This window comes from Dysidea avara, chromosome 8, assembly GCF_963678975.1.
Source record: "Dysidea avara chromosome 8, odDysAvar1.4, whole genome shotgun sequence".
NCBI classification, from domain to species: domain Eukaryota; kingdom Metazoa; phylum Porifera; class Demospongiae; order Dictyoceratida; family Dysideidae; genus Dysidea; species Dysidea avara.
The window spans coordinates 2,881,289-2,953,377 of NC_089279.1; the positions used below are offsets into that span (position 1 = coordinate 2,881,289).

Genomic DNA, 72,089 nt, shown 5'->3' on the forward strand with positions numbered 1-72,089 from the left:
ATTTTTCAATTGAAATGTATTGGACATGTCTGTTCCAGCTGGCATTTTTGCCATGAACAAAAGTATAGCAAATGTCCGCAAACTTCTTGATATGCCTGTCTATTCAGGTCTCTTAAACAAATAAAATCCCCAAATGTTTATTTTGTGTAAGAAGTGACAAATTTAAGTGTATTGCATCTATCTGTTTTTACAGGTAATCTAGTCATAGTGATTCACCCACCAACAGTGGTTGTGGTTGTGATACTTAACTCTGGACCAGGTAGGACCCTTATCAGTATTGTGAATTTTGGATCAGTTTACATACAGAACTCGAGGAATTATATTGTGTTTTCTTTTTGTAGTGCTCAATATTGTGACGTCAAAAGGTGTCATGAATTTCTACATAATTAGTTGATATTGTACTATCTCATATGATGGTAACAAACTAATACCCAGGTCAGTTTACGTGTTGTGCGTATAGTATTAATGTTTTCCTAGTACCCAGATTTTTTGGTATATTGTACGTATTAATGACACCGTCGGTTTTGCAGGCGCCATCTGGTCATAGCAGTTCACGTACTAGCAGTCGGATGTAGTCATGGTAAGTCACGTTTGATCATGACCAGGCAAAAATGCTTGCTTGTTGTTTTACAGGACTGGTCTCTTGTGTTGTCAGAATACCAAGCAAGTTGTGTTTCGTGGTGACCACAAGCCCAGCCCTAGTGATAATTGGCCAGTTGTCTGATTAGCAGCTTTGACTTAAGGTATGTGCACAAGCTCATAGCAATTGCTTTGTAAGTTGTACTTTTATGCACAAGTGTAACTTAAGATCAGGTATTGGTTGTGAAGTGGGTTAAACAATATATCAGGTGGGAATTGGTATCAAGTAGCTTAAAAGTGGGAATTGCAACAATTGCAATCCTGAATTTCCTGTTGTATAGCTAAGAAATATATTTAACATGTTGTACATTCTGTTTGGTGGCCACTTGTTGTTTGACAGGTCTCCTCGTGTTCATGTTTACATACTTAGGCACCAAAACACATTTACGTTACCTCTGGTACACCAGATTCACTTATAGCCTTGAATATAATTTTGTAATGTTTAATTCAGTGCCTGCTTGTTCTTTTACAGGGCTCACTTATTTTTGTGTCATCATGAAGACATCTAAGAAACAATCACTTGGTGTTAAACTGATGTTTATTAAATTTTTGTTATGTGTTGTAATAGCACTGTTACATGTTTACTCTACTGCAAGAAATTTTCATGAATTCTGCAGCCATCTTATCCACAATTATAATTGCCTTATTAGTAGCTGTCACGGTAGTTCATTCTTCCACGGCAGTTTCACACTTCCACAAAGCACCATCAGTGTAAGGTGGAGCTTATGTTGTGGCTTTCATTATGTACGTAATGTACGTAGGGCAACAAAGTTTTGTCTGGAATGTGGTTTGTGGTTTGTGACTGTGTACATGAGTTTTGGTCATTCCACACAACTTGCAAAATACCGTATAACGGGAATGATTCACAGAAGAAAACATTCACGAATTTCGCGGTTTTAGGTGCATTCGTGAATGTTTTCTTGCTAAATTTTTCCTACAATTAAAAAAAATTTTTCATGGATCAGTTGATGTAGCATTCATGTAACGAGTGTATAAGCGTATAGCTACTCGCCTTGCTACTCGCTAAACTGATATATATGCGTGACGGTCAGTATAGCCAGCCTGGCAGTGAGGTGCAGGACCATGGCGTGTGATTCGAACAGGGATGCAAACTTCAGTGATAGTGGAAAAAATCAGTGCTACTAAATGGGGCAAATATAACTGCAGCCCAGCGATTCACTGTGCCAGAATGGCGTGTCTTAGCCTCGGTTTTAGTGCCGCCCCCTATCGTCCCGTGCTCATTTAATATCGTGAATGCCTACTTCTCCAGCAAAACAGCGATCGTGCATAGCTACTAGTATTCGTAGTACACAACATGTCAGAGTCAGCCATATAGTCGAGCATTCCCTAGCTATCCATAGAAATAAAAGACAAATTCGTTGTGGGCGCGCACCCAATTATTAATTACTTTATGCAATGAATCACAAACGTTTTCTCGCAAATGAGGAAAAGTAGATCATTCGCGAATGTTTTCTTCTGCGAATCATTCCCGTTATACGGTATTTCTTGTATCATAAGTGGTGCATGGCACTAAATGGAGTATTGACTAGCAATTTATACACCTTCCCTAGTGTCTGTACGTTCTTCACACTTTCACACTTTGTTTATAAGACATCTGCCGATTATAAATGCAAGTATAAACGCTCGCATGGGGCGTGGCACTAAATGGACTCTAAAAGATTTCTGCTTAAAATGCTTTCCCTAGGGAACTTACGGGTCTGCACGCTTTCACAACTTGTTTGTCAGACATTAGGGCTTGTGTCCACATCGTGTCTTTAAAAGTTATTGTAGGGATTACAGGTTTGAATGGAGAAAATACGTGTAGGGCCAACCAGAATTAGATAATGTCAGGCCTAGATGGCCGGTACAAACACGGGTAAGATGACTGGTATAACATGACGATACGTGTAATACAAGGTAGAGAAATAAAGTGAAATATGTCTAAATACGGCTATACTTTTATTTTAGCAAGGTCGCAAGAAAACGACGACGACTAAAGATTTTATTACGTAACCCAATACAAATCCATTGAGAGATGTTGCATAATCCAAGGCTAATATTGCAAAACCGACCCTACACGTAAATAACTCATCACAGTAGTGGTTGCGTCTTTTAATTGGCGTGCGCTTCGCACACCTCACTACCTTGAGTCTTGATTATTTTTAAAAACCTTAATTCTAATAGCAACAATCAGTTAGGCTTTTTCTGAAATTTGTTTTATATATATACCTTACAGCAACTTCAACCCTCTACAAAATAATAAACTCTTCAGCAATACCACTATAATTAGCACCACTGGTCATGAGGATATATACCCAAGCCCAAGGACTGCAGTAATCATTTCATGATCAGAGTGGCTACATCATGGTTTAAGCATATATAGATATATACCACTCCAGTGTGCTCATCATTGTAAGAAATCAGGGGTCGTCGGCCTGATATTTGAAAAGCGAAAATAATATACAGGGCTGAATGGGATTCTACAGCTACAGGTTAAACATTAACTCGGCTCTGCATTGAAAGTAATACCTGCACCATAAAATTACATGCAGTACCTTAAATGGTCGGATTGAAGGTGGTCTAAGGCTGGCAACTAAATTTTAAAAATCTTTAGGAAACTATGATGCATAGGTTTTAAACACAATACACTACACACAACACGAACTTACGTGGGTCTGTATCCAAGAGATTTAGCTCCTTATCATCTTCGTTTGCACGTAACCTCGTCTCTGTTAACGAAGACTGGATCATGGTTTTCAGTTATTACTCTCTCCACACCGTCTAGCTTTTAATATTTCTGGCGGCGCTCGCTCCTGGCCGCCCAATACAGAAAACTAAATTCTAGCAGTTTAGCGTCTCTCCTTTGCAGCTAACCCATTTAGACAGGACTATATTATTATTATATTGGGATCACGTGATCACATATAATTAAAATTAATAAATAATTAGTTATAATCAATCTAATGGCTGTCAGTTTAGCTGTAAGTCAGTAGTCTTCAGGAACCTATTGGGGAATAAATGACGTTATTTTATGGCAGACATTAATAACAGATCAGTGGCGTAGCTACCATTGAGGCAACCGAGGCAGCTGCCTCGGTAAAAATCAGGCTGAGCAGGCCTGAGTTTTGGTAACCCGAATTTTCTTCTCAAACGTTACTAGACAGCAATACAGCATTACTGCACCACACATGATAGAATCTATGGCTGTAGTACTGGAACCCACAGCAGGGGCGTACCGAGGGGGGTTTCCAGGGGCTTCAGGAAACCCCTTTGGATTTTACACACTACTTGAAACATTGAAACTTTAAGTTTCCAGAATCTGGAATCTATCGTGGAACAGAACATATTTTATTTATCTTTGTTAAATAACAGTTAGCAACACTTATAGCATTGTTTTTTGAATTATGATTTTGGTGAAAAGATCGAGATACTCTAATTATAGACTAATAGAGCAGTCAGGTAATACAAACTACTCTAATATAACAGTCACCTAGCTGTAGTGGAAACCCCTTTTTAAAATTCCTGCGTACGCCCCTGCACAGTGACACGCTCTGGCATTGGCTGGACCACTGTTCAGCTACGTGCTACTTGAATTTGTATGAAAAAGATCGAGATACTCTAATAGAGCAGTCATCGTAATATACTCTAATAGAGTATTCATGACACTGTTCTCATTACACTGCTTGGGCTAAATCATTTACATTTAATTTCGCTCGGTTATTATTATTATTATTGTTAATTAGCAAAGCCCACTAAGGGCAACACACTAATGAGCATTACAATCACATATTATATTATATTATATTACTTACAGCGTTCCGCAATCCGAAAAATCAACTTTTACAAATCGATCCCCCTACCATTGTGGGTTGTTCATTGTAGTATCCCATTGCTAGATCCACCATGAAACCGGAGGCACGATTTATTGTCTTCACAGAAATATCGACTTTAGTATTTCGTGAGATGCAAAAATTATTTTTTAAATTTCGTGCTCCACACAAAGAACAGGATAGAACTTGCTACTTAGCTAGGTATTATCTAGAGTTAATGTAGTTAAAAAGTACGCACAGTTATAAGCAAATGGTTCACTGGGTTCCCGGCACAGGGTTGCTTTCTCTCAAAAAGCAGAAAACGAAACACAAATTTTCGAATTCATACTGCCCTACCAGCCAAGACAAGAAAAGCCAACTCTTCCTCATAGTGATGTGATAAGGTTGGATGCATAGTCTGTCTATGCTGTTAGTCTGGAAAGGATCTGAGACTTCTCACCATCTGGGTGAAGAACGTCAAAAATTTCGTGCGTCATTTCAAGGGATTCTCTCAATGGTACCAAAGTGCTTTCCAGTACTTCTGATGACACACTGGTCACTTAATTTTGTTTAGAATGATGATAAAGGATGGATCAAAACGTTTGGTAGTAGTAGTAGTAGTTGGTGTTTCTGTGATTTCATATGGTGCAATATACCAGCAACTCACCAGGAGCTCCACCCAGCTCGAATCAAAAATGAAAGATTTTATGCTTTTTTCGGTTTGTTTTTGGATGTTTTGCAGCATAATGGTGATGTAGGGTGATCTAGTGAAAACTTGAAGCTGCTGTGGAGCGTGATGGGTGAAGTCAAATTTGGACGATTTTGCTGCCTCCCTGGATGCATAGCTTAGAGCGAGGCGTGGAAGCAGTGGATGAAATAATAATTGACAACCGCTACTACCAAACGTTCAGGGACATCTTTTGCCATAGTTTTAGTTTATAATTGATGATTGTTGTGGCTGCAGAAGCGCTGGAAATGGCTAGAAAGCGCGACACAATTCTTTGATGCTGCAGAAAAATTTGACGCTCGTCACCCAGATGGTGAGAAGTCTCATATCTTTTCCAAACTAACAGCATAGACAGACTATGCACCCAACCGTATCGAAACACTATGAGGAAGAGTTAGCTTCTCTTACCCTGGGTGGTAGGGCAGTTTGAATTCGAAACTTCGTATCTCTTTGTCTGTTTTTTCAAAGAAAACAACCCTGTGCCGGGCACCCAGCAGATCATTTACTTATTTCTGTGCATACTTTTCAACTACAACAACTCTGGATACGATTTGGCTAAGTAGCAAGTTTCATCCGGTCCTTTGTGTGGAGAACGAAATTTTAAAAATAAATTTTGCATCTTGCGAGATACTGAAAACGATATTTCTGTGAAGACAACTATCGTCCCTCCGGTTTCATGGTGGATCAAGCAATGGGATACTACAATGAACATCCCACAATGGTAGGGGGATTGATTTGTAGAAGTTGATTTTTCGGATTGCGGACCCTATCTTAAATGTTTCAAGATCTATTGTGTCGATGTTAGGAATTTGAAGGGAGTTCCATTGAATAATTGTTCGAGGGAGGAAGGAGTATTTGTACACATCAACTCTTGTTTGCAATTGAGTTAGCTTGAAAGGATGTTGAGCACGGGTGGAGGACACTGGAGTTGGTGACGGTAAGCAATGATCAGGTATTGCTAGTAAGTTCCTGACAATCTTGAATAGGAAGGTGAGTCTAGCAATTGTTCTTCTGTTTTGAAGTGTAGGCCATTCAAGACTGGTTAACATGTCTGTGATGCTATCATGGTTTTGGTTAGATCTGTGCCAGGGTTTGTTCAAAACAAAACGAGCAGCGCGGTGTTGAATCATTTCTAGTTTACTAATACTAGTGCGATGATAGGGGTCCCAGATGGTTGAGCAGTATTCTAATGATGGTAAGAGCAATTGTTTGTAGACGTGTTCTTTAATTTCTGATGGTGCATTGTGAAGATTTCTTTTTAAGAATCCAAGGAGTCGATTTGCCTTGTTACAGATGTAATTGATGTGAGGATCCCATGATAATTTGTGGTGGAGACGGATTCCAAGGTAATTGTGTTCTAATACTGTAGCCAGTGGAATGTCGGACATTTTGTATGTGAAAGTACTCTTGTTATGGTGTGTTGTTATCTGTAAAATTTTACATTTGGAGATTTTGAATTCCATCATCCAGTCAGTTGCCCATCTTGTCAGTGAGTTTAAACACACACACACAGTTATTGCATTTGAATCACCCATTTAGACAGGACTATATTGTTATTATTATTACTATATTGGGATCACATGATCACATATAATTAAAATCAATAAATAATTAGTTATAATCAATCTAATGGCTGTCAGTTTAGCTGCAAGTCAGTAGTCTTTAGGAACCTATTGGGGAATAAATGACATTATTTTATGGCAGACATTAATAACAGATGAATGCATGAATGCAGGCACTGATCACACATACAAACAACCACTGGTTGAAGTTTCTTAGTTTACTAGAGTGGTATATCCCCAGTATATGGAACAGCTAATTGTTTGTTATTTTAGTAGTTTTCAGTAAACCCGCATTCACTGATGTTTTACTGAGAGTTTAAAACTTAGTAAAACAATTATGTTTCATATACTTAAAGTTACTGACATTTTACTATCAGTATAACTGGGTACAACTACAGTAAAGCAGCTTAACAAATTAGTAAACTAAGAACCTTCAAGCAGTGAACAGTATGAAGAAGAAGAAGCAAGCAAGCAAGCAAGATCTCACTCACTCACTCACTCACTCACTCACTCACTCACTCACTCACTCACTCACACACAGACACACAGACACAGAGTTACTGCATTTGAATCAGCACACAATTCATTTCTATTAACACCTTATTTCAAGTACGTGTATACAAGGCTATTTTGTACAGAGCAATTTTGTTTCTACACCCCTGTGTCTGCACCCCTGACAACTTCTTTAATAACAAAAATCATATCCATGTGAAGTAAAAGTTACTCTGAAGGTAGTCATATTGTATGTGAATTAGCTACATGAACTCTGACATACATGCTTGTAATTTAAACACTCACCATATATATTTGCATGGGTCACCATTTTTGAAGGGGCATTGAGAGGTCACCATCCTCACCTCTCGTACTTTATCAGTTAGAATTACAACATTGAACTAAATAATTAGAAAAAGCATAATAAATGGGCACAGTAAAGCAAACAAAATCACAAACAAACAAACAAACATAGGACTAGGCATTTCATAAAGAAAAATACATCCCAGACCGTCACTATAGCATCTTTACGCCACTGCTGGATGCATACATCGTGTGTGGGCGGGACAATTCGTGATTCCTTTTTGTCATTCAAATTTATGACCCACAAAGTAATTCATAGTAGTGGCGATATAATAAAGACGCCTTGCCTTTAGTGTGAAGCTTATCACCAGCTATTTTACTTTTACGTGTTCTTGTGCGTGGGCACCCCACCAACCCCTCCCCTCCCTCCCACCCCCTTATATGCTATACGTGTAATATTATGGTAGCTTGAAAAAACTTGTTAAATTTATAGGTTTTTGTGCAATTATTTAAATACTCTAATACAACAAACAGCACTTTTTGACAAATGTGCAGAAATGTACGTTTCTTGTAATGTGCACCTAATAGGTGAAAAGATAAATCTACATTCACCCCATGTTTTCTACACATTGATTGTGGCTTTAAGGTGTGGGCTATAGCACTCATGAAATGTTATTCATATGCTGTATGTAATAGTTATACCATGGGAAAGAGTGCTTTGCCTGATATATACACACAAGCCCTTAAGCCTGCAGCCCTCGGGCGAGTGTGTATATACATGCAAAGCACGAGTGCCCATGGTATAACTAATCCACACAAAAACAGCCAAGCTGTGAAAAAATGGTGCAGCCTTAAAAAGCCTGGGTGAAAAAAGTTGTGAAATCAAAGGTGGCGGCCAAGAAATGGCTGCAATGATGTTAATGCTAATAAATTTTAACAATGCACACAGCCATTATTAAAATTTTTAGCATTAACATCATTGCAGCCATTTCTTGGCCGCCACCTTTGATTTCACAACTTTTTTCACCCAGGCTTTTTAAGGCCGCACCATTTTTTGACAGCTTGGCTGTTTTTGTGTGGATTTCACTCCTTTTTGTACTTTACAAAGCCCCAAAACCAGCCTATGGCTGACTTTGAGGTTTGTCTTTACTCACATTTCTTCTTTTCTATGTAGATACAATGATGATTATTGAAGACAGACTTATAAATGTATTTCATCACATGATTTAATTCAATATTTGATAATATTATTGTAATACTCTAATAGAGTGCACATTTTTTTGAGGACTTCTAATAGAACATACATAGAATGTTCTAGAACAGTCTAGAACTTCTATTGGTAGATTTATGAAATTACAAACATTTGACTATAAGCAGATTTCAACTAAAAATTTCATTTATAAAGCAGAAATTAAGTGAGTCAAGGTAGCAGTGGTTCAGTAGTTAAGGATGCAGGTGTTAGGTATGGAGGTCCCTGGTTCGAACTCTGGTAAGTTTTTTTTCCGACATTTTTTGCACACCTTTTTTACCCCGTGGTGACTGCTCTATTAGAGTATCTCGATCCGCGATTGTACACTTTCTTAGTTTTTGCTTTATAACTTTGTCGCTGTAACTCTATTGCTATTCAAACTATCAAAAGGCACTGCTACGATGATCAACCTATCTACACACCAATTTTCAAGTTATTTCTATGCTTGGTTTACCCTGTAGCCGTGACAGAAGTTTGATCTGTTTTTACGTGAATAAACGTCCATAACTCCTTGGATACTACTCAGACTTATATACAACAAACTTGGTAAGTGAATCCACCGTTACACGTTCTTAATTTGTGCCAAAGATCGAGGCAATCGAGTTACACGTTTGCATTTTATAGCAATTTTTGCAAAGTGTGCGAAAAGAAATCGAAGCCCCCGTAGCCCCCCCCGTACGGCATAAGAAGAAAAAAACGAAGAAATTAAAACGAAATTTTGGACGCCCATATCTCGCAAATGGCTGTTGCGAATTTAATCTAATTTGCTGTGTGGCGTACCCTACCTGGGGGACAGCTATAATGCAAAAATAGTGTGCTTTGGAGAAGGGGCCATGGAGCTATGCATGCGTGAAAAAGCTGTTTTCTTTCTTCCTGTAAATATACTCACGGTGTGGTCGCCGGCTTTCTTGGCCGCACGACACACTACCGTGTGTCTTGATATGTTCTACTTTAACATGTAGACTCACCTAATTGGCAAAATCTTTGGTGCTATATCCTTCTCTTATATAGGGAACCAAGTAAGCTGTGATTGTGGGATTAAATTTTGCCAAAAAACTGTGATTGTGGGATTCAATTTTAATACATCAAACAGTAGTTTGATTTTATTATTGCTAATATAGCAATTTTAAGAGACTAGTGTTAATTATGTTACTTTAATTGCTACATTTACAAAAGTAAAAAACAAACTATTGCTAATGTATTAAAATTGAATCCCGCAATCACAGGTTGTTTGGCAGAATTCAATCCCACAATCACAGCTTGCTTGATTCCCTATATTAGAGAAGAGGATAACAGTAAAACATCAAAGAAATCTGATGATTTCTGGATATAGTGTGCACACCTATTAGGTATGCAATGTCTCAAGTTAACAAGATATATGCACTGGTGGCAATGCGTATACCTCGTTAGCATTTTGAGTCAGTGCGATATGTAATATATATGCACTGGCTTTCCTTTGATCTGAGGTGTGAAAGTGGTACATATATATATATAGTCATGTATATACACAGTTTTTTATCATTACAAAACAAGAAAGAGAAAGTAAATATTATTAAATAATTAATAAATCATTGGACAACAATAAAATTTAAGTTCTCTCATTAAACTCCTAACTATACTAATAGAAAGACAATAAGTTGGACATGCAATGTGATACACTCACAGACATACAGTACACTATAAGGCCAATCCAAGTGGAGAAAAAACATGACTACCATCTCAACTAATCAATAGGTGCCTTAAGAGTAAATTTATATAACAATAACCCTTGCTGACTTTAAAGTTACATGAGATGTTATTCTAAGGTACAACATCACTTTCCTACACTAAAGGGTTTAGTGCAGCGACAAGACCATTGAGTTGATAGTATTTTACTTCACAGAGGAGCTCCTGTACAGTTTCAGGAGACTGAGGTAATGACTCCATCACTATGTCCCATCTCTATCAATGAAGAAACTACTACCACTACACTTCATGGTTTCTAAACCATGTCTACCACTAAACATCACTCCCAGTGTGTGCTGTTAGCCAGCCTGGTTACACAAGTGCTACCTTGACTAACACAATAAATTATATATGCTGCACTGGTGACTGGACAATCACAAAGTTAATGTTATACCACAGATTATGTACACTATTAAGAATTGTGCCTATTATTTGTTTGTAGTGAGTTCTAAACAGGGTTGATTTGGTTGAAAAGTTTAATTTGTGTTAATCCTTTATAGCCTTCTACAATATTAAACACTTTGTCATCATTCATAGTGGTGTTTCACTACAGCTAAAATTTTGAGCTTGCTTTGATAACTCTCTGTGTGTTTGTTTCATGACAAACAATGGCAGAATGATTCTGAGCTCTATACAATTACTCCTTAAACCTCATACATAATTGCTCCTCCTTAAGAATTATAGCTAGTAGTGAAGTATTAGGTATTTTCTGTAGCTATATAGTGTAATTAATTATATAATAGTTAGACACCAAGGCCAAGGGAACTAAGCGATTTAGTAACCCCGATGGCCCGAGGCTGTAGCGTCCCGAGCGCAGCGGGGTTTTACTCTTTTCACCACCTTTCATAACCCTTACGTAATATTAAGCTCAAAAGCATCCAGACTTCCTACTGTAGTTGTTGCTCTCTCTCTTCGACTTTAGGGCACGCATCTAGTAGTTGCCGCGAGTAGTCGACTTTAGGGGATGCGTCCAGTAGTTTCCGCGAGTAGTAGACTTTAGGGGAAGCGTCCAGTAGTTGCCACGAGTAGTAGACTTTAGGGGAAGCGTCTAGTAGTGTTAGCGTTAGGGTTAGGGTTAGAGTTCAGCTTTGATTTCTTCTTCACCTTTAGGGTTAGGTTCTTCTTACTATATACAGCTTATTTCGTTAGTCACATTTATAAGATACAAAAGAAGGGAATCAAGGAAGCTAGCAGCGGTAGCATAATCGGTAGCACACTGGACCATCACACTGGGATCCTGGGTTCGATCCCCCTTCAATACTGCTGTTTTTTTTTCGCCTTTTTGGTTCACCGTTTTTTGTCTAAGTTCTGTAGGGTTATGAAATAGGGTGAAAAGAGTGATACCTGAGCGCAGCGAGAGCGCTACTAAGAGCCAGAGGAGTTACTAAATCGCTTAGTTCCAGTTGGTCGCGGTGTCTAACTTATTTAGACTATGGTTTAAAGTACACACCTTTATAGCCAGAGCATTAGGGTGGGGTGAAAGAGCAATGCAGAACTGCAGAACGGTTTCTTCCTGAAGTCCTTACAGCGCCCACAAAAAATAATTATTTTACCGGTAACCAGAGTAACGGCTAGAGCTACAGTAGATACGCCATTTAGTCTACTATTTGTCCAGAATTATTTGCAGAACACGGAGAAGAATTGTATTACAGTATTATCAAGTACTCCAGTGTATCTTTCGTGTTATAATTATTTTTCAAGTACAAAATTGCCTGAGGGCGGGTTACTAAATGAACATGTGTAGGTGACTAAATGAGCATGTCAGGTGACTAAGTGATTTAGTAACCCTGTAAATGAGCTGTACCATAGTCTAAATAACAGCAATCCGCTTGGAAACATGCAACCTTAAAACAATGCAAGCACTAGTAAAAACAAGTATAAGAAAAATTAGGAATTTTAAATTAGAGTAGGGACAGTGTATAGTGCTGCAATAAAAAGTACTGAAACAAGCTGGATCGGAGTAGTACATCATGTCCGAATACTGTAAAACATTAAGAAGTGAATATCCCTACTGTGCTACACTCAATGCACAGTAGGGAATATTCACATCTTATTGTTTTACAGTATTTGGATGTTACGTACTACTCCATGCAATCCAGCTTGTTTCAGTACTTTTTATTGCAGCACTATACACTGTCCCTAATCTAATTTAAAATTCCTAATTTTTCTTATACTTGTTTGTGAAGTTTTTTTTGCAAGCTCATGATAGCCTGCTTTTCACAAAACTAGTCACAATATTTTAAAAGAGTTAATCACAGCACTATTATACTAGATTATGACTCATACAATAACAACTGATCAGTGGATGTGGCTCTACATAAGCTTGCAGACAATAATGGACATGGATTCGTGCATACCTACAGACTGATGAATGGGCATGGCTACCATATGTCTACAGACAGTAATTTGCATAAGTGGGTGTGGCTCACAGGACTACACTATGACGTGTAGTAACACCCAAATAATCTGTAAAGCGGGACCTGGATGACCCGACTTGGTTTAAGATAAATTAATAAACTATATTTATTGACTTACACATTGCTATACAGTTCGCCACGAGTTGTTCTCACTGATCAATATCAACAGCGAGTCATGTACGTATCTGTTCAAATTGTTTGGTGCAACTAGCGACCATGTGTATTCAAATAGTTTGATGCAATATACACTGGTAGATGGAAGCCGTATTGTAGTGTATTAACACTCAGCGGTAGAACCTTGACTGATGGCCATTGTAAAGAAGGATAAAAGGTAATTAAGACAATAGCGTAAGCATTGTATGTTTATCAATATACCAGAGGTTTTTTCTTAAGCTAATTAGACACGTTTCTGCAAAAGAATTAGGGCTGTAACCAGTTTTCCACTATGCTTGACTGAAGGAGTCAGGCAGGCATGCAGGCAGTAGAGAATTCTGTTGAATATACATATTTTTAAATGCTGTAGCAACTTGAGGGAAACATTATGGGTTGATCTGAAGACACTTTTGGGTTTGATTTTATCCAACCAATACTGTCATGTCATTGTGAGGAAAATATGTGGCAGGTTTTTGGGTTATATTATATCACGGATCGCCCCCACACCTTCAATGTCCCTTCTATACAGCACTATTGTACTGTATGATTAACAATTTTCTATATAACTTGGTATATAGTTCAAAGACAATAAGTAGTGTAAGTATGTCTGTAGCAAGTCTATCAAATCTTCCCTGCAGCCTGAAGTGCTGCCCGCAAGGTGTCAGAAAAGTTAGTCTTGTCAATTTTAGACCCAGTAAAGCTGACATTAGCCACTAGTCCATTAACATTGGAAAAGCTTGAGTAATCAAGACTACAATCTTTAAAGACAATGCATGATCCGAAAGAACACTCAGTGAAAGAAGCACTGGTGAGATTACAATTGAAGAAGGACACTGGATGATCAAATCTGATCGATCTAAACAATAATTTCTTCATACTTTTGTGTTCATATGAAACAGCTTGCAAGGAATGTGAATTAACAGTAATACTATCAATTTGCTGGTTAAATGTACTTCCATATAAATTGCTTGCCACATTAAAACTGCCTGCCACATTAAAACTGCCATGTGCATGTTGTCTTCCTTGAGGTGGATTAGCAGCACCATCTACACTGTAATTGCCAGATCCAGATTTAAAATTGATTGCGATATCATCTTGAGATATAATATCAATTTCACGTAGTACAGCACTAAGTGCAGTGATAAGACCATCAAGTTGATAATATTTTGCATCATACAACAACCCCAGCAAAACATCAGTTGATTTGGGAAATGACTGAACTATATCTTTTCCATCTCTTAAATAATCTAGGATGTATCGGAAGCGAGCTCCATCTCTATCAATGAAGAAACTACCATCACTACACTTCATGGTTTCCAAATCATGTCTGCCACTAAACATGGCTCCCAACATTGACTCAGGATACTTGGTCAGTGTGGAATGGGAGGTTGAGTAACGTGTGCCCCCAACATCTAACAATATTCTCTGTCCATGGAAAGTATATGTATTATCAATCTTTGCCTTTTCTTCTTCCCATTTCTGCTTTTCTTCTTCGCATCTCTTTCTATCTTCTTCTATTTGCTGCCTATCCTTTTCCACTTGTTCAACTACTTGTTTGAATATCCCAGTTGCAGTATCAATACCACTCCTCAATGATGACATCACTCAGACGGTATACCTACAGCTGAGTAGTGTAACAGAAACATGCATTGATACTTCTAGTACAGTACAATGCATAATTTGTAACATCAGTATGCATGCATACATGCATTCAAAAGTAGTTCTTATTTCTGTATACTCACATGTTTAGCAACAAGTAATTCATTTCACGAATAATGGATACAATCCCATCACTCTCAAGTTTCCCACCTATGCCTTTTAGGATTTCACAAGGGGAAGCCAAGGGCTAGCAAATGGTTATGAGCCTGGGGGAATGCAACCCACAGGAAAAATTTTGAAAATTTAGCTTTAATAGATAACAGTATTGATCACTGTAAAGATGGAGTTGTTTAATTACAACCTTGTGAGGGTGTTTCATTGCACCCACACCTTACGGGTGTTTCTCTACACCAATGGGATGCTAATGTCAAAAGTGATTGAAAACCACAATCAAAAGTGGAGCTTGGTTATCATTAGCAAGGTAAAACTATAAATGTAGCTGTGTTGCATATTGTTATAAATCTAATACAATTGTTAGGGGGACTGTAAAATCAGAGAAGTGATCCTTCTTGCACCTGTGACACCCCTGATAAAAAGAGTCTGAAGCCATATCTTTAAGTGTCACTGAGTACTCTATGAAGTGTACCATATAGCAGGAAATTTTTGAAAATAACGTGTTTTCAAAAATATTTTTTTGTAATTTATCAAAAATAGCTAGCTATAGCTACAAGGACCAATATTACATCTTGAAAGTGACAATCAAAGAAAGTATAGCTAGGCACTGGGCCACTGGAAGGCGAACACGATTCAAGCTGTACCATGAGTGACACCATGAGCCTTGAAGTATCAGAGCTCGAGAAAATCATTATCCTTACCTGAGTGAAATTATAGCTAATACTAGAGGGGATGAAAAAAGCCAACTAGTCATGGCTCAATCCACAGGCCATTTGGATCTCGATTTGGATTAAGGTCAAACAACGTGGTTCAGGATGACGGTTTATATCCAAATAATAGACTGTAAACACTTTGATGCATATGGCTTCATATTCAGCATAAACATGTTATGCCGACACTGCATTTTGATTGTAGTGTCAGCACACTGCATTTTGATTGCAGTGTCAGTACACTGCATTTTGCCTGCTCATGAAGAGTTTGAAATCTTTGTATCGTCTTTGTAGCCCCAATGGTATATGTGTAACATGTGTTTGTTTACGATGTAGGTGGTACCCCTATAGGCTTTGTTGTCTCCTGTACCCACCATACCTTGTGGTTTAGCTAATTAAAATAAATACAAATAATAAATAAATAAATGTGGTAAACGTAAATAAGATTATCGCTATTTCTTCAACTAAACTGCGCATAAGTACGTAGAGTACTTAGTGACCGTATAATGAATGTGTGAGACTTAAGCAAAACATGGACGAAATGCAGGAAAATGTTACCTTGGAGTTGATATCCACACAAAAACAGCCAAGATGTGAAAAAATGGGGCGGCCTTAAAAAACCTGGGTGAAAAATGTTGTGAAATCAAAGGTGGTGGCCAAGAAATGGCTGCAATGATGTTAATGATAGCCATTATTAGCATTAACATCATTGCAGACATTTCTTGGCTGTCACCTTTGATTTCACAACTTTTCACCCACGCTTTTTAAGGCCACACCATTTTTTTACGGCTTGGCTTTTTTTGTGCAGATTTCACATCTTTTTGTAATATAATAAGGCCCCAAAACCAGACATTAGCTGACTTTGGGGTTTGTTTCTACTCACATTTCTTCTTTTCTATACAGACACAATGATGATGACTTATAAATGTATTGTATTGCATGATTTACTCAATATTTGATGATATTATTGTAATACTCTAATAGAATGCACATTTTTTTGAGGAAGAATGCTCTAGAACAATCTAGTACTTCTGTTGGTAGATCTATGAAATTACAAATGTTTAGTTATAAGCAGATTTAAACTAGAATCTTCAGATTTAAACTAGAATCTTCAGATTTAAACAGAAATTAAGTAAGGTGATCAGCCAAGATAGCAGTGGTTCAGTGTTTAAGAATGTGGATGTTAAGTATGGAGGACCCTGATTCAAACTCTAATATGGAGGAAGCTGATGTATGGACTGCCTGAGACACAATTATCTTTCCTATTGCAAGCTGGTTGTGGTACGTTGCCAGCTCCAATGAATCTGGCAAGATGAAATATCATTGTTAGTCCGAAATGTGCTCTTTACCACTCGTTCCAGCCTACATCTAATCATATTCTAACTGGTTGCTCCACTGCTCTAGATCAGGGGAGATACATATGGCACCACGACTCTATTCTTCAGGTCTTTGCTAATGGGTTTAAGAGAGATCTACCATCTTACAAGCATTATGCTGATCTCCCTGGCTATCATAGTCCGTTAAGTACCAATCTACATAACCTCTCTTCATCGCTTAGTAGACCAAACTTGCCATCATTTTGCTTGAAGTAGTTGTCAGTTACTACCAATACTAAGCACCATCTGTCAGCTGCAAACAGCAGAAAGCTAGATCGCTATATATAGCTCATTATTACCTTCAATGTACTGGCCTGTATATTCCTTGGTTGCTTAGGGCACTTTACACCTGCATACAGAATTTTCAATGCTTGTCAGAACTGTGGGATCTGACAGATCTGTTAAATTAACTAATAATTAATGTGCGTCTTCTTTTTTATATGTGTTTGCCTTGCCAGGGCTCCAGCTGCTTTAAAGCTCCTGTGTCTAGGCTCCTATTTATTTCCTGTACATTTGTCTTAAACCATAAGACATATAAATCAATCAATTGTAATATATGTCTATTAGAATTTTGCAGTGACTGTTCTATTAGAGTATCTCAATTTTGCATGCAAAAGGTGATAAGTTGCAGTTGCTCAATTTTTAACAAAGCAAATACTGCACCTTTTTATGCTAGAATACAATTTTCACAAGTTCTATTAGCATAGCATTTATTATGATGATTATGATGATGACAATTGGCGTGAGTAGGTCTTAATAGTAGTGTAATACCCCACCAATCTGGCTATAATATTGGCTTTGATTTGATGGAATACTAGAGAAGATGCAATAGTATTGTATTACAGAGTTTATTTGATTAATTTTGTAATGCTCTAATAAAGCACATATTTTTTTCAAGGATTTCTAGAACACACATAAAATGTTCTAGATTTTCCATTAGCAGATCTATGAAATTATGAACTTTTACTACTGACTACTCTAGAATTTTCATTTATAAAGTAGAAATTAAGTGAGGTGAACAGCCGTGATAGCAGCGGCTCAGTGGTTAAGGATTTGGGTGTTCCGTATGGAGGTCCCTGGTTCAAACGCTGGTGAGTTTTTTCTGCACTATTTTTGTGTACTTTTTACCCCGTGGTGACTGTTCTATTAGAGCATTTCAACTCTGTGATTTACAGTTGTTCAGTTTTTCACTTGTAACTCTATAACTGTCAATGCGATTTCTTTTTAACCACATTGAGCTATGATGGTTAGCCTACACACATACCAATTTTAAGTCCCATAAGTGGTTTACCTTGTAGGCGTGACAAATCCACCTTTTTTAATGGAACTAATCGTCCATAGCTCTATAACTATTAAACAAATTTGCACCAAACTTGGTATGTGATTGTGCCACAATACGTTCTTAAGTGTAAAGTATACCAAAGCTCAAGAAAATCGAGCTATGCATTTGCATTTTATAATGTTTTTGTAAAGCACGCAAAAAGAATAATCATAAGTCCCCTGAGACCCTAAATGAAGAAAAAGTAAAGAAATTAAGCCAAATTTTGAAGACTTTTAATTTCACAATTGTGTTAGGCAATCTTGCTCAAATTTGGTATGTGGGATGCTGAAGGTGGCAGGAAGTATAAAAAAGATAGCAATTCCAGAAGGGAGCACAGAGTATGTGTGAAAATCATGATTTAATTGTTTCTTCCTGTAATATACTAAGTCTTGTAATGAACTGAACCATTTCATTAGTCTGCACACACCTGTTTGTTTTAGTAAGACTCCACCTGTATTTTTATTGCTTCAGTTTACCTTTGTAACCCACTTGATTGTATTCATTTTAATTGTATTCATGCTGTCTAGCCATATGTTGTTGTCTGTACCATAATTCATTTATCTTCGCCATTGTACCTTTGTTATTTTTGTATTCTTATGTGTATAAATATAGTTGTACTTGTTGTGTTATTCATTCTAAGAGTTATTCTCCTACGAGTGGCAAATATTACAATACTGGCGCTGGCATTCTTGGCCGCATAAAGAAGGGGTGCACTTGCTCTTAGTGAATCCATGCTGCAGGAGAAAGAGACGGATGTCAAGATACACTAGAGTTGTGAACCTGATAACAAATTCAAAACCGGTTAACTGGTTGCCAATTACTGGCAGCTAACCAGTTAATCGGTTGTGTGTAATAAAGTGATATTGGCAGACATAGTAGGTACTCAACAAGCCTGCTGAAAGCTTTAGGGTGGTACCAAAGTGACCATCAACATCCTGTCTTACAATAACAGCTATTGCAATCATATATTTACACATGCTTTGAGGTGGGTAGTTGGAAAAGGCAGATATGATCGGGTAAGTAGAATTCTAGGAAAACGGAAACGGAAAGCGGGAACGGAAACGACCAACGGAAAATGCCTGATGAAGGTTATCATCTCAATATACGGGTTAGATTTTACAGCATGATGCTTCTTTGTAACATTGTTGGGCCCTCCGTACTGTTCCGCTAAAATGATCGAAACTCTCTAATAGAGCAGTCACCGTCCATTAAAATACTTTAATAGAGCAGTCACAGAATGTTTTGCAAACCATGTATCTCACTAGGGGCCTTTTAGTATTGAAAGCTTGTGAATCATTGTACTATAGCTGGCAACTCTCAGCCTCTTCATTGGAGTCACCTCAGCCTGACACATACTGTATCTACCACCTACCTAACTTTTATCTTGACAAGGAACATCTTTATGTAAACACTGTCAATTGATTAGAATACTTGTAAATCACTTCATTCTTAATTGTTGAATCTTTTGTATGGTTTCAAGGAGTATAGTTATTTCAGTTTTTTTTCTCCTTTCTGCAACTTTTCAAACACACCTTAAGTAGCTAATGTCTTAGTATCTAATGTCTTTGAGCAGGCTGTAGGACCAGGTGTCTTACAGACCTTCAGCACTTGTGCTGCAAAACTTTAATGAAAAAAATTAAATAGAGTGTTGATGATATAGCTAGTGTGTGTCATATGAGACCAGCCATGCACGTCTTGGAGCTGACAAGCAAGCTAACAGCATACCTTATCATACATAATTCTTATCAGGAAGTTGCATGTAAGTGCATAGCCTATATAGACACTGTCTTCAATCTATATAATTAGAATACTTCACAAACTTCTTCAAGCATGTTTCAGTGTTGAATCTTTTTAAATGTTTATAGTTTTAAAGGAACAGTTAACAGTCAGTGTTGATGACTTAGCTAGTCTACATACCTAATCTTTGCCAGCCATATCATTCACAGGTTTAAAGCAGGTCCGCATAGTTTACAAAAACATTCTTGACTGTTCTAGTAGAGTATTTTAATGCACGGTGACTGCTCTATTAGAGAGTTTCGATCGCTTTAGCGGAACGGTATACGAAAGGGTCCAACAATGTTACAAAGAAGCATCATGCTGTAAAATCTAACTCGTATATTGACATGATAACCTTCATCAGGCATTTTCCGTTGGTCGTATCCGTTCCCGCTTTCCGTTTCCGTTCCGTTCCCGTTTTCCTAGAATCAAGACACACGGTAGTGTGTTGTGCGGCCCAAGAAGCCGGCGCGCCACACCCGTGAGTATATTGACAGGAAGAACAAAAACGTCATTTTCACACCTTTGTATCTCGGTGATCACTTATCTGATTGGAACCAAATTTGCTACACAGTTGCCCGCCAGCCAAGGGAGTCTACATTCCAAATTTGAAGGAAATCGCTCAAGCCATTTCCGAGATACGAGCTGCCAAAGTTTCGTTTTTTTTCTTCGTTTTTTTTTTCTTCTTATTCTTCTTCTTCGTCTTTTCGCACACTTGCAAAAATTGCTATAACAAGCAAACGCGTACTTCGATCGCCTTGAAATTTGGCACACAGAAAGGGAGTCCAAAGGCGAATCCTAGCATCAAATTTGGTACAAATCCAATGAATGGTTCAGGAGTTATGACCGATTATTCGCGTAAAACAAGATCGATGTGTTGTCACGCCTACAGGGTAAACCGCTTCATGGAATCAGTTGAAAATTGCTATGTAGATGGAGTAACCATCGTAGGAGTGCCTTTTGGTGGTTTGAAAGGAATCGAGATAAAGACCACGGAGATATGAGACAAAACCCAACCTGTGTCACAATTACGCGATCGATTTTTATGAATAAAAAAGTATTAGTTTTCACGCCTACTAGGCAAACCGCTTAGAGCAATGAGCTGAAAATCGGTGTATAGCTGGAATAATCTTCATAGAAAGTCCTTGCAGTAGTACAGAAGAATCGGATTACAAACCACTGAGTTATGATTCGAAAGCCAACTCCGTGTAGCAAATGCGAGATCGAGATACTCTAATAGAACAGTCACCCTAATAGAGCATTCGGCTAATTTATTTATTCCATTATAGAATTTTATTGCATCACAAGTTATTCTGTAGGGAGTTCAGCTGCAAACAGTTAATCTTATAGACAGTTCAGCAAGAAGACAGTCACCATGTGGAGAGTTAAGCAAATATATCACTATAGAGATTCAGAACATTACAAGTCACACTGAAGAAAGTTCAGCTATAAACAAGTCATGCACTGTGTAGAGAATTCAGCTACAATTAAGTCACTCTCTAGAGAATTCAGTTACACAGAATTCAGCTACACACAAGTCACTGTGGAGAGAGTTCAGCTATACAAACAAATTACCCTTTAGAATGATCAGCTACAAACAAAACACTTTGCAGGGTGTTCAGCTGCAACAAATCAACCTTTAGAGCGATCAGCAATGAACAAATCAACACAAATCTACCTGTAGAGAGATAAGCTAGAAACAAATCACCCTGTAGAGAGATCAGCTACAAACAAATCACCCTGTAGAGAGATCAGCTAGAAACTACACACAATGTAAGGAGTTCAGCTACAAACAAATCACCCTGTAGAAAGTTCAGCTAAAACAAATCAACTTGCAGAGAGATCAGCTACAAACAAATCACCTTATAGACAGTTCAGTTACAAACAAATTACCTTGTAGAGAGATCGGCTACAAACAAATCAACCTGCAGAGAGATCAGCTACACACAATTCAACTTGTAGAGAGATCAGCTACAAACAAATCACCCTGTAGAGAGATCAGCTAGAAACTAGACACAATGTAAGGAGTTCAGCTACAAGCAAATCACCCTGTAGAGAGTTCAGCTACAAACAAACCAACCTGTAGAGCGATCAGCTACAAACAAATCACCCTGTAGAGAGATCAGCTAGAAACTAGACACAATGTAAGGAGTTCAGCTACAAGCAAATCACCCTGTAGAGAGTTCAGCTACAAAGAAACCAACCTGTAGAGCGATCAGCTAGAAACAAATCATCCTGAAGAGAGGTCAGCTACAAAAAATCACCCTGTAGAGATATCAGCTAGAAACAAATCACCCTGAAGAGAGGTCAGCTACAAAAAAATCACCCTGTAGAGAGATCAGCTACAAACAAATTGCCCTGTAGAGAGATCGGCTACAAACAAATCAACCTGCAGAGAGATCAGCTACAACTTGTAGAGAGTTCAGCTACAAACAAATTACCCTGTAGAGAGATCGGCTACAAACAAATCAGCCTGTAGAGAGTTCAGCTAAAACAAATCAACCTGCAGAGAGATCAACTACAAACAAATCACCTTATAGAGAGTTCAGCTACAAACAAATTACCCTATAGAGAGATCGGCTACAAACAAATCAACCTGCAGAGAGATCAGCTACACACAAATCAACTTGTAGAGAGATCAGCTACAAACAAATCACCCTGTAGAGAGATCAGCTAGAAACTACACACAATGTAAGGAGTTCAGCTACAGATAAATCACCCTGTAGAGAGTTCAGCTAAAACAAATCAACTTGCAGAGAGATCAGCTACAAACAAATCACCTTTTAGACAGTTCAGCTACAAACAAATTACCTTGTAGAGAGATCAGCTACAAACAAATCAACCTGCAGAGAGATCAGCTACACACAATTCAACTTGTAGAGAGATCAGCTACAAACAAATCACCCTGTAGAGAGATCAGCTAGAAACTAGACACAAAGTAAGGAGTTCAGCTACAAGCAAGTTACCCTGTAGAGAGTTCATCTACAAGCAAATCAACCTGCAGAGCAATCAGCTAGAAACAAATCACCCTGAAGAGAGGTCAGCTACAAACAAAACACTTTGCAGAGAATTCAGCTACAAACAAATCAGCTTGTAGAGAGATCAGTTACACACAAATCAACCTGTAGAGAGATAAGCTAGAAACAAATCACCCTATAGAGAGTTCAGCTACAAGCAAAACACCCTGTAGAGAGTTCAGCAACAAGGAAACCACCATGTAGAGAGTTTAGCTGCAAACAAATCACCTGTAGAGAGTTCAGCTAGAAACAAAATACCCTGTAGAGAGACCAGCTAGAAGAGGTTACCTTGTAGAGAGTTCAGCTACAAAGAAACCATCCTGTATATAGTTCAGCTACATTTCAAGTCACCCAGTAGAGAGATCAGCTGCAAAAAAATATCCTGTGGGGAATAATGGGCATGTAATAAATATATGTATATAATTTGTATAATTACTAATAAAATCAAAAATAATTGAAGTACTAAAATTCTTCTTTAAGTTCTTTTCTTCTTCCTGTAGTAAAGAAAAAAACACATGGGTTAAAAAAGCCCCAAAGCCAGCCATAGGCCGGCTTTGCAGTATACAAATACAAAAAGAAGTGATATCTAATCAAAAACAGCCAAGCTGTAAAAAAAGGTGCGGCCCCCAAAAAGGCCATGGTGAAAAAAGATGTGAAATCCAAGGTGGTGGCCAAGAAATGGCTGTGATGGTAGGTTAATGGTTACATTTTAATAACAACAATTCAGTTAAATTTGGTGCCAAGACCAAGCGGCACAAAATTCACCTGAATTGTTGTTATTAAAATGTAACCATTAACCTACCATCACAGCCATTTCTTGGCCGCCACCTTGGATTTCACATCTTTTTTCACCATGGCCTTTTTGGGGGCCGCACCTTTTTTTACAGCTTGGCTGTTTTTGATTAGATTCTACTTACCCGATATGATCAGACGCAGACACAGACACGGATATTTTCAAAAAGCACTTTTACATTTATATAACAATTATTTTTCATACCTAACGTTGTTTTTATAGCAGTCTTCGCTTCCAGACCCGGGCGTCGATCTTGTCATAGCGCTTATCCATTTATAAGCGCACGTGTGAAGGACTAGACCAGCACTCCACAGAATGCCAAAGACCATATAATGTTGTACACATGTTCTAAAGTCTAATACAGAGTCGTATAATTTTAGAGATTAGCTTGTATGCCCCATGCAACTTAGTTTACCAGGCCAAATCCACAACCTTACGCCTTTTAGTACGTATAAGGAGCAGGCGCTTATACCAAGCGTTGAGGGTTTCAAGGACCTGGCCTACGAGATTAGGTCGGGACATGCCAGCTTAATCTCTATGACACTGAATTAGATTTCTAGAGCACGTGTACAACATATGGTCTTTAGAGTGCTAGTCTATTCTTCACACTCGTATTTATGTAATAGGGTAATTTTTGTTTTAGTTGTCTTTATCACACTATGTTGTTACAGTTAAAAATTTTTCTAAATCATTAATTGAAAAAATAGTGCCTGAACGGAAATTAACCAGTTTCGCTGCAGAAATCCCTTGGAGTAGGGCACCTCCTACTCCAAATTTGAGCTGAATCCCATCACTACTTCAAAGTTTGTCTTATTTTCTTCATATTTTTCTTCTTAATCTTCTTACGTAAATATTCTTTTTGCACACTTTAGAAAAATTTCAATAACTCATGCGTGCTTTAGTTGATTGACTTCAAATTTGGAAGTGGATGGCAGTAAGAACATAATGCAGCACATATACAGCCCAACTTGTACAGATCAAACCAAGAACAACGGAATTACACGCAGTTTTGAAAATTGTAAAAGCAATTTGTGACCCTATTTTGGAAAACCATACATTTATTTGGGTACATTGGCCAATTTTCTTTTTATAGCTACAATGAAGCACTGAGTGGTTATCTACCTTGTGTGAAAATTTTGTGATTATACAATGAAGCATTCCAAAGATATGGCTAATTTACTGTCTAATACATAACAAACTAACTTTTCATTATCAGTTTATACTACTACATAGTGATTAGGTGTGACAAATTGATAACAAATCACTTTGTTGACAAAGATCTCCATTTTTACAATCTAAAATGGATGAAAAGAGATCCTTGAGAGTTTAATCATGTGTTCTTTGTGCTTTTCCTCAATTAAATCACTTGTAGAGTATTTATTTTATTTATTTATTTATTATCTAATTCATCCAAATAGGAAGGGGTGGCACCAAAAGGCTAAGCCTGCACGAGGGTGTATTGTCTAAAGACAAGAAAATGTTTGGTTTTGGGAATGAACAAATCACCCAATTTGTAAGTTAATTGCTGTCCCACACATTGTGAAACTACTACATGGTCAGATATAATTGAGTATATCTCCTAGAATAAAGAAGCTATGGGTGTGAAATTTCTCAGCAAGAAGGCTTAATAGTTGCGTTATCAGAATACACAAAAAGTTTGTTTTTTTTTTAAATCGCTGAAATTTTCAATTGAGCATTCCCATGTGCCCAAATGTATGGTTTTCCAAAATATGGTAAAATTTGTTGTCACGCCTACAGGGTAATCTGCTTGACGGAATAGTCTGTACATGAAGCTAACATCGTAGTGCAAACCTTTTGTGGTTTGATAGTACCATGTGATTGCTAAAAATAATTGGTGGATAAAACTTTGGCGATTGTAATGCTATTCGCCAAATTTGCCAAAGTTTTTTACTGCCAAAGTTTTTTACTATACGTTAATGGCTGTGTGCATTGCTAGTATTAGGACCATTACAACCATTTGTTGACCGCCACCTTTGATTTCACAACTTTTTCACCCAGGCTTTTTAAGGCTGCACCATTTTTTTCATAGCTTGACTGTTTTTGTGGGGACATTACTTTTTGTACTTTATATAATGCCCCCAAACTAGCCTATGGCTGACTTCGGGGTTTGTTTTTACTCGCATTTCCTCTTTCTATACAGACACAATGATGATTATCGATGGCAGACTTGGCAAATGTATTGCAATGTATAGGTAATATTAATTATTGTAATACTCTAATAGAGTGTACATATTTTAAGGTTACGGGATACCGCAAACCCACATGTACACTATAAATCATTTTTCATGATTTAGGGTTTTGACTTTTCTTAATCCAATGTCACCAAATACTTATGCATTCTTAACTTCTCATTAATTGACATGAACTCAAATGTTGTCATGGAAACATGATTTGTCCACATGCCAATTAGTGAAAAACTATGAACCAAAAATCAGACCAACGAAGACCCATGAGAACTAACTAACAATTCTAAGGTTTGAAGAACATCACTTGTGAGGGACTGACAAGAGAATTTGTGAATAATGTGTATAGTTGCTGAAATATGCAACAATGTGGCTTAAAGCAAGACACTGTGGTCACAAAATTAATTTTTAAATTCATATCACAAGCACTAGAAACATTATTTCTTACAAATGGCTCCATCAAGACCTAGACAAGAAGCCAAACTAGCGGTTTGTTTATACAAAATGTTAACAACTTGTTTGACAGCTCTGATTTTTGGTTCAGGAAAATAATATTATCGCCATTAGTGAGCAAAACTACGCATGCACCTACAGGTGCGCCAGTTGCTAAGGGGAGTGTATAAACATTGGAATGGACTACTAGAATGGTGGAATGGGAATTTTTAAAAGTTTAATATCAGTTTTTACATCCAAATAAGTACAACTCCTCCCCTTAAGTAAGCAAATAAATAGGATTCCCCATTGAAGTCAGCTCATTTAGCATACTTTCCTTACCACAACACTTGTATGACTTATAGCTCAATACTTTATTAACTGTTTGAAACTAACTGTTTTAAGAAAAGGCTCATTGTAAATGTTTACAAGATAGTCCCATTTCACTTTACCCAAAAGATTTTTGCTTAAGCTCCTAGGTTATTGGTAATCTCATAAAGGCTCTGCCTTCTGTGTTCGTCGTCCAGTGCCTAACTGGTAAAGTTGATAATAACTAAATGAATACTTCATTATACTGTACAGTGAATGTACTTTTACAAGCATACATGTAATCAGCTAGCTAACTAACTTTTCATCATTTGGGAACAAGGTTAAGTCAGGAGTCTTCTTGGTATTCCCAATAAACTGCTATTGTGCATGCATGTTCATAACTGACTTTACAGTACATTACATTGGTAAACTTTGGAGAATTATGCTAAAAGAACTGACTTCAAAGGGAATCCTATTTATTTGCTTACTTAAGGGGAGGAGTTGTACTTATTTGGATATAAAAACTGATTTAAAAATTCCATTCCACCATTCCAGTAGTCCATTCCACTGTATATACACTCCCGTTGCTAAGTAAGTGTGTTGTTTCTATGTTATATTGTACTGTTACGAGTGTTTTCTTTTACCTTGTACCTGTCCAGTCAGCACGCTATTATTCTCCCAACAATTTAAGGGTATATCCATTCACTAGACTGGACTGGACTGGATTACTGAACTGGACAACTGGACTCACATAAAATTTGCTCAAACACATTTTTTCGACCACAAACTCCTTTATCAACCACTACACAGAGCCGTATGCCACACATAGATTTTTGATTTGTGACTGGGATAGGCAGCTTGTTGCTGATAGTATCCCAGGGAGCTGAAACATCACAGCTCCAGTACAACAATGTACATAGAGCTAGGGTTCTCCATGTCTTGTCTTGCATATTTAAAAAAAAAGACACATACAGCTAACTGTAGTCTATTTTTTAAAATTTATTTATTAAGGCTTTACAGCACAAGTGCTGAAGGTCTGTAGGACACCTGGTCCTACAGCCTGTCTAAAGATGCTGTATTAAGTGTGTTTGAAAAAAGGTACTATAGCCACTAGTTTTGGTGGTCCATTTAATGGTATAACTTTGGTTTGAACTCTTGTTACACTCACTGTATTTTTTTTTGCAAATATGTATAACCTTACTTTCCTGTTTGAAAGTGTGCGCATTGGGAAGCAATTCTTTTTTTCAATGTAACACTGTGTACTTGTTGCTATTTACAAATACCAAACAGCCAGCAAACCTAGAGTGAATATGCAGGCTACAAGCAAGTAACTGAATGGTTAAAACATATATATGGTGTGCTATTTTACAAAAGAATGCTAGAGAAGACGGACATGCATTAGCAGTGTTAACATTGTACGGTGCTTGAAACATTGCTAGCAGTAGGCAAATTATTTTCCATAACGAACTGCACTAACGTTTTAGAGCAGTTTTTGTAGCTACAAGATTTATGTCTCATGGTGAATGGTGTCAGTTTCTAAGATACCTTTTTTTTAAAGCCGGCGATAAAAGGCAAGAAAACAAAAACTTTAGTCCAGTATTCCAGTCCAGTAGTCAAGTCCAGTGAATGGATACACCCTGTTACCAGCTGATACACAACACAACAACACCAAGCCCACTTTAATTATGTAATAACAAATTTGTTGAGTCGCTCACTATCCCTAACCCCTTAAGGACTTCTAATAGAACATACATAGAATGTTCTAGAACAATCTAGTACTTCTATTGGTAGATCTATGAAATCACGAACGTTTATTTATGAGTAGATTTGAACTAGAATTTTCATTTATAAAGTAGAAATTAAGTGAGGTGATCAGCCAAGATAGCAGTGGTTCAGTGGTAAGGTTGTGGGTGTTAGGTATGGAGGCCCCTGGTTTGAACTCTGGTAAGTAGACATTTTTGTGCACCTTTATTATCCTGGGCAACTGCTCTATTAGAGTATCTCAATCCCACGATTTCACACTTGTTTGGTTTTTGCTTTATAACTTTGTACCTCTATTGCTATTCAAACTATCAAAAGGTACTGTTATGATGATCAGCCTATGTACACACCACTTTTCATACTCTTGTAGCCGTGACAAAAGTTAGACATTTTTTTTACGTGAATAAATGCTCACAACTCCTTGGATATTTATCAGATTCACAGCACACTTGGTATGTGAATTCAATTGAAGCCCCCTGTATGGCATAAGAAAAAAAAAATGACAAAATTAAAACTTTGAATGCCATACTGTATCTCGCAAATGACTGTTGCGAATTTAATTAAACTTGCTGTGTGGCCTACCCTACCTGGCGGACAGCTATAATACAAAAATGGTGTGCTATGGAGAAGAGGCCATGGAGCTATGCATGTGTGAAAAAGCTGTTTTCTTTCAATACACTCGCAGCATTACACACTATACCGTGTGTCTTGATCATGTACAGTGAAGTCAGTAAAAGTAATCAAACATACACACACACACATATATATACTATGATAATGGGTCATAGATGAATAGTGCTAATGTTCAATGCTTAGTTCATTTAATTAATGTGGAGATTGTCCTGTGCATACAGCAGGTACTGATGCTAGTAAAGTTACATAGCTACGTAGTAGAGACAATAGTTTGAGTGATATTACAATCAGGTTTATAACAGATGGTCTGTTTTACATAATATGTGACCTGATCTTGGAAACCTACCTTTTTGGCACATTGGTCAATTTTCTGTTTTATACCTTAAATAAGGTACTGGGTGCTCATCTATCTTGTGTTAAAATTTCAGCTTAATATCTTTAAGCATTCCTGAGATATGACCAATTTTCTGTCCTGTACATTACAAACTAACTTTTATGGTAATGTATTGAATTCTGTGGGTGATTAAGGGTGACAAATGGTGACAAATCACTTTGTTTACCAATAATTCCATTCTTACCATCTAAAATACTTTAAAAGACATTTTTGATAGTTTTATGAAGTATTATTGGTACTTTTCTACAATTAAATGCCATGTGTCATTGTCTAAGACTAAGTTTTATATCCATTCCAGCAGCTGAACAAATCACCCAATTTGTAAGTTAATTGCTATCCCACGCATGTGAAATTACTACATGGTCTGATATAATCATCCATATCTCCTAGGAAAAAGAAACTATGGGTGTGAAACTTCACAGCAAGAAGGTTTAATAGTTGCTTTATCCAAATGTGCAAAAAAATGAAATTTGAGTTTGAGTTTTCCCAAAAAGTTTGCTTGTGCCCAAAAGGTAGGTTTTCCAAGATCCGGTCACATATAAGATTTTGTAACACTTTCACACCTCAGATCAAAGAAGCCGCCTGGGCTACATTTTGTATGTGGCTGGGCTACATACGAAATGTAGCGTGGGCTACAACTGGGCAGTGACTATATAGATGTTGAGGCTCTATAAGCAAGCTTAGTTTACTGTACCTATCTAGGCCTATAGTGAACTTCGTACTTTTTCCATAAACGATTCAATAGCACTGATTAGAACATCAAACTCACGTAACTGAAATTCTCTGTGATAACTCTAGGACATGTCTGTTCATCGTAACCGAACATAAACAGAATGTACTAGCTGCTGACCCACAATTGAAAATTTTAGGTGTGCATATATAATACATCCAGTGGCTGCACTTGTATTGGCTTGGGTGATTGATCACCCTGTACAGGCTATCAGCTTGATATAATAAGCTGTAACATGGGCTTTTCCTGATATGTATTCCCTCTGCCCTCGGGCAGTCAGGCATACATATCAGGCAAAGCCCTCATGCCCGTGTTACAACTATTACATGTACTTTTCACAATCACCAAAATGAAGTCATATGCATGAACCTAGGCTCATGCATATGGCATGTGTAGGCTGAATAGCAATATCATGCATAAAGATATATTCTAAATGTGTATATAACTACTTCTGAAATGTGTAGTTTGGGCAGACAACAGAAATCTCTTGCCCTTTTATAGAGATGAGACTCGGAAAATGTATGGAATGAACAGGATGTACATAGCTTACTGAATTTTGGTCATAGATAGCTACCCACATTAAAATTTAAGGTTAGCTATGACTTGAAATATAATCAAGGCCATTCCCTCAGTAGCTATATGTGTAACATAGAGGAAGTTTTGATTGTCTCAAACATAGGCGGCTGATGGACTCAATGGAGGATCCAGGATGGGGCATTTGAGGCAAATTCTCCCCCCTCCTTTGTGGAGGAGCTATATTTCTTTTGATTGAAATACTAAGCCTTGTCAGTTCATAATATAGTTATATAGCTTATAAAAATATGTATAAATTACTACCATTCATTGCAAACTCAACTAAAACAAGTCAAAGCAACTATTAAACCGTCCCAGCACCTTTGTACATACTAAGCACCTCTAAAAATAATTATTGTGTTGGTGGTATTTAAGACATACTAGTCTTTAAACCGAGCTTTTTAAGACTTCACAAATGCCAAATTGCAAAAATAAGGTGTAGGACAATGCTAAGAGGTGATTATTTGCTACTTTAAAAATTCAAGAGAATCTCCTCTCCCAATTGCAACCACCTACAACTTAGCTTGTCTGTGCCCCTCCCCTTGCCAGCTCCTGGATCCGTCCCTGGGACTGGAGCTGTATGTAGAGTGAGCAAGAGGAAAGGTCGGTTTCAAAATTATAGCTAGCTGGTAATAGACTACAGCTAGCTACTAACAATGAGTTAAGACATTAATTCTCTTTACGCTGCGATGCACTTGCACTTTTTGTGTGTGCATATCATGTGTACAGTGCATGAAATAACAGTCCAGACACTGACAATTTCCCGGTCAAATACACTAGTTGTCAGGCCATAATTGAATTTGTCCGGAAATAGAGTCCTTTCAAGGTTTAGCACTGAGTTTACAGTTAGGAAGGAGGCCAGACTAGTGACATTGGCATGTAATTGAGTTATGTGTTTATGGTTTGTGGTGTGGCCACAAAGCCATGCCCAAGAGACCAACAGGTTACAGTACACATGTTGTGCCAGCCTAGCTGACTTCGCAAATGTACTTATAACCTGTTAGCCATTACTAGCTTTTACTTGTGGTATTCATCTGTACACCCAACTTGAATTTTGAGCTAGAATGAAGTCCATTTTTACAATTTATGTTCATCTTATTTCATAGCAGCAATAGTAAAGTTTGACTACATAGCTATAGTACTGCTGAGGTAATTTTTCCTAATGACTCATTTCCTACAAATCCTCCTGTAGCAGCACTGAATTTATAGGAGTTCTTATATGTGACCAGAATCCTAAAAAATTAATGCTGTGCTTATATAATGTCACTGTTAGTGAGTGGATGAGTAGTAATCAGTTGTACAGTACATTATATTGGTGACCCCAATGCTTGAAAATGGCAAAACACATACAGGAAAGGAGAAACACAAAAAGTTTTAAATGTCTGGACAAACTGATTTATGTCTTCTCAACTTTCATGTTGTCCTGACAGTATGTCAGCACATGTCTAAAAAGTTATTTTGCACACTGTGTGTAGGTTCCATTGGCAATGAAAAACCCTTTGGCGCAGAGTAACTTCAACTTTGGGTACACTGATACTAGCTTTACTACCAGTGGTCTAGTGGGTATAGACTAACAGTGGGATAAAAAATCTACAGGATTTCTCAGGATTTACTAGGGGGTGGCACTCCAATATACCCTGTACTCCAATCTTCGTCCTCAATCAAGGTGGAAAAATAAGCTTTGACCCTTGACTTACACTAAAATCCGTGCTTGATTCTTGACCTAATTTTTGTAACATTTTCGTAAAATTACGGTTATGTCCTAATTCTAAAAATATCAGTTGTGGTATGCACTTTACAAACGAACTTGTCTTTTGACCTACTGCAAATTTCTTGTTTGACTTTCGTTTTGACCGAGGACGAAGATCAGAGTACAGGGCATATTGGAGTGCCACCCCATTGATTTATGACATATCAAAACATTTGTCAAATTTTATCGTACATTATAAAAATCCATAACGTAAAATATACGTGAAAACAACACCATCTAGTAAATACGGCACCATAACTTCCACATACTTTAATTTACAGAGATCTGATATGGCTCATCAGAACCCTTGATCAATGGTGAATCGAGTGATTATAGGAGTTTGTGAAGTGACCAAGAGAAGAGGCAGGATAGAGCCTTGTATCGCCAAATTATGCATTCAGATACGTAATAAAACAGTGTGAAAACCCTGTTTTTTCGTATGTTTTACAATGTAACTCGGTATAATAATTGCTTAGGCACTTACTTCGGGCGGATTCTTAATCAGCAAGTGTTGACAAGTATAATGATACCACGTTTAGTGAATTCGGTTGAGAGTAACAGGTTGCTTTTTGGGGGTTTTCCCACCCGAGTAATTAAATTCTCCAATATAAATTGCATGGGGGCGCATATTATGTTGCAATCAATAGTAAATAAATGTTACTATGGTAACGATAGAGCAGTACTTTGGGCGGAATCGTGTAGAGCAATTCAAGGGCTTCAATTTTTGTATAATGTCCTGTAGAGATTATGGGTGCTAATGCTTGCTTTTTTGCATTATTTTGTATTTTGTACAAAATGCATGCATTTTACATAGGGCAAGAAATGATGGCTTCAACAAGGTTTTTCAACCAACTGGTTTTAGTAAGCTAAGACTACCAAAATGACATGGAGTTGATTTTTAGCTGTAATAATTCATAATTCATAAGATCTAATAGTAAAACTTGATGTTTTGTAAAATTTTATTTTGACCACTTCAGTTTAGGCCCCTATTTGGTGATTAGTAGTTTCTCATCCACCGCCCGCATCCTTCTTAGGCCACCCACATGGCAAGCCATTATTTACCCCATGCATGCTCAGAAGAACATGTGATACCAAACCATCATAATTTACATTGAAACTAGATGGCATTTTCTACATTAACGCTACAATGCACTAAGCATCGCCGTTTTCCTTGGAAAATTACTGCAGTGGATTCTGTTTTTCAACAGTCAACTGAAATCTCACTATGATTAAGTTGATAGAGCATGATTGCAGCTAAAAACTAACGTAAATCTGTGCGAGGAAAGAAAGACGATTTGGACAAGGTCTGTACATTAGTGTACAAATATTATAATGGCCTAATGGTAATGCCCTCTTGCCCACATCATTATAATCAGAAAGACTGGATGAGAAACTAATAATCACCAAATAGGGGCCTTACAATTCCCAATAGCAAGTTTTGATATGACAAAGTTAGCTATATGGTTCCAAACAGAAGGCTCTGATCTCGCATAGCCAGACCACTTTTTCTTCTTTGATACTGAATTTGTATTGGGTCGGAAAGAAAAAGACGCAGCAACATAGCAATTTCGTTCAGGCTGGCACCCCCAGACTGGTGCTATTTCATGTATTTGTGAGACGCCGGCGCGCACGGTCAGGCTTTTCATCATGTGCGGTTCTCGCCAATCTGGCAATCAACGCAACAAAGTAGAATCCCCAATATCCGGTCAGGGGGTGAACTGCGTTCAAACAAAGATACTAGAATACTTAAAGAAGAAAAGGTGGACCGGCTGCGTAGCTACGCGAGATTATTAAGTGAACACAGAAAATGACAAATACACTTACACACCTCACACTGAATCAGAGGAGAGCAAATTCGAGTGGAGATCAAAAACAAATTAATATCGGTCTTCAGAAGTCGTCTCAGAAGAATGTGAGAATGTGAGTTTACCTCGGAGTTTACGGGCAACCGGCTATTACGTAATGTTGATTCATGTGTCACGATAATTAATCCGCTCTGGAGCTCTGGATACTAACTGAGCAACGTATACTCACTGTTATTTAGAATAAATAGGTAGCTATATATATAGTACCAAGAGTTAATAACTCTTGATAGTACCGCTGGCGCTATTTAAACCTATTCGGTAGCTATATAGAGTGGTGTCACTCCTAGAGCGGCTGTTTTTACTATCTCCCACAATCTAATTGTAGCATCTGTTGTCATGTAAAAATATAATCGTCTGAAAAAAAAGGCGTTGTTGGGCGCAATTTGTGAATTTGCACAGCTCATTTTGTATTTCCCTAGTAGCAGTAGTGGTTGGTTATGTAGTTGTTTGTGTAGTTGCAGTAGTTGTCGATTTGTGAATTCATAATTTGCTATAAATTGTTGCGCAATTTGTGAATTAGCTAATGTAATATTGTGATTATTATGATTATGATTAAATACTGGTAAAGGCAAAGCCTGTATAGCTACCCGATCAATGTATTAACATTATACAAAAGTAAATCTAAAATCTAATAAATAATTATCTAACAGCAATTTAAAAGTGTTAATTGAAGTACTTTCTACAACAGAGGTAGGTAAACTGTTCCAATCATTAATCAATCTGTTCATAAAGTAATTAGAACTGTACACAAGCTGTGCATTTTGTGAACTCCTACATTCTGGTCCACTCAGCGTACCGTTGTCATGTTCTGGGCAAAGTGAATGTTGTAGCAGTATAGTCTTCCTTTTCCGTGACTAATAGGAATGGAGGCTCAAAGCCATCCAATCCAATGCACCAAACTGAAGTTGATATAGCCGGAAATATTGATTAGAACAATTGTTATTTAGTTTTTATGTGTTGTTCTATTAATAGTGTGCTGTATCACTAAAAAAAAAATATATATATATATATATATAGAAATGCTGCTGCACAAGCATGGGTGCACAACTGTATTGTAGCAACCGAGGAAGCAACTTGCTATTGTCAATAAAGACAGGGGCATACGCAGAAATTTTGGAAAGGGGTTTCCACTACAGCTAAGTGACTGATATATAATATATATATATATGTAACAACCCGGGCGGACGCTGACACAATGGCTGTCAAGAGCTGTTTCGGTCACTACGCAACAGGCGGCAACATTATCATAACATGGCTCAAAACAATACACACACAGTTCTAAATAGATAGCATAGTTCTAATTAAGGTGCTCCTTTGTCCTAAGATACAATAAATAAAATATAAATAAATACAATGAAGGTGAGTTACTTGGGGCACATTACATTTCCCCGTCCTCATTCATCACATCCCTGTGATGCTATCCTTGAGCTTCGTCGTAAGTCATTACAAGAGCCACTGACATGTCCTGATTCTAATACAGATGCATCTGTATCTTGACTTTCCATCTGTAACATACTAGTGTCAAGGACTTCATCACTGTCAAGTAATTCTTCAGAAGTAGTCTCCCTTGAGGAATCACCTATTTCTTTTGGACATTGTCTGACACGATTTAATGCCACTCGAATGCTTGGAGCATTAGGCTCACTAATCAATAACAATTCAGCTTCATTTGGTAGAAGCTTCTTAACTCTGTAGGGTCCCTTAAAGGGCCTGGCAAACTTGTAAGCCTTACCAATTTTGGCAGCTGGGTCATATAAAAACACCCGATCTCCTTCTAAAATATGTGGTTCCTTAGCCTTCTGATCATGATACAGTTTCTGCTTCTTCTGAGCCTTCTTCACATTAACTTGAGCTGCTTCCCATGCATGGGACATCCTCTGGGTTACTTCATGGACATAGTCATCTACATCAATGTTGAAACATTCAGGTGGAGGCCTGAGCATAACCTCAGTTGGCAGGACAGGATCTCTGCCATACATAAGGTAGAAAGGACTCTCTTGAGTGGACTGCTGAATACTAGCCCTGCTAAGCAAACAACACATAGGGTAGTTGGACATCCCAGTCCTTGCCGTTGCGTGACACCTTCTTTGCAAGTCAGTCAGGGTACAATTGAATCCCTCTACCAGACCATCCATCTAGGCCGTCGTGTTCACCTTCTTAAGACCTAATAAATGGTACACCTCCTCCATGAGTTTTGACAGAAAAGCAGTCCCTCTGTCAGACAACAATTGAGATGGCACTCCATGTCTGGGAACGATGTGTTCCACCAGCAGTCTGGCAATGGTAAGGGAGGTCTGGTTCCTGGCTGGGAACACCTCTGGCCACTTGGCTAAATAGTCAACAAATACAACAGCATATTAAGGCCCTTACTACTTGTAGTAAACTGTATGATATCGACACCAACTCTGTCAAATGGGCTGGACACTGGGATTGGGGAGAGAAAAGGACAAATCGGTTTTCCTACTTGTCAGGATGCACACACCCAACAGGCCCGTGACCACTTCACAATATCACTCCGCATACCTGGCCACCAATAATACTTTGCCAACTGACTGTGCATCTTCTCACATCTCCACTGTGCACAGACTTGAACAGTGCCTTACGATCATCAGTAGGGGGTACAATACGCATTGTCTTGTCAGCCTCTAAATGGTACAACACACCATCAATGATCTCAAACTGTGGTTTACTTAGCACTGTATAGCTCCCTGGCCTTCTCTTCCTCAGATGGTAGCTCCCCTGATGCAATGTACCTCTTAATTTCCACCAATTGTAGGTCAGGATCTTAACGCTGTTGTAGCTGGTAATCTGCTGTGGTCACTAACTGATTGACAGTTCCTTTGGTTGGACTGAGGGCTCTAGCTGTGCTATCTCCACTAGTCACACTGGGTACTAACTGTTGCCGTGACAAAGCATCAGCCACCTTGTTGGACCGTACAGGACAATAATGCATCTTAAGATCAAGCTCCTCCCCATCTTGCCAGCTTTCCAGACAGGTGTGGAGTATTGAGCAGTGCCTTGAGGGCCTCATGGTCGGTATACACATTGCAGGTATGACCATACAGATATGGGCAGAAGTGTTTGACTGCCCATACAATTCAACTCCTAATGCTTCCAGCTCTGGTACACCATAGGCCTGTTCGTGCTTCTGCAGAGTTCTACTGGCGAAAGCAATTGGGGCAATGTAACCACTGTCTTGTTCCTGAGCCAATACTACTCTTAGTCCCAGTCCAGACGCATCTGTCTCAAGCACAAACTCCCTCTGAAAATCAGGGAACACTAAACAGATGCACTAGTTAATAGCTCCTTCAGTCGGACAAAAACTTCATGGCACTTGTCATCCCACACAAACACAACATCCTTTCTTGTGAGAGCAAAAAGAGGTGCTGCTACCTTGGAAAACCCATTAACAAACCTCCTATAATAGGATTCCAGTCCTAAAAATGATCGTAGATGTTTGATACTAGCTGGGGTAGGGAAATTCCTTACTGACTCCACTTTCTCAGGATCTGTGGTGATACCATCATGAGAGACAACATATCCTAAGTATGTAACACACCTCTTGGCAAAGTGACACTTGGTTGGCTTGAGTCTAAGCCCTACTTGCCTCAGTCTCTGCAGCACTTCTGTGAAATTATCTAGGTGTTCCTCTAAACTCTCGCCTATCACAAGAATGTCATCCAAATAAACAACACACTTCTTCCGAGCCAGTCCAGCTAGCACTGTCTCCATTAACCTTTGAAAGGTTGCCTGGGCATTACAGAGCCTGAAGGGGCATTACATTAAACTCGTAAAGCCCTGAGTGGGAACATAAGGCTGTCTTCTCTCGAGACTTCGAACTCATAGCCACCTGCCAATAGCCAGAGGCCACATCAAGTGTACCGAAGTAGGCAGTGTTTGCCAGCAGATCTAAGGAATCATCAATACGGGGCAGAGGAAATGTGTCCACCTTTGTTACAGAATTAAGTTTCCGGTAATCCACACAAAAGCGGTTTGTACCATCCTTCTTAACAACAGGACTAGCCCATGGGCTGCTGGACTCCTGAATCACTCCCTGACCTAACATCTGACCTATCATACTTTCCATCTCCTGCCTCAATGCAAATGGAGTACGATAAGGCAACTGCTTGATTGGACGTTGGTCACCAGTCTCAATTGAATGTTGCACCAAATAAGTCCTTTCCAACTGGGATTGATCCAGGCAAAAGTGTCACCGAATGAAGTTAAAACATTGACAAGCTGGTACTTCTGTGGTTCACTCAGAGTACTCTCTATGTCCAGTTTGGACAATAGTTCTTCCACTTGTGCATTAGCTACTGATGTTGGTTTCAACACGTTAATAGTACCATCCATAGTAACAGGATCCACACATTCTAAGGTACCCAAATACCTGTCCCTTCTCTAGCTCAATTGGCTGGTACCCATAGTTAGCAATATGAAGCACAAATTTGTTATTGTCACTCACTTGGGTCACACACATAGCGGGTAGCACTCCAGAAGCTTGTAGCTCTTCATTATTGGACCCAAATTCTGGATTAAATATCACCAATTCCTTACTGATATCACCAGTGGCTTCTACTTGTGCTAGTCGACTGTGACATGCTGGTATTCTGACACTCTGTAACAAACTGACTGTGGCAGCTGTTACCTTCTCCAGGGTATCCTGCTCACTTGCAATGGCAGCTCCAACAGGGTTAGATACAGCAGCACTTAGCTTCCAGTCTCCTGAACCCAACAGGTCCACCATCCGGCCATCTGCAGAAGGTTGTAACACACGAAAACCAAGCTTACCAAGTAGGTCAGTACCAACAAGAAGGTCTTGTGACACTCCTTTCTGTACCAAAACAGTAGCACAACAACTGTGTTCTCCATGGGATACCTCTACAGTACACTAGCGAATTACATTCACCTGATCACCACTGAAGTTCTGAATAGTCACAGAGGGGGGTTTCAACTTAGCCCTGACAGCTTTCATCCATTCCTCCTTGTCCTCATTCTTAACCTTAGCAGCACCAAGGACCTGCAACAAAAATTTAATAGAAATAATTGACACTGGTGAACCTGTGTCAATCAAAGCCTTCACTGTCTGTCCCTCTAGATTCAATTCTGCCACCAATACTGGACCCAGGGATAGTTTATCAACACCATCACCTTCCATAACACTACTAGGGTCACCACGAATGACATTTGCAGTATTGACAGCTTTTGCCAAGGATTCCTCTACTTCAGCAGCATGAAGCTCTTCTCTTAGCCTAGTCACTCGGTCCTGGACCTGCTGCAGGGAATCACCAGACTTGTGATCCTGCTGTGCTGATTCGGCTCCTTGTAATGCCGACATGGTCCTGCTAGGGAGTGTGTCATTTCCACTAGCTGATCGTGACTGCTGCTGCTGCTGCTTTACTTTGACCTCCACAGAAGTACTTCTTTTCTTCAGGGGACAGTTCTTGGCATAGTGGCCCACACCATTACACTGGAAACATCTCTGATTGTTATTGCCATGAACAGACTTGTCATCAGCTTTCTTGTGGCCACTTGAAGGAACCCTAGGGGTTGGCTTGAAGTATCCCTTGAACTGTTTAGAGTCACTAGAACATCCAGAAAGATCCCATAGCTTAGCCTCCTCAAAACGGGCCTTGACTAATAACTGCTCAAAACTACCTTCCACTCCAGCTCCCTTAGAGCGAAGAGTAGGTAGTAAACCTGTTGTGAACTGATAAGCCAACACTGAGCGACCAAATTCTTCTGCTTGTTCACTAGCCTGATTTTCCCTAGGATAAGCCTTATAGAACAACTTGTGCAATTCTTGGGCATACTGATCCATGGTTTCCTTATCGCCCACTTGCACCGGTGAAAAAGGTTACCCTGGATCCTGACTGGTGTAAATCTGGTCAGTAACTGTGCCTTCAAAGCTTCATAGTTTCCCTCTGGTTTGGTGAGCAAGTACGGTAGAAAGAATACGCTTGTCCACGAAGATGGGTAGTAAGGTGGACAAGTCGTGCCTGTAAATCCCACTTACACAGCTCAGCTACCAGCTCAAATTGTTTGATCCACTCCTTGAAGCCTTCACCTTCCTGTTATTGGTGGTAGCTGTGACCCTAAAAATAATGGTCCATATGGCAATGAAGCTGTCGGCTCCTGTGATGCTACCCTTTCTGAGCTACTAGTCCTTTCCAAGGACAGACCATGCCTTGTGGTGGATGCTGGGAGTAGGTTTCCAGTGGCTAATGTGCCAATTCCATGAAGACTAGGGTTCATTGTTGCTCTGGTAGGGGGAGTCTGCAGGGTAGGAGCTTGAAGTAGACTCCCAACAGGCAAGTGTGCACCACTACTGGCAAGGGGTACTGCTGGCATTACTGTGCTGTAAAGTGTTGGGTGAACGAGAAGACTAGATAGGCGTGGCTACCGGAAACACTGGTATGAGCTGTGTGGAGCAGCGGGCATCAGAGGAAATAGGTTTCCACCCCGCCTCTACTACTCGAATTATCTGGTTGTGGAACGAAGGCAGCTACATCCATCAAGGAGTTCGTCGACACCAGGATGCTCTCGGAGGTGGTGGACGTATCTGCCACCGTACAGGTCTGCACGGGGGAAGGACTAATTCGAGAGCTCCGACTACTGTAGGGGCTCAACGGCTCTGGTACTTATCACTCAGCACCGCAGTGCGCGACGCACGTGCCTCTTCGAACTCAGCGACCAATCTCACTTCTCTGGCCTCCCATTTAGCACGCTCCGCCTCAACGAAGCGATAACGCTCGAGCTCTGCGCCCTCTAACACCCTTTTCAATTCGCTCTCAAACTCCTCGCACCTGGCCCGGCTCTCATCGAGTTCACACTCTAGCTGTTCGTTGTGGCGCTGGAGCTTATCTCGCTCCTCACGTGATGCATACAGTTCTTCATTACAATTCACTTCTTTTCCTGCGCCTCGTGTAGCGACTGGCGCAGTTCTTCCACCTCCTTCGTTAGTTGCTCGCGCTGCGTCTCCACTTCATTACTCTGCTGTTCGTCCTTCAACTTATTATTTTCCACTTCTATAACCGTTGAATCTCTAGACGCAAATTGTCCAGCTGTGTGCGCAACGCTTCTGTAGTGTCCACACCTGATGAAAGACATTTTAACTCTCGAGCAAATCCAGCGCCGTGCCACCAAGTATCTATTAAATGATTACACCAGTAGTTACAAAACCCGTCTAGTAAAACTAAGGATCCTTCCTCTGATGTACCTGTTCGAGTTACAAGATATATTATTTGCAATCAAATCAATCAAGGTACAATCTAAACAGTTCAATATTCATGATCATATCAACTTCAGCTCAGCTAATACTAGATCCGGCACCAGCAACAAATTGATCATCCCTCATCATTTAAATAACGTATCTAGACATTCTTATTTCCATAGATTACCAACACTCTGGAATGCCATGCCTATCCTTAACTTGGATCTAACATTTCCTCTGCTAAAATCAAAACTAAAAACTTTTCTCTGGGATCATTTTATAACTAACTTTGAAGATAACAACAATTGCTCATTGCACTATCTCTGTCCTTGCTCAAGATGCCACCAGTCACGTCCACCCACCTCAAACTTGAACTACTTGTAGAATCTGTATGTATGTGTGTATATAAGTAAGTAAGTAAGTAGGTAAATAAGTAATGTAATGTAATGTACTTTCGCGGCAGTTGGTACATGTTACCAACAGACCTTTGGTGTGTTTACACCATAAAGCAATAATAATAATAATAATAATTATCTTGACGCAGTTAACAGTCATTGCAGCTCTTTTCAATTCTTCCCCCTTCTTCTCCAAATAATTTCCACCGGCTGGATTTTCTACAGTCCAACGGAGTTTCCTTCAATTAAACAGTGTTTCTTCCTTTCCTCTCCCCGGACAAGCCCCCAATTGTAACAACCCGGGAGGACGCTGACACAATGGCTGTCAAGAGCTGTTTCGGTCACTACGACACAGGCGGAAACATTATAGTTATTACCAACATTCTTTTTTTCCAAGAACAATCAAAGATTGGAACAGCTTGCCAGTATCTGTCATAGAATCAAAAAACATAGATACATTTACTAATTACTTATTATTATTATTGTTAATTAGCAAAGCCCACTGGGGGCAACACGCTAATGAGCATTACAATCACACATTATATTATATTACTTACAGCGTTCTTAAAATTAAATGTTTCAAGATCTATTTTGTCGATGTTAGGAATTTGAAGGGAGTTCCATTGAATAATTGTTCGAGGGAGGAAGGAGTATTTGTACACATCAACTCTTGTTTGCAATTGAGTTAGCTTGAGAGGATGTTGAGCACGGGTGGAGGACACTGGAGTTGGTGACGGTAAGCAATGATCAGGTATTGCTAGTAAGTTCCTGACAATCTTGAATAGGAAGGTGAGTCTAGCAATCTGTTTATTGTCTATCTAATTGTTTGCTGTATATCTTATCCACCCCAAAAACACCTTCGCTGTAAAAAAGGCGCGCCCAAGAAACTACAAGTACCTGGAACCCAATGTAAAAAAACAAAAAAGAAAACAGCTCAGCTGAAGTGAAAAGTAACTGGTAACTTAAAGAGCTGCATGATATCTGAAGCGGCCAAGAATACAATTACTAAAGTTTAATCCATGCAAGAACACCTTGGCTATAAAACAGGTGTGTACATGAAAGTAACTGGCAACTGTAATGGCTGATATCTGAAGCGGCCAAGAATGAATAGTCATATACAACTAATTCAAAAATTTAACACTGAACCTTTATAATTCAGCTGTGTTCTATATTCACTCTTGCTGCATCGTAAAGTAACTTCTTTTAACTCTAATTGGCTGGTAATTTGGCCGCCTTTTTTTGCTCTATTATACTGACGATTGAAAAAGGCGGCCAAATTACCAGCCAATTAGAGTTAAAAGAAGTTACTTTACGATGCAGCAAGAGTGAATATAGAACACAGTTGAATTATAAAGGTTTAGTGTTAAATTTTTGAATTAGTTGTATATGACTATTCATTCTTGGCCGCTTCAGATATCAGCCATTACAGTTGCCAGTTACTTTCATGTACACACCTGTTTTATAGCCAAGGTGTTCTTGCATGGATTAAACTTTAGTAATTGTATTCTTGGCCGCTTCAGATATCAGCTCTTTAAGTTACCAGTTACTTTTCACTTCAGCTGAGCTGTTTTCTTTTTGTTTTTTTACATTGGGTTCCAGGTACTTGTAGTTTCTTGGGCACGCATTTTTTACAGCGAAGGTGTTTTTGGGGTGGATCATATCTCCCTCAACAAGAAATGCCAAATAGTACCATCCTTTACATTATATCTACTTCTGCATATCAGCATAGCTTTTATATTCAAGAACAACAAATGAATGGAATCACTTACATATAATGCTAATTGAAATCAATGTTTTTGACTGGTTTACAGCTAACATGCAAACACTTCTATAGACCCATTAATTAACAAATACTAGTAGCTACCTAATATCTGTAGATTATTATTATGTCTGGCACTAATGTATGAATCAGTACATTATACCGATTCCTACATTCACTGTTGTGTACATATTACATGCAAGCACACATGCAAATCACCACTGGCATTCATACCTATCAAATTAATATCTAGATTTTTAGCATAAATGTAATACACAATGTGATCCTACAAACTAGCTTACAAGCCATCTGTCGTTAATGCAGATCAGCTCGCTAATTACACAAGCATAAATGATCACAAGCAGTAGTGAAAATAATATGGCTAGCTATTGTATGCTTAACACACAATACAGTTGCAAACAATACATAGTCTGATGATAGCTAACAGTTATAGGTCACAGCATGCAATGACAGTAACATTGCCTAATTAATTTTCCCAGCAGACTGAAGTGACGATCGTAAGTTAGCATCAAAGTTAGTGATGTCAGTAGTCGAGCCAGTAAACTTACATTATGGGTGTTATCCACTAGGCCACAAATGTCGGAAAATGCTGTACCATCAAGGACACAATCTTGAAAGGTGACGTCTGCTTCAAAAACACAGGAACTGAAAGAAGCATTGCTTAAGTCACAACTGATAAAAGACACCGGATGGGCAAATTTCATGGCATTGAAAGATAACTGTTTCATATTCTTCCACTTGTATGAAATACTTTGCTTTGAGTGATAACTGACATAAATATAATTTCCATCATATTCTGAATAATGCGTTCCACTGCCTGAGATAAAATTATGTGCAATGTCATTTTGGGATACTACACTGACCTCACGTACCAAAGGCTTTAGTGCAGTGACGAATCCTTTAAGCTGATAATATTTTGCTTCACGGAGGAGCTCCCGTACAGTTTCAGGAGACTGAGGTAGTGACTCCATCACTTCTTCCCCATCCCGCAAGTAGTTGAGTATATGTCTAAAGTGTGTCCCATCTCTATCAATGAAGAAACTACCATCACTACACTTCATTGGTTCTAAATCATGTCTACCACTAAACATCACTCCTAACATTGACTCAGGATACTTGGTCAGTGTGGAATTTGAGGTTGAGAAACGTGTACCGCCAACATCTAACACAATTCTTTGACCCTGAAAACTAAATGTGCTATTTATCTTGGTCTTTTCTTCTTCCCATTTCTTTTTCTCTTCCTCTACAATTTGCTTGTCTTTTGCAACTTGCTCAAACACTTGTTTGAACATTTCAGTTGCTGTAGTAAAGCTGCTCTCTGAAGACATTCTTCACTATAATCCTATAACAAGCAGATGTAGTGTAGCACACATTGTCAGCCACATTGTGTGTGCATGCCCACTAGGGTTGAGACAAATAGTTCAAAGCTTCATTCAGTTTCATAACAATCACCCCACTAATGCTTCATTACCGTGGATATTAACAAGTTAAACCAGTTGCACATATGCTGTCACTCCTTGTGGAAGCTGCCATTTACATATTTTTTGATGTAGTTATAGTTTAAACAATGGAACTATAACAAAGTGTAGGAGTTTGTACTACAGTGAATACCCTAATAACCATCAATTGTGTTCATAAATTGTTGACATGACATGTGTAACAATGTTTCGAAGCTTCGGTAAAATTTTCAAAAGAAGCTTCGGAGGATGTATTTGTACATCCATTCTAACCCAAGTGTGTGTGTGTGATAGCATACACTATATAAGTGATAGTAAGAGTTCATAATATAAAGAGGGAGGGAGAGTGTCCAACACTGTATTACCTGGTAAAAACACACTGCGTTCAAAGATTGCATCATATCCTGAATATTTCAGTATACTTCAGTATAATTCCATACAAATTCGTCACCTGGCTTCACCTACTGAAGAGCGTTGATAGGTGTTGATTTATCAAAGGGATACATTCTTAGTGCTTTGCTTTAATAGAATTAACACCCTTTCAGTAGTGATTTAATAAGTTTTGGTGCTGATAGTCATTGCGCAATCTTTGAACGCAGTGTGTTTTGATCAGGTAATACAGTGTTGGATACTCTCCCTCCCTCTCTATATTATGAACTCTTGGTGATAGTACAACTAACACGGCACATTGGTCAGTCATATTGCACCCTATTTTAATGCTATAAGTACTTCGCCATTAACTATTTCAAAAGATTGTTAGTGATTCTGTAGTGCAAAACAGCACTAGTGAATTTAACTAAAACTTTTTGTCCCAATACTCACTACTTTTAAGTAGTGGCATTCACTACTCTTTTGTACTGAACCTCACTATAATAGTGAACTACATGTACAACAGTGGCGGTCACTACAGAACGTAACTACATAGAAATAGTGAGTACCGTACGCAAGGAAATTTTGACGTCAAAAAAATTTGACAAATTTGACGAATCGGTTTAATTCGTCAAATTTAAATTCGTCAAATATTTATAAGCGCCCTTAAAAGTACAGGTTTTGCCTACAATTTCTTGATTTTCGCCAACATTTTATTCGTAAAATCTGCTGAAGTCTGAATTTGTCTAATTTTTCCTACGTCAAAATTTCCTTGCATACGGTATTGTGGCAGAAATTAGTAGTAACCTTCACTAGTTTGTTTTTACTGTGAGCCAAGCTGTATAAAAAGGGTGCGGCCTTCAAAAACTATTATTAAAATTTATTATCATCAGAGGCCTTAAATTAACAGTCAGCTGACAAAATCCATACAAATGGGATGATGTCTGACCATGATGAGTTTTGGGCAGACACAAATGTCCTTACACAAAACAATAGTGGTATGATAAAGGCTAACGTATACATGTTTATTTGTAGTGCTAATAATAACTGTCACTCGGTTGCTAGGAGATACTACATATCCACACAAAAACAGCCAAACTGTGAAAAAATGGTGCGGCTTTAAAAAGCCTGGGTGAAATCGAAGGTGGTGGCCAAGAAATGGCTGCAATGATCTTAATGCTAATAAATTTTAACAAAGCACACAGCCATTGTTAAAATTTATTAGCATTAGTATCATTGCAACCATTTCTTGGCCACCTCCTTTGATTTCATAACGTTTTTCACCCAGACTTTTTAAGGCCGCACCATTTTTTCACAGCTTGGCTGTTTTTGTGTTGATTTCACTCCTTTTTGTACTTTATAAAGCCCCAAAACCAGCCAATGGCTGACTTTGAGGCTTTATACTAAAGCTGGTGATATGTTGCAGCTACACTGTATGTTTAGCCTCATAACTTTCAATCATAGCATGCATGAAGGCAGCACAATAGAAATTCCCTATTCCAAGTCTAGCAGTGTGAAGTACTCCCCTAGCTCATGCCTGTACAATTTGACTCTATGTCTGACTTTGACTTAAGATAAGCATTAACATCACTGCGGCCATTTCAAGGCCACCATCTTTGATTTCACAACTTTTTTCACTCAAGCTTTTGAAGGTTGCACCCTTTTATACAGCTTGGCTGTTACTGCATGGATTTCACCTCTGTTTGTATTTGAAATACTCCAAAGCTAACCATAAACTGGTTTTATAGCTTGTTTTTACACAAATCATTGTTCTTCTTATCTACAGATACAGTGATGATGATATAAGACAAACTAGTGTTCTACCAATACCTGTACATTAGACCACAGCAAAGTTGCTTATATCTCAATAGATCCCTGTCTCTGGGGCAATACAAAACACGGCAATTACATGCTTGTAACATTGGTAACGCATGGGCATTTAACTGAATAGCATGGGTACTTTACTGGACAGCAAGTGCTGTTACAAGTTACAGGGAGGTGTGTATTGGGCTTGTTTCTATTATTGAACACTATAATATTTCTTGTGTAACAAGCAGCTGAGAAGGTACAACAAGCAGCAGTGAAGGTACAACAACGGGCTGTGGTCTCACTCAGGTGCCACAACACAGGGCCTGAGGGTTTCTAAATTCTATAGAACCCTATGTTTCGATGTCTAACTTCTATGAAAATACTTACCAATCCGATCCAATACCAAAGCCAAAAGATCTATGTTGATACTGATTTGCTTATTTATGGCTATGGCTGTATTATAGTGCCTGTATTTCTTTGCAATATTGTTTTATAACAAAGTAAATTCCTTCCGAGTTAGGTATGCATGACTGTACCATTTGTGCATGTATTACGATTTTTATTCTGCAGTGACATTCTATTAGAGTATGTCGATTTCTCATGCAAAACAAGATTGCAAAATGTGATAAGTAGCAGCTGTTTAATTTTAACAAAGCAAATCATGCATATTTTATGCTAGAATACAATATCCAGCACAAGTTTTGCTAGCATAGCACTTATTATGATGACAACTGGCGTGAATAGGTCTTAATCGCAGTGTACTACCCCACTGATCCATACAAAAATACTATAATATCGGTTTTGATTCGATGGAATACTAGAGAAGTTATAATAGTATTGTTTTGCAGACTTTATTTGATAGTAAAGTTTCATAATTTCATAGATCTACCAATGGAAAATCTAGAACATTCTATATATGTGTGTTCTATCAGAAATCATGGGGAGAAATGTGCACTCTATTAGAGTATTATTGAGCAGATTTTTAGCTAGAAATTTATGTAATAAAGCAGAAATTAACAGCCGTGATAGCAGTGGCTCAATGGATAAGGATTTGGTTGTTCAGTATGGAGGTCTCTGGTAAGCTTTTTAGACATTTTTGTGCACCTTACTTACTCTTCAGTGACTGTTCTATTAGAGTAGTTCTTTACCCTGCAATGACTGTTCTATTAGAGTATTTCAAACCTGCAATTTTGGTTTTGGTCTTGTAATACTACAGCTGTCAATAAAACTTCTTTTAAACCACAAAAGGTTTGAGTTATGATGGTTAACCTATACGCATACCAATTTTAAATTTATTCCCATAAGCGGTTTACCCTGTAGGCATGACAACAAGTCAGCCTTTTTAATGCAAATAATCGTCCATAGCTCTATGACTGTTTATCAGATTTCCACCAAACCTGGTATGTGATTTTGCCACAATACATTCTGAAGGTGGCAAGCTCAAGAATATCGAGTTACACATTTGCATTTTATAATGGCTTTAGTAAAGTGTGTAAAAAGAATAATCTAAGCCCCCGAGCCCTCTAAACAAAACAAAAAGAAAACGAAAAAACTAAGCCAAATTTTGAGGGCTCATATTTCACGATTGTAATAGACAATTTTGCTCAAATTTGGTATGTGGGGTGCTGAAGTTGAAGGGCGTGTTTACAGTACCAAAATTATTCCAATTCAAGAAGGGAGTACGGAGCTACATAAGTGTGAAAATCGCGTTTGGTTTCTTCCTGTAAATATACTCACAGTGTGGCATACCAGCTTTCTTGGTTGCATGACACACTACCGTCTCTCTTGGTTTTTGTCTTTACTCACCAGCCACATATTCTCTTGATTATGAGAGGCATGTATGCTAAATTATATTCATCACATGTTACAGTTGTTCAAACTTTATGTACACTGTTTTTTATTCTACTACACTTAAATATGGAAAATGAATCGTTGTGTATTACAAAACTCCTCAAAATAGAAAATAGACAAATGGTAGAAGGGATGAAACCTGAGTCTCATTTATCTTGGATAAATATTCCAACACACCACAACAAACTACCGTATCAACAATAGCAACAGTAGTATGTGCCATTAACCGAAACTGACAACTAGTTAATGATCATACAGTTAGGGATCATGAAGGACTGGGCTATTTCCAGCCAAAATATCACCTTAAAACTAGCCTCAATTTCCCTTCATGACAGCTTGGCAGTATTGGTTAGGCATAGCCAAGCCCAAAAATGTCTTCAGACCAACCCCAAACCCTTCCAAAAAGTTTCTATGGTATTTTTTTTTTTAATTATTTAACAGAATTTTATGCTGACTGACTGACTGAATATTTATGGTGGAGTCATGGTGGGAATGAATTGTCATTTAAAATCATCACACAATTAAAATAAATTGCAGAATTTTTGCTGAAGAGAAGGAATCAAAGCTCACACCTTATTGCTGCATCCTAAAGTTGGACTTGGATTGTAGGAAAATTGTGATAACAAAAAAAAACATTGACAAAGAAATTTGCAAATTGTTGTCAGTGTTTATGGCATCACAGTAGTATGAACAAATGTATAAAACAGTAACTTCACAGATGCAGTTATAGAGTGGATCACAATGGCAACAAGTTGTCACAGGTTGCTTATGGCACCACAACAGTATGAAGACCAACACTGAATTCTACCTCCCATAATTGAATTCCTTTATACATGCTTATAAAATGAATGTAGTGGCTAATTTCATGTTGGGTTGGGTGACTGGTTGCCCGTTGCAGGCTATTAGCTAGCAATATATGCTTGGGAGAGCATTGAAAGTCAGATTGCAATGCTCAAGGTCTTTCTGCTAGCAGGCCTCTAACCATTTTAAGAACGATTCTGGATTTTGTCCATACCAAAACAGCCAAGCTGTGAAAAAGGATGTAGCCCCTCAAAAATCCAGGGTGAAAGAATAGTAAATTCAAAGATGTCGGCCAAAAAGTGTCCATAATGATGTTAATTTCATATTGTGAGGGTGACTTGTTTGTACCTGAATTTTCAACTCTCTACAAAGTGACTTATGTAAGGGTTTTCGCCTGCCCAGTAAGCCTCAAACACACCTGCAGAGCTTATCACGACAGAACTACTTCAAGACTCAATGATTAAAGACTCCAATGATTTAAAACAGCATACACCTTTTATACCAGAACATCAGGTGACTATATTACAACATCAGATGACTAAGAGCCAGTATCTATAATTCCTCTGATTGGTAGTCCCTCAATCTGTACCTCAATGTTCTTAGGAGTACTGGTAGTAGTCTGCGTAACTTCCTTATCTTGGACTGTGGACACTGAGGCCTCAATGGGTGGGAACAAGGAATCAACCAACTTTGAAAAATTGTTTGTAGATATCTCTATGGGATATGTCTTCAGTTCTGACTACCCAATTTTTCCTTCCACGACTTTCACTCTTGGTAACTTTACAATCACGAGCAAGGTGATCAGGACTATCACATACATAACATCTAACCTGCCTTTGAAATGGAAATTTGTTTTTCTTGTCATCTCTTTTTGTTCCTAAATCCTGCCGTTGACTATTGGTGTTAGTATGTGGGTACGAAAATTCTTTAGTATACTGTTTTTCCACTTCAATTCTGCAAGCCGTCTCTCTTCATTTTTTGCAGCTATGCAAAGCTCTTTATAGCTTTGGGCTCCGGAAATAGCTGGAGCTTTACTAACGAGATCAATTCGCAGGCCATCCTGTAGTTTACCATACAGTAACACATCTCTAGTTTCTACTGACATAGGGTCGTGACCAAATAATAATGTGTCTAAAATCTATAGCTGACAATGTTTTACTGCTGGGATCTAATCGCACTCTCAATCCAGAAATGGCTGGCTTGTAAGTATCACGTTCAGTTTTACTCATCAGGTTCCACTCAAGTAAAGCTCTACGATGCAAATATCCAGCCAATTGCATGAGCGTTTCACTATCAGTCCAGTTATTCCAGGCTGCAGCTCTTTCCAATGTTGGTCGCCAATCATCAAAACAGGTTTCAGCATCTTCCCCAGTGAAAGTATCTATTGGAGGGGCTTTACCTCGACGCTGCACTGAAGTGTCACTCAATGAGATTGGGAGGGCTACTTGTGTTACTGACGGGCTGCTAGAGATAGCAGTACTCATGTGCAACCCAGGGCATGGCACGTCCCAAACATGGGGCATCATTGTAGACACAGTCCTTGCAGGATTACTAGAGACAATACTAGGTAGCCCTGTATGAAATGACACAGAAGGTAAAACAACTCATGGGGGTACCTGTACATGTGGTCCTGACTCCATTGTTGGTGGCATATGAGACTGCCCAAGTAGCTTCGATGATGTTGTGACTCCATGGCTAGAACAGTAGTGCTTACATGTTGAGGAAGAACCGGAACAGTTTGATTGGGCAACAAGGTATCTCTGTGGAGATTAACAATATAGAAGGGTAAGAGCCTGCCAACATTAGTGGCTCCACTAGAGTACGTGTCCAGACAGCACAGTCTGCTCAGTTGCAGCGACGTAGTCACAGCACTCTTCATTCCTGTCTGTTTCTTTAGAGACTCTAGTTCATTGTCTCTCTCCTACAAAGCATAATCAAACTCACGGATCTGATCACACATGTCTTTCCACAACTCCTTAACTCTAACCTTAGCCTGTAGAAGCTCACGTTTAAGACGTTCTACTTCGGAACCTGAAGAATGTTCTCTTAACTGTTCACATTCCAAAACTAATTTAGTCATCTTTTCCTCAGTTCCAGCAAGTGATTCTGTAAGCTGCTGGTTCTCAAGAACCAGCTCTGTCTCTCTTGCCTCAGTCTCAGCAAGTAGCTTGGCCAGTTGCTGATTCTTAAGGGCCAGCTCTGTTACTTTCTCCTCAGTGTCTGAAAGCAAACACTTACACTCCATTATAGCTAACCTCTGTTTCTCTGATAACTGTCTAAGTGAGCAAATTTCAGCATTGGCATTCTCCAAGGTTTCATGTAATCCTGTGTCAGTAGGTTCGTCCAACATACTCTCCCTCGAGCTTGCCAATGAGGGACAAGAATTAACAGAAGTTAAAGTTGGGCGTTCATCTGGCACTGAAATTTCAAGGAATGCTCCACCTTCATCATGTAGCTCTAACTTCTGTAGTCTGCCTGAAATTTCCTTGATTACCAGTTGCACATTCCCACTCCAGTTCCCTTAGTTTCCCTTCCACCATGCCATGAAGGTCAGTGACAGGTAAATCTAAAGATTGAGCCAATAAATGCCATTGTTCAATGCCAATACGCCTAGAAATCAGAGGATAAGCTTCTCTACGACCTGAAAGCTCCATTTCTGTCCTAAACTTAATTGACAAATGTCCACTATGGCCAATTTATGGACTAAGCTAAAGCCTTATTGCTCAGGGAGTCTCCTCTAGCAGAGTAAAGTTGAGTCTTGTCCATTCACTCCTATCTCGGTAGGACCTCCAAATTTAAGGGTTTTCGCCCAGTAATCCTCAAACACGACTGCAGAGCTTATCACGACAGAACTACTTCAAGACTCAATGATTAAAGACTCCAATGATTTAAAACAGCATACACCTTTTTATACCAGAACATCAGGTGACTATATTACAACATCAGATGACTAAGTTACATCATCAGGTGACTACATTAATTAATGTTTGCATGTACAATAACAATAAACTCAGTTAAATCAGGTGCTACTGCTAAAGTTAGGCCAGCTTTGTTACACTTATAACGTAGCTGAATTCTCTACCGAGCGATTTGTTATGGAGCCAAATTCTCTACAAGGTGACTTGTTTGTACACCTACCTTGACTCCCTACAGAACAACTTGTAATGTAGCTGAATTCTCCACAGGGTGGAAATTAATGTAGCTGAACTCTCTACAGGGTGACTTGCATGGGCAGATTCAGGTACGTAACACTGTTAAGGGACACAAGAGACCTGAGGGAGGGAGATAAAACAGTGTTCATTGACCAAGTAGAAGAATTGAAGTCACTTAGTTCAAATGCTCTAGGGTTCACATAGGACATCAAATTTTCTCAAAAGATATCCAACTATATATATATATATATATATACCCCCCAAAACATCTTCACTATTAAAAAAAGGTGCGTCCAAGAAACTAGTACTTGAAAAAACAGCTCAGCTATAGAAAAAGACTAACAGGCAACTGAAAGAGCTGATATCTGGAACAGCCAAGAATCAATGTTACTACAACTACCAAGGTTTTCATGCTTGGCTGCAAAACAGGTAAAATGAAAGCAACTGGCAACCAAAACAGCTGATATCTGAAGTAGCCAAGAATAAAATTTATGTTGATACCACCAACTACAATTATTAATGAAGTTGTAACATTGAATGTTAATCATGCAACTGTGTTCTATACATTCATCCCTGCTACATCATGAATCAATTCTTTGTTACTCTAATTGGCTGGTAATTTGGTCGCCATTTTTAATAGTCAGTATAGAGAAAAAAAGGCGGCTAAATTACCAGCCAATTAGAGTCACTGTTGCCTGTTATTTCTTGGACGTGCCTTTTTTTACAGCAAAGGTTTTTTGGGGGGATATCAGTTATATAATTGAAAGGCTGAATTCATGGGGGTGTATGATGAATTCTGCATTGTAGCAGTGTTGAGACAAAACACAAAGTGATGAACATATATCATACATTCCTAGTAGCTGTGAATTGTTATTAGAACCAGGGCTGGTGGAAACTGTAATTTATTGGTCAGGCCAAGTAATGGCTACAGTCAGGGTTACCACTAAAGATGCATGCAATACACTTATTTGTAAAGCATGCCTTTCTAGGTATAGCAAATCTAAAAAAAAATGACATAGCAACTCTGAGATTACATCTGGAAGTGTTTTCAGATAGAAATTTAACACTTTATGCTATATTGTTTGTGACTGTTCTATTAGAATATTTTGCCTGACTGTTCTATTAGAATATACTGATACTTTTCCATACTGCCATAGTGGCCATAGTGCTCTAAGGACAACTCAGAAACTTGGTTTGTCACTCACAGCACAAGATGCTTTGCTGAGGGTCTATTTCAGAGATTACAAAGGTGGAACATCAGATTATACCTTTTTCATTTCAATACATAGACACACACATACATCATATACAAGCACAAGATACACGCAAAATGTGCAAACAGTATACACACTACTCATGTCCACGCATATAACCACATATTGGTTGTACTTGATTTAAACAAGTTATTATCACAATGTTCTCATAGGTGAGCTGGTAGTGAGTGCTCTTACTTGGTGTTAAAAAGTTCTTGCTGTGCTTGAAACAGAGGTACTGAAGAGTGAAGGATTATCACTTACATCATATTCAATCACAATAATTGTTGCAATGTGAAATCAATATTAGTTGCTTATGTACTGTATCACCATTGTTATGTTAATGTGCATGATTTATTCCACAATATGATTACCTCTTTTGATATGTTGATAGACTGTACTGGTGTGTTTACAGAGGCAGAAACAACTTTTAGAAGGGATGATAGGTGCATGTAGCCCAGACATTTGTGACAGCGGGGACCTGGGGATATAAGGACGTACACATCAGTGTGCTTTTCACATGCAGACATGCCAACTATGGGGATTTGCTGGGGTATGCATATGCCTTGCACGGGATACTGAGTTTTTAAAATAGTCAAAACAGTGTAGAACTTTGTTTAAGTTTGTTATGATGTTATGTGAAACGGCCCTGTGTCAAGGCACTGGGACAGCCACCCAAAACATGAGCAGAGTGCAATAATGTGCACTATGCCTACACTGTACGTGCCTAGTCTGCGTGGCATGCGTGCAGTACCCACCCCTTCACAATTTTAGAGGAAGGGTCTGGTGACCATAGTATATGGTACTTGTGCTACCACCACTATAGTGGTAGAGCCAATCAAATTATAGTATCCAGTTTAAATAAGTATCTGTGTAGTTTGTGCCATGAATAACACAATAACCATGGCAACCAGATTCGGAATAGTTGGAAAACAGCTGATATTCTCTGAGCGAGACTCCAAGGTACACCTGCTGTAAAGACTTATGTTGAGAAGTATGAAGTTTGTCACACAGAATATTTGAACTACATTTGCATTCCGGTCACACGAGTACCGTATACTGTAGTCACCAGACTCTTACTCTATGCAAAGGGGTGGGGTGGGCATTGCCAGACTAGTATGTACCAATGTTTTACATTGCAATGTGAGCAGGCTAGGGTGTAATTAAGCGGCACGGAGAATAAACAAGAATTAGTCTGGGTTGCATCCAAGCAACATCTCTTATCGAGTAGTGAATGTATGTAATAATTTACCACAGCGTTCATGCTCCTTAAATGCCTTCAAGGCTAATCTGGACCTATATTGCAATGACAACATGTATGGGACACAGTTTGTCCACAGTATTTAAACAGCAACTGCAAATTTATAAGTGCTGCTACAGATTTAATAAATATTGCTACTGATTTAATGAATACTACACCAGATATATAAATCCTACACCAGATATATAAATACTGCACAAAATATATAATTATACCAATTTTGACCAACTTCTTGGTAAACTTTAAGCTACAGTGGTTCAAATAGTTGGTGTGAAAACAAAAAAAAATGCATACATACAGTCATACTTTGAAATTTGAAGAGAAACGATTGGATTGGTCGAATCACTGACCATGACTTATGCATGTGACGCCTGTTTCAATAACTGTTGTTGCACAATAGCTGTACATTCATATTGGAGTTCAATATCACCTTCATACATTGAAGTTTACAAGAAGTGATTTGATTGGTCAAAATTGGTATTATATGGTGCAGTATTTATACTGCTGATTGCACGAATCTTTAAAAATTGCGTGACACATGCGTTTATGCGCACACAAGAATTGAAATGTTTTGTTTCACGGAACAAGTTGCTTACATTGGGAATCTTATTCCCCGACATCAGCAACCTATTCCGTGAAACAAAATGTTTTATATCTTGTGTTCGCACACACGCATGCGTCACGCAATTTTTAAAGATTCGTGCAATCAGCAGTATATCTGGTGCCATATTTATATTTATATATCTGTAGCAGGATTTATATATCTGGCAGGATTTATATATCTGGTACAGTGTTTATTAAATCTGTGGTTGGAGTTTAAATACTGTGGTTTCGACTAATTTTGAGACAAATGGCGCCCCATAATGTACAGGCATTTTTTAACATGCGTAAAGATATAACTAAACTCACACTTTCACCTAAACTTCGTAACTCAAGATCTTTGGTAGTGTTCACCACGCCACGTGTTCTTGATCAGGTGATGAAAGTCTCGTGATGCTGCCAGTTATCAGGGCTCGCGCTAAGTCCGGCTACGCCTGCAGGGCGCTAAATGTCCGACGATCCACTTGCTTTTATTTTGTATACACCTTGTTCATCATAATTTGATGGTTAATAAATAAAAAAAAAGGGAGGGGGAGTAGCCACTACCAATATCTGCGAAGTTTTTGATCGGCGAAACAGACAATTCGGAATTCCGTAAATTTTGCATAAAATTTTCGCCATGAATCTTCCATTGGAGAGTTGGCGCAATCAATTCGGTGCCGTACGAGTGATTGATCAAACAATTGGATCATTTCTAGAGTTTCTGGAGACAAGGAATACGATGGTGCAGTTAGTTTTCTGCTACAAATATGTTTGTGTGTAGTTTTATGCCAATTATAAGATTATTTTGCAATATAGCCACCACAATGTAATGTTCTCTTTGCAAGAAACGACCTAGCACATGATAGTTACACCAAGGTGAGCATTTTTGTACATGTAATTTTCAATATTACTATGCTAAAAGTCAGCAAATTTGCACCACAAATAGTTCATCTCTTTGACGCACCATTTTGGTAGCTGTCAAGGAGCTGTACATTAAGAGAAAAAATAATCATATAAGCAACTATAAATCAACAGTACAACTCCTTGTTTTGCATGCACATTGTATTTTTTAGTGGAGGTGACTGCTACAGAGTGGTTGTACTTCACCATGTGTGTGCTGCTTTGCCATCCGCAAGATCCTAAATGCATGCAACTATTTAGTGGCTTTCTATGGAGGTGACCTTTATTCAGAGGGTCTTACAAGTAAGGTTAAACTGTGGCCCATGTATTAAGGTATTGATAACAGGAAACAGAAGTTCAAAATGTTATTGCAAAGCTCAGTTATAAGCATTTATTCAATTGTGCCATTTTTGGGACTATTTTCAATGGAAAGATACGGAGAAAATTTTGCCTATTTTCCAGGACAAAATTGCTTATAACTCCATCATCCTATGATGGATTTTTAAAAACTAAGTGTTTATGAGATCCTTAGGGAGTAGTACACAAGGCTATGCTAAATAAAAACTATTTCCATTAATTTTAAAATTCTCCCAGCATCGCTACGAAACTATACCTTGATCGCTTGATTTCTTGATATTCAACACACATTTTCGTAAATTCTCGTTTTGTTTTCGAGCTAGCTGAATCACCACTTTGTAGCATGTCTTGATCGCTTAATTCAGTCCAAGTTTAACTCTTGATAGTTTGATTCGATTTTGATCCCGGTTGCAGATGGTTCTACAAGCAGTGACTACCCCTTAAAGAACATATATAAAGATGAAACATTGGCTCGAACACTTGGGGATAATCCAGCTGCTGTTTTGTTTTGTTTTTATCTGCTTTACCAGTTTATAGGCGCTGGAGGGTGAACCGCACTGGAGGCAAAGCCTGTACGAAGTGCGATACGAAGTGTCGAGGAACCTATAAGCTAAGCTAAAATCGTTGGCTAAAGTGAAACAGGACAAATACCTAGAAGGGTTTCAAAAATCCATCCCTAACCTGACTTTGATCCACAGACCACCCGGATACCGGCCAAGCACCATACTCGGTGGTCAAACCAAGGAGGGCAGCAAAGTAGGGGACAGTTGTTGTTTTTGCCAAGAGGGGGGCCACTATAATGAGTTGGCCTCATTACTGAGGTAGCCACTAAGTGAGGTTTCACTGTATTTGTGAATCACTTTTTGAATCAGAAGCAGACCCAGGTCAATGTATAAACTATGCCTCGGTATTCGGTAAAAAATTTTCCAGGCTACACCACTGGAGATGGTCAAAACCTACTTCACTAAGAGTTTCTGATATGAAAATTACTGCTAGGAGGACGATACACAGCTACAACAAGCAAGTTGCTTTCTTAAAGGTCAATCTTACATGATACTATTTCACTGTCATTAGTTAGCTATATTGATACATGAGCATGTGTAGGTGAAGTGTTGGGGGCAATTACTTCTTAAAAGTAACTAGTTACATATTACATATTACTTTCAACTAGTTACAATTACATATTGCCCATAAAATAAAGTAACTATAATAATATTACATATTATATTACTTTGTTTCCACAGCCTTAAGCTGTCACGTGTGAAACTACCACCTTATCACATGACATGATTGCGTTGTTGGACAATGTGCAAATCTTGGTTATAAGTAAGAAGCTGGTGAATAAGCTTCATTCAGTAGGCTTCGTTACTATGGCTAGGCGTTACTTAGTGGATTACTAACGAGATTAGTAACTTAGTTCCTTGTAGTAATAATATTATGTAATGTTAGACTCGTTACAGTAACTTTAAGTATAGTAACTTGAGTTATATTACCTGTTTTTATAGCGTATTTCGTTATAGTACTTTGTTACCACACAAGTAATAATTATTACATAATGCATTACCCCCAACACCGTGTAGGTATTATGGCAACCAAAGAAAACCCCTCCGTAACTATCAGAATGATCTAGTATTGGAGAAAAATTCATTATTGTTAATGTTGTCTAAAAGCCATGAGTACCAATAAAAATCTGGGTTATTGGATGATAACATGTGGGTAAAAGAATCTTTTATAATATTTTTGACAATTTGTCATACCAGTACTCAACCTTCCGCTCACTTATGTAGCATTAACATAAAAGCTTTAAATTTCAATTAACATCCTCAGGAGCTTGCGTAGCTTTAACTATAACCTTAGCATTATAGCTAAAATAATTTTTATAAATGTGTATGTTTTGACATGGTGAGCACAGTGTGATAGATCTCTTCATCAGTAAATTCTACACAATATAGCTATAGTACTCTGAACACAGATATAAGCAAATTAGGGCCACATGCCTTGGACCCTTTGGTTTCTGTTGGCCGGAACCCCTTTAAAATTTAAGGGTACCCAAAATTTAACGGTCGGTCATCAGGCATTTGCCATCCAAATCATAGGCGGCGGAAAAGGGGGGGGGGGGGGGCTAGGGGGCTGAAGCCCCCCTCAGAATGATATCACACCGAAATTATCTTTCTTGGAGTGGGGCTGAAAACCGTGATAAAGATCGAGATACTCTAATAGAGCAGTCACTCTAATAAAGTAGTTAGTGTGTAGCGAGCTATGTAAGGATTTTTATGTAGTTTATCAGCTAGAAATGGTAGCCGGTGAGGTGGAAAGCTCTTGTCAGTTGGTTGTGACCTATTTTTTTTGTTTTGGTCTCACCTTACCAAACTATAGAAATAAGTCTGGGTCAGCCCAGCCCCCCTCATATCAACTACTTCCTCCGCTGCTGATCCAAATAGTCTGCATGTCTAACCATAAATCAGTTTGCTCGGACATAATATCCTAGCTATCAAAAGAAAAGGGATGGAGCCTAATGAATACAGTTAGGGAAGGTACAAACACTGGACTGGATTACTGGACTGGATTACTGGACTGCACTGGTGTTTTGGGTTTTTTTAATTTCTTTTTTTTTACATTCCAGCATACAGGGTTGTGTTTGTGTGAAAATTTATCCCTCAGAAAAGCTTACTTGGCATATTCTCCACCAATTGCAGACTACTTGCACATGCCCTGTTTCTAAGTTAAATGTGTATATTGATATATAGTAAATGCTTTAATGTCCATGTTCGATGTTCAAATGTAAGCAGTATTGAAGAGAGATACTCTGGATCAACTGCTAGATTTGTACAATTGAAAGACACAGTGTAAAATTTTTCAGGGGATTAGATGTTGAAATGACATATATGCCACTACCTTGATTATATACACATTGGCTTAGTTAGTATCATGCGTAATTCTTCGAACGATTTGGTAGAGAGGGCACCAAGCAAGCATATCTCATGAAATTTTAATAGGGAAAGCTAATATATCACCAGTACCACAGCCAATGCAATAATCTTTGGACATGTCGCACTCACATTCAAGCAGTTATTAATTAAAGTGTTAAAAATGCAATTATTAACCAAAAAACACCAGTCCAGTGGTCCAGTCCACTGTTTGTACCTTCCCATATCTGTTGCTTGTACTGCTAATCATAATTACCACTTGGTTGCTAGGAGACACTACCTATGTGTTAGTTAGTTATTCAAATTGTTAATTAGTCTGAATAAATGAAACTCATAGAGCTGGACTGTTACTTGGTATCATTGTAAAGCCATGCATCTACTTCAGCATTGAAAAAATGGTGAACACATCCCAATTTAGGAATTGCTACAATGACAATTAGGGATTTCCCTCATAGCTACTATCATCTCTTATTACACTACTTTTTATTGCTGGAACCCTACTTTAATTTTAATCAATAATATTTTTATTACGCTAGTGACATATTCACACAGCAATTATAGATATTACAAACACATTTTAGTTAACAACAGTTTAGTTAACAGCAATGGCATCAGTATTGATTATTCAATTTTCCCAGCAGACTACATGAAGTGCTGCTCTTAAGTTACTATCAAAGAATAAAGCTCACTTTGTGGGAGTTAGTCACTATGGTGTTAAATGTTGTACCATCAAGAATGCAATCTTCAAAGCTAATTATAACTGAGGACTCAAATGAACAATGAGAAAAGGAAGCATTGCTGAGGTCACAGATAATAGACGAACAAAATTCAATCATCATGGCTGCATCATTATTAATACATTGGTAGTAACTGCCACTAACTGGTCTAAGAAGACTACTCAAATTGCACTTATGCAAAAGTTAACTTACATGCAGTGTCATTAATTTTACTAATTCATTTGACAAGTCTGTCTGTACATATTGAATGCCAAATATAATTCAATTGAAATAGGAAAACTATGTAAGCAGTGGCAGATCTAGGATTTTTAAAAGGGGGTTTCTGAAAGTTGGTATAGCTGAATAAGGTATACGTATCTGATGATATTTCTCCAGAAAATTTTGAGATTTTAGAAGCTTTGAGATTGGATTTTAGGCTACTTTTAGTTACCAATTTCTCAATAAATCCAATGCTTAAAACTGTAAATACTCCTAACCATAGGGCAAATATGATAACAAGCTGTAGCTTTGATTGCTCTATTAGAGTAATTAATTGTAAATTTTGGATAGAGGCGTGGCCTGTACATCCAAATCATATACACAATAAAGTAGCTATACCCATTAAAAATCATAATATATTACTATAGTGTCTGTCCAGCACATTCTTAAATTGATAGGAGAGTTGGAGTCAATCAATGATTGGGGTAAAGAATTCCAATCATTAATCACTCTAACTGAAACGAAGGATGATCTTGATAAGCAATTTGTATGCTATGCGGTTTGAATAATTTCACGTTGTGTCCTCTTCTTGTTGTGATTGTGGAGAATGGCAAAAAGTTCTCTGTATAGTTACATGACTGCTCTATTAGAATATCTCGATCGTTTTTAATGCAGTGGGAGATGAAAAGTGAAGTGTTACTGAGGGTTTCATAGATGTAAATGGTGTTAGTTAAGTGCATCTGCATATATGCTACTGAAATACAGTGGTATATAGTTGTTTGATATTACAAATTATCAGTGCAACAATGTTTATGTATTTAGACTCAGCGGCGGAGGAAGTAGTTGATATGAGGGGGGGCTCCGCTGAGCTGACCCAGACTTACTTCTATAGTTTGGTAAGGTGAGACCAAAAAAAAAAAAAAAAAAGGTCACAACAATAATAGCTAGTTGTTATCCTTACCAACTATATCACGTCTGTTATGTAAAATAAAATCCTATTTATAGCTTCATAGGTAAGCTACACTGCCTCATGAACATTGTGACTGCTTTATTAGAGTAATTGACTGCTCTATTAGAGTATCTCGATCTTGTATGCAATTTCTTGAAAGGGGAGGGGGGGGGGGGGGGGCATTTGCCCCAAATGCCCCATCCTGGATCCGCCACTGCTTCTAATATTGATAAGTACACTATAAAGAACTTGTGTACCAAAAATGGTGTTATCCATCCTGTAACAATAATTTTGCTAAGCTACTGAAGTACTATTAGCATTTATACTTCCAGTGGTGAATTGTCAACAAATTTCAGTCAAAATTACCACCAATGTTTATGAAAATTCAATGCTGGCAGCATGAATACTACTACAGAGCTGAAACACATTACTATGTCTACACTATAATAGCTTTGCAAAGAAAATTTTAAAAATTAATTTTTTGAAATTGAAACTTTTATTGAAAGTTCAATAACCATTATAAGGTCTTAAGCATAAACATTGCAAAATAGGTAAACGTGACATGCTGTGTGGTGTGATAATTTCTAGCCACGTACATTAACTAAAATGTGGATAGAATCAGTAACTCAATTTAGAACAAGTATTTTATAGTTGTTTAAACTGATAAACAGTGTATTACAATTATACTACTCTTGACTGTTTTATTAGAATATATTACTGTTCTGTTAGAGGATATAACCCACCACATTCCCCTTCTGCTATGCCTATATGGGTAGCAATTTACTAGAGATAGATTTATTATATTACACACTCATAAACAGCATCAAAAATGTTTAAATTATGCCTAAGGTGTTTAACTATAATATTATGGTCAATGAGCAGCACACTGACTGAAGGGGGCCCCTGCCTCCCCCTAAATCCACCCCTGAAATGTGGGCTATAATAATTATGCTCTCCATTATTGCAAGACACTATATACTGATTGCACTGCTGAATGCCAAATCCCCAGACCCAGTACCTTAGTACCTTTGGCTTAAACTCTCACCTCCCAGCCTTAACAATAAGGAATTCCCTTAATCACAGCAGTTTACAGCTTTTAGTCCACTAGACTACTACTACTGCATGTGCATGGCTATGGTGCTATGTACTGTTGTTTTAAGCTATAGTTATAGTTGGCATCACTGATGCAGAGATTGTAATTGGCTTATTTTTAACTTCGCAGTAATTGATACAGCCTTGCTGAATTTACACATGCTTTGCAGCTACATAGCCACCACTGCTACAAAAATTCACTGATCAAACTGTAATAATTATGCTGATGACACACTGTAATTATGCAGAGATGGACTTCCCAATGTGTTGGACTGCCACCTGACAGATGTTGTTTAATCACATTATGTGCAAATTTATGAAAATAGCACTGAAACATCTCCCAATGCTGTTTCTATTTTCATGCAGAGCTGGTCAACCTTATTACCTATTTGATTTTTATTTTATACTCGTACTATATATTTGGCAAAAGTCGTTCTTCCATAGACAAGCAGTTACAAAAGCCAAATAAAACATACACGAACAGCAATAAGTACATAAAGAAAACATACACATTCACAAAAACAAAGTTACAAAAGGCAAACATAAACACTACTTACAAACTATATGCCATCCAGGAGATAGTCATGAAGCAGTGATGAAAATGTGTGAATTGCAGAAGGTAGGTTAAGTGGTAAGTTATTCCATCATACCGATGTGCTATAATGAAAGAGCTTCTGTGTAAAGACAGTGTACACCTTAGTAAGATGGCAAAGTGAGAAGGACAGCGAGTTCTGTATGAATGCTGTGGTTAACCAACCAGGAGCAAGGCGGTGCTGTGACACATGATCATACTTGCAAAGTGACATGGTGATGAGAATAGCCCAGTTTTGGAGATGTTGCAACAGATGTTGGATAGAATGTTGAGATAATGCTGTACCCCAAACAGGTAGGGCATAATCCATACAAGATAGAACAAGGGAGTCAACCAACATTATTAGAAGATGACAAACACCTGCGATGGGTATTGATGATCCAAAATAGGTAATAGGAAAGCAGAGACATATGCAGTCCAATTAAGTTGACTGGTACTTTTGGGGGTCAAAATAAAAATTGGAACATGCCAATTACATTAGCTCTGCAATAAAATAAATCTTAGCTCTTGTACAGCAACATAGGTTGTCTGCTCTATCCCATGCTTTAATGTTTATTTCTCCATACACCACACTGAATCATTATAATGATTATGACCCACCTAAATTGCACATGGACACATCAAGGCAACACATTTTCTAATACATGCATAATAGATACTACCATACTTCACCAGAACCCATGCAACAATCAACCAGTCAATGCCACTCTCTCCACTTCATTATCACTATTACTACAAAATTGATATAGTTTCTTCCCAATTAATCCAATTGATATTGGAATGATTTAATTGAAAGCAATACTCTACCACTGTTTAAATCAAAACTGCTATATCTATATTATTTTACTCAACTCTTGATTGATTGGTTTATATAAGCATTATAGCAAATTATATTGTATATAGACATAATACTACCAACCAGACTCTTGCCAGACACAATAAAGAGTTGAAATCAACTGCCTTATTTTGTTAGATAGCATTATCACAAATTATGCTATTTCATTCAAGTACTGTATGACCAGTTGCCACTTTCTTGGCTTCCACTATAGATACCCCTTAGGAAATCCTACATTTACATGGGTGCTTCACACCCCCTTACTATTTGCTAGCTAAAAAGATGACAAGGGGGAATCAAAATTATATTTCAGTGCAGTTAACTACTCTAATAGAACATCCAACACTAAAACTCTTCTTTCCCTGCAGCTGTGCATGTGTACTGCTAATCTCACCATTACACCAACATACCAGTTACTATAATTATTTTAAAACTATACCTTTTTTTATGTACTGTGTGAATCATAAGACATCAATTCTTCTTCTTTTGGCTTAACTGATGAGTAGTGGCTTATAATAACTATGTACAAACTTGATGCTTGGGTTGAAATGCTTCCTTTTGCAACTACATTCTACTGAAATTTTAGCACCAATAAAGTTAACAGGGTTACAGCATCTGCATGGAGGCTATTACACACTTTCCAAATTGCTTGATCAAGCTTCACACATCTAAAATATAGCTTTAGAGTATACATACATTCATATCAAGTTCATTATTGTCATATGTAATGTTGAAACCATTGCCTTAAATTCCAACTTCCCAAAGGAGATGCATGCTTCACAATAACATATGAATCAGAAATTCTCGACCATAAGTATCTTCCCTCCTGACAAAAATAAAGTGAAAACTCTTTGAAAGCATAGAATCAATAATACTGCTTGTCATGGTTTCATTAGTGTTATTAGCATCACTTTAGGCTAACAGAATTAAATAACTGACAGCTTCCAAAGGTAGTATAATATACTCTCCTTGAAATTCAACTTTGAACTCAAGCCATATATACTACAGCAATGTTGTGTGCCCTTTATTGTACATTATGACAGCTATTATACCACAGCTAGAAAAAGAGTAATTCTATTATGAAGTGGCTCACAATGCTTATGCTTACTATAACCTCAGAGCTAAATTATCAAAAATTTTCCTGTGGAGGCATGCCCCCAGACCCCTCTCCCCCCTAGATAGAGCATGCTGCTCCACATGCTGATATGAGTGTGCTTTCCACCTTGTCATTATGTTTATTTTATCAACCGGTTAGCAAGACTGCTCTACACCCATTTTCTTATTTGGTCTGACATTTGCGATTTTCACCAGCATAGTTATACTCTAGTTAACATAATAACAATGTTCTGTTGCTAGGAGATTAACTAACCAAGTGGGGGCCACTATACACCATAATAGTGTGAGTATTTTGAGGCAAACAGTCTTGTTGGCTGAGTGGCTGGCAGGCATGTCAGTCTCTGACACTTGTATGATCATTGCTAAAAATATATATATTCTCCTCTAGTATGACCTGTCACTGTGATCACTGTAAGTGAGTTTGATAAAATTTAACAAGTCCTACAAGTACAACAAGATTTATAACTAATGGTTTAGTAAAACAAAAGAAATCAGCAACAGTGACAACTTGAAATTAACAAGTTAACTGATCCTTCCAGCAGATTGTAGTGCTTTTCTTAATGCAGTGTCAAATATAGTCTTGCAAGTTTTAGAACCAGTGAAGCTGACACTATGAGAATTAGTTATCAAACCATTGATGTCGGTAAATTTTGTATTAGCAAGAATACAGTCTTTAAAGAGCACATCTGATTCAAAACAGCAACGTTCAAATGAAGCATTGCTTAGATCACAACTAATAAAAGATACTGGATGGACAAATTTCATACTAAAAAAAGATAAATTTTTCATGTTCTTCAGCTGGTATGAAATAGTCTGTATCGAGCGGTGCCAAGTATTAAATTCTTCTCCATTATAATCTGTACTATTTTTATCTGTACTTATATAATTATCCGCAGTTGCAAAATTAGACAGAATATGATCTTGAAACACAACATTAACTTCACGCACTAAAGGGCTTAGTGTGCTGATAAGGCCTTCAAGTTGATAATAGGTTGCCTCATGAAGAATCTCACGTAAAGCTTCAGCTGATTTTGGAAAACACTGGATCACTTCCTCCCCATCCCTCAAGTAGTTAAGTATGTGTCTAAAGTGTGTCCCATCTCTATCAATGAAGAAACTACCATCACTACACTTCATTGGTTCTAGATCATGTCTACCACTAAACATCACTCCCAACATTGACTCAGGATACTTGGTCAGTGTGGAACGTGAGGTTGAGTAACGTGTGCCACCAACATCCAACACAATTCTTCGGTCATCAGAACAACGTATTTTGGCCTTTTCTTCTTCCCATTTCCTTTTTTCTTCCTCTATTAGTTGCTTGTCCCTTGCCACTTCTTCAAACAATTGTTTGATCAATTTAGTTGCTAAGTTACTTTCTGATACAGACATTCTTTGCAATTATCCTAAAACAGATATAAGAAATGCTTTGAAGTACATATTCATGAATTAAATATTGATCATGTTATGTACCTGCATGATAATGCTTATATTGTATTAATTAATACATTGGTACAACTTTATACCACTGTGTGATTGTGTATACTAGCTATTTTTAAAAGGAAGTAGGGATTGATAAGTAAAGAAATAAACTCAAAAATGCTACAGTTGAAATGAGATCCACGTAATAAAAAGTAAGGAAAAAGATTAGATGATTACTTGCTAAAATGAGACACACTTTAATGCCTACTTTTGGCTAGCATCTTGAAATGAGACCATCAAATTAGCCAAAAGTAGGCATTAAAGTGTGTCTCATTTTAGCAAGTAGTCATCTAATCTTGTTTCCTCACTTTTTATTGCATGGATCTCACTCATTTCAGCTATAGCATCTTTGAGCTTGTTTCCTTATTTTTTGTAGCATGCATATCATATCAATCCCTATTTCATTTAAAATTTTTTTTAATAACTGTAGTTTGTTTACTTTTTATGTAGCTATATTATACTCTTTGTTTTCCACATAGTATAAATATCACTTTAAGCAGCTATATTTTACCTTGGTACAGCGTATGTAATAAGCGCTTCTAAAATAATTATCGTTTTGTCTTTTAAAGCTATTACTGCAACTGTTAAAGGTTTCAACCGCATTTCTAATGGCCTAAATGTTGATGATTTAACAGTAAAACATTGCTGGAGAGTCCACCATTAAGAGTGGAACCCTTGCTTTTAGAAGTCTGGTGGATCAGCCCCTCAAAGGCAATATTAGCTCACTACCTCACAAAAAAAGCTAATTTACTGGTAAGACTATAAAATGCTAGAGACAACTCCTTGGCTACTACACTCGTTCACCCCTGTCTTATGTACACGTACTCACACTTCATTAAAATCACGTGCTTGGGTTGTGGCATGTGCCGCAATTATTAAGCGCCACAACTATTAATTATCTTTCGAGAAGAACAAAGAAGTGAGTGAATGATGAAAGCAAACAGCATAGTGCAGTGGACAGAACATAATCAGAACAACAGATTCGTGAATCTGCCATCATTACCGTGGCTGTCTGAAAATTCTGGAGCCGTACACCTAGCGCAACCGGGTCTTATAGCAGGTAGGCAGGCAGACAAAATCCAGGTGAATTTTGAAACTTTTAAAACTTATTGTACATCAAAACATTCGACTTTTCACTTCGTTTAACCAAGGTACAGCATCATTACAGCAGTACTAATGCATTCCAGGTGGTTTTCTCAGGTAAAATTTATTGCAAGGCTGTTTTTTTAAAGTGCAAAATTTACAAAGCCATATGATTTCTTACCAATCCCTACTTATTAAGTGCTATCATACTTAATGATACATGCACTTAATTGGCCTGTCCTACCTATCAAAATGCTATAGACTTTCTAAGGTCCTACATACATCTACTCTTTAAGCATCCCATATTAAGTGTCACAATATCAGCAAAATACACAAAAATTGGCTACACTACAGGTTTTTGCAATTGAATTCATCACCTTTGCAATTGACTTTGTCCCGTTTGCATTAGAGTCCATCACTTTTGCAGTAGAATTTGTGCCGTTTGCAATTGAATTCATCAGTTTTACAATTGAATTCATCACTTTTACATTTAATTTAGAATTCGTCACTTTTACATTAGAATTCATCATGTTTGCACAAGAATTCTCCATAACAAGATTGGTAGCTGCAGTGAACATGAAAACAAGATGTAGCAGCTGCTCATGATCTTGTTGAGGTACAACTGTTGCAAACAACTCTTTATAAGGCAATAATTCTTCCGCTACAGCTTCTTCAACAGCATTCACAATTAGGCTACACCATTGGGATGGGTGTGGAACAAGCTAATTAACTCGAATGGCTTCACGTATAACCAACTCCAGTTACCCTGTATGGCAAAAAAAAGCTTTTATCGAGCTACGTACCACAGACTGACACCTTGTGCTGTCAGTGAAAACAAATGGAACACAAAGGACAAAAGTAAACCTGTAATGTGTGCATTGTGTATACATACTATGGCATGCAAGGCACCATGCAGTCAGACTAAAGTGACACAAAAATTAAAAGTTCATTAGATCGGTATGCTTGTCTGAGGGCATTAGTACATAAGTCAGTCAGTAGAGAATGACACCAAATCTTAGATTTCATAGTTAACAACTTATTATAGATTAACCCTCATGATCCCTATTATACAGCACTACTGTGGTGTATGGTACATATAGTTAACTACCAAACAATAAACAGCTGCAGAAGGTTTTACACTCTACCACAAGAAGACAATGCCAAGTTGACTGAAGTGTTAATTTGCTGTTCTTTATTGATCATCGATTAACTTACACATGAAGCAAAATGAGTCCTTCTCTGTACTATAACTCTTCACTAATCCCACTTCAAGTATGTATATAAAACAAAAGTCTTGGCTAAATCCACCAAAACTGATCATATAATGAAGACTGACTGCTATATCCAGCCTTGAAATGCTGACTGTACACACCAGCTCAGCACAAACCAGATATTTCAAGCCTGGCTAGTTTCAATCTCAACACATTCAAACCGCAAACAAATTCCTCTTATTCCACACTTACAACCCATAAAGGAAGTGTATAGTACTGGAATGATGGAATGGGCAACAACAAAATCAATGACTGCTTTTGTTTTTTTTAAGTTTTGCACTACTTTACTAAACATTTTAATACACGAATATTCCGTACCGTGGTTGTTCCAACCTCTTTAAGATCATATTAAAATAGCCGTGACCACTGTTAATGCGTGCATAGTATGTCGTGACACTACAGTGGTTTGCATGAACCTTACATAAAGTTGTGCCAGTCAAATGGCACATGCGCTGGGGAAATTAACCAGTTTTGAATGACAAAAGTAGCTGCAAGTGCTTTAGTGGTACCTGATGACAATCAATTGTCATTCCAGAGCAGTAGAAAATCTACAATTCATGACTGTATGAATGCATCTAATTTGAATATTTTTGCAACATACACGCAACCGCTGTAGGAGTCCTCATGCCAGTTGGTGTTGACATGGATAGTTCTCCCATTCCTGGAGCAGCTTCTTATTGACTCGGAGGATGATGAAGATGTACCATATGGGTAATAGAGTGGGTAACTCAATGGCCAACCCTCTTAAGCCTGTATAACAAGGCACCAAGAATTGTACAAGTGTTTAGGCAATGTTTTGTATGTATACAGAGTTAAGGGAGTGTATAAACAGTGGAATGGACTACTGGAATGGTGAATGAATTTTTAAAAGTTCGATATCATTGTTTACATCCAAATAAGTACAACCTTCCCAAGTAAATAAATAGGATTTCCCTTGAAGTCAACTCTTTTAGCATACTTCACCTCACCATAGACAAACGTGATATAGTTTATTCACTGGACCGGACTACTGGACTGGAACATTTGACTGGGCCACTGAACTGACATATTTTTGGTTTTTACACATTTTATGGTTGCATTTATTAGCTAAAGGCCTCAAGGAACCTTTAACCTATTACTAAATGCCAAATGCAAGCAGTGGAATAAGCAAAAATTGTCTTCTAGGAATTTCACTACTGTTTTACAACTCTCATACACTCCTTACCCTTGTTTGTAATGTTGGAGGACTGAGATGCAATGGTTAACCAGTTATCAAGCTGCCAATGATATCTGTAGAGCAAACTTTGGGTGAGATACCATACAATTTGAGGTATGTATGTATGTAAGCTACACTGTCCATCTTGGAACAATCCATTTTTTAATATACAAATTGTCGCATATCAATTAAAGTTCTTTCTGCCTGCCGTAGCTACTTGCATGCGCTAGATGGCCCACTATATTTGAGACCAAATTCATTAGAGATGCAAGTCAAGAATTATCACTCTCTGTCACTAGTTAATCATTGCTATCACAGTCCTGCACATTGCTACACACAAGGGTTAGGAGTGTATATAAGTGTTGTAATGGCAGTAGTGAAATCCTTAGAAAGACAGTTTTAGCTTATTCCACCGCTTGTATTCGGCATTTAATAATGGGCAGATGATTCCCTGAAAATTTTAGCTATAAGATAAGATATAAATCCAACTGTAAAATGTGTAAATATCAAAAAATATGTCAGCCCAGTAGTCCAGTTCAGTGAATAGTAAATAATACATACATGATGAAGTTATACTTAATTTAAGTTTTCAGACAAGTGATGAAGCATTGAGTCAAAAGTCATACAAGCATTATGGTGAGGCTAAAAGAACTGACTTAAGGAAAACTATTTACTTGGGGGGAGGAGTTGGATGTAAAAAATGATATTGAACTTTTCCATCATTCCAGTAGTCCATTCCATTGGTTTAATCTTAGAGGGAGGCAAGCATTTGTCCCCTCACCCTAACTCTTGGAAAATGGAAACTGAATGCCATTTCTTACCCCCTCTTGAAATTTAAGGATGCCATTTGACTAAAAGTGCCTCGAAATCCAATCCAGTGATTGCTATTTTCAAAAACATTCTCAATCATCCACCATTTGGCTAAAACATTACTTTTAC

The 72,089-nt window shown here is 38.0% G+C and overlaps 5 protein-coding genes and 1 long non-coding RNA gene across 9 annotated transcripts in view; 1 reads left to right on the top strand and 5 right to left on the bottom strand.

Moving 5' to 3' along the window:
* LOC136264157 (uncharacterized) overlaps positions 1-1,261 on the top strand; it is a 2,250-nt gene extending 989 nt beyond the window's left edge. Inside the window, exons 2-6 of the long non-coding RNA XR_010704985.1 lie at positions 194-259; positions 342-435; positions 531-580; positions 634-743; positions 1,112-1,261. This is a non-coding gene — a long non-coding RNA (uncharacterized lncRNA). The remainder of the gene's footprint in view (positions 1-193; positions 260-341; positions 436-530; positions 581-633; positions 744-1,111) is intronic.
* A 12,337-nt stretch (positions 1,262-13,598) lies between these two features.
* LOC136263393 (uncharacterized) lies at positions 13,599-34,571 on the bottom strand. Of its 2 annotated transcripts, none has more exons than XM_066057907.1 (2): positions 34,457-34,571; positions 13,599-14,700 (listed from the first exon to the last, which is right to left on the bottom strand). In XM_066057907.1, exon 2 carries the CDS (start codon positions 14,676-14,678, stop codon positions 13,698-13,700), a length of 981 nt encoding a protein of 326 aa, XP_065913979.1. In that variant the 5' UTR covers positions 14,679-14,700; positions 34,457-34,571; the 3' UTR covers positions 13,599-13,697. The 2 variants fall into 2 exon arrangements, with proteins under 2 accessions (XP_065913979.1, XP_065913977.1); XM_066057905.1 differs by having other exon boundaries at positions 34,462-34,528.
* A 1,316-nt stretch (positions 34,572-35,887) lies between these two features.
* Positions 35,888-36,550, bottom strand: LOC136263793 (uncharacterized). Its single transcript, XM_066058419.1, has one exon. The coding sequence runs from the start codon at positions 36,548-36,550 to the stop codon at positions 35,888-35,890; it is 663 nt and encodes a 220-aa protein (XP_065914491.1).
* Positions 36,551-44,315: 7,765 nt separating this feature from the next.
* On the bottom strand, positions 44,316-45,173 carry LOC136263794 (uncharacterized). Its single transcript, XM_066058420.1, has one exon. It carries the CDS (start codon positions 45,171-45,173, stop codon positions 44,316-44,318), a length of 858 nt encoding a protein of 285 aa, XP_065914492.1.
* Positions 45,174-45,199: 26 nt separating this feature from the next.
* LOC136264066 (uncharacterized) lies at positions 45,200-56,827 on the bottom strand. 3 transcript variants are annotated; one of them, XM_066058749.1, is made up of 4 exons: positions 56,744-56,827; positions 54,948-55,054; positions 52,156-54,811; positions 50,622-52,089 (listed from the first exon to the last, which is right to left on the bottom strand). In XM_066058749.1, exons 3-4 carry the CDS (start codon positions 52,516-52,518, stop codon positions 51,691-51,693), a joined length of 762 nt encoding a protein of 253 aa, XP_065914821.1. In that variant the 5' UTR covers positions 52,519-54,811; positions 54,948-55,054; positions 56,744-56,827; the 3' UTR covers positions 50,622-51,690. The 3 variants fall into 3 exon arrangements, 2 of the variants coding, with proteins under 2 accessions (XP_065914821.1, XP_065914822.1); XR_010704945.1 differs by lacking the exons at positions 50,622-52,089; positions 52,156-54,811 and adding an exon at positions 45,200-45,223; XM_066058750.1 differs by lacking the exons at positions 54,948-55,054; positions 56,744-56,827 and having other exon boundaries at positions 52,156-54,930.
* Positions 56,828-66,641: 9,814 nt separating this feature from the next.
* On the bottom strand, positions 66,642-67,511 carry LOC136263796 (uncharacterized). The gene has a single exon (XM_066058421.1). The coding sequence runs from the start codon at positions 67,509-67,511 to the stop codon at positions 66,642-66,644; it is 870 nt and encodes a 289-aa protein (XP_065914493.1).
* Between the last annotated feature and the right edge of the window lie 4,578 nt (positions 67,512-72,089).

What these genes read in the sequence shown, in the direction of transcription:
- LOC136263393 (XM_066057907.1), bottom strand. Translation starts at nt 14,678, where the DNA reads ATGTCATCATTGAGGAGTGGTATTGATACTGCAACTGGGATATTCAAA.
- LOC136263793 (XM_066058419.1), bottom strand. Translation starts at nt 36,550, where the DNA reads ATGTCCAACTACCCTATGTGTTGTTTGCTTAGCAGGGCTAGTATTCAG.
- LOC136263794 (XM_066058420.1), bottom strand. Translation starts at nt 45,173, where the DNA reads ATGTTCAAACAAGTGTTTGAGCAAGTTGCAAAAGACAAGCAAATTGTA.
- LOC136264066 (XM_066058749.1), bottom strand. Translation starts at nt 52,518, where the DNA reads ATGTTGGACGAACCTACTGACACAGGATTACATGAAACCTTGGAGAAT. An exon ending in GTGAGCTTCTACAGGCTAAG is followed by an intron (nt 52,090 to 52,155) that starts GTTAGAGTTAAG and finishes TATGCTTTGTAG; the next exon opens with GAGAGAGACAATGAACTAGA.
- LOC136263796 (XM_066058421.1), bottom strand. Translation starts at nt 67,511, where the DNA reads ATGTCTGTATCAGAAAGTAACTTAGCAACTAAATTGATCAAACAATTG.